We start from the raw sequence: 72089 nt of genomic DNA, 5'->3' as shown, positions 1-72089 counted from the left end.
AATAAGAAGCATTCTTACTTAATTCTAACGCCTGTTGGTTTTTTCTTGTTGTATTTTAAGATATCTTTGAATTGAGACTTTTTCCTAATACAGTATCAGCTTTGCTAAACAGTAGATTTGTTAAATTTTTGTCAAAAGACTTTGGTTTATAGCAACCAACTTCCTAGACATTATTTAGTAGAATTAGAGAGCCTCCAGTAACTCTCATGAGGATAAGCACATAATAGACAATACCCTAAATCAAATGTACAGTACATGCAAAGATGTATATTTCCTAGTCAGTTTCTCAATTCAAGTGTAGTTCGCAGTTCTTTGAAGACCATGCTCTCCCTGTCTACCATTGCACAGATTCTTCAGGGGCAACTGAGGACTTCTTCCCCAAACACCGAAACATCCTTATCAATGGGACGAAGATTCAAGCTGCCATGTTTACTCACGAGATTTCAGGCGTTACACAAAAAACTGTTTTGGTACTTCCCTCCACCCCCAACACACACCCCCCACTCTTAACTAAGTTTTGCAGTCATAGGGCTGGATTTACTGTATTTCTAGTCTGGCAGTGCAGTGAGATTACCAAGCTCTTTTCACAAATAGTACTTTGCTGATACCATTAGCTTAAGTCAAAATCATGAAGGAGGTATTAGAGGTGGATATCCTGTTATTTCTTTTTCATTTCTAGAGCGGAATTTGCAAGTAACATGAATATTTATCATTCTGCCCTTCTTATGACCACCATTCCTACTTGCTTAGTCATTACAGGACAGACAGCACTTTAAACACTACTTGCAAACAAACAAAAAGAAGAAATTACAGTAGTATATTTCCACTTCTCCAGCACAATATTCTCTCATTCATGCAGTTGCTGTTACATTAAAATATTGCCATTGGGCCTTAACAGAGTGTGAGGGCAAATCTACTTACAACATTATATTGCAGTAACTGTGGGAAGTAAATATAATGACTTAAAACATATAATAAACAATTTAAATTGTGTTTTGATACCTAGAGCTGGAGAAAAATTCCTAAGCTTAACATGAAATCTAGAACAATAAATCTTGTTTCAGAAAGCCAACCAAGAAAGAGTGCATACTTATCATAACATCTAGGATACAGAAAGGGCCAAATAGCTGAAAATTCCTGCTAAATAACAGAAGAAGAAAAGAGAGGTAACACAGCATAAAATTGATATAAATTCAGCTGGCAAGATCAGACTAGATATGGCCTTTTGTGATCAACTAGCAAGATCATCCAGGCACCAGGAGTTGGTGGTGACAGGCAATTTTGATGCTTAACAGGAAAACAGAGTAGGGTCTAGGCTAATTCTTCCTACACATGGCGACACGTTAAACACGTACAAAAAAGTAGCTCTGTTTGAAACTGATACAGGGGAAAAAGGTAGAAAGAAACTTAGGTGAGAAAGGCAATAAAAATATTTCTGATTCTTAGAAAGGGAAGCAGGTGAAAAGAAAACAAATACACTTCAGAAAAGCAGATTTCTATAACCTTACAGACTCGGTAGCTAAGGTCTCATGGGACAGATGTCTGAAGAGGAGAAGGAGATAATAAGACCTGGTAACCTTTAAAGGAAACAATAGTAAGGGCACAAGTGCAAGTTATCACAGTGCAATGAAAAGCCAAGGAAGGCTAGGAAGACACCAACCTGGCTGATTCGCTTCTTCAGTGATTTCAGAAAGAGCACAGAGTTAAAATTAGCTTAGATAATTCTTTAACAGGATTAGTAAACCAAACAAGAGAAGACAATCCAGCAAGGCCAAACCTCAAAGAGTTAAGGAGAAAATTTTAAGTAAATTAATGTGACAACCACAGAAAGAGCTGGAATGATAGAGGATTTTGCAGTTCTCAGATTGAGAATTTGCTCCATTCTTCACCAAAAAGGTTCAGGTATGATCAGATGGTTCCTGGCACTAGCCCCAGCAATAGACAGGTGAGAACTAAGGCTACCACAGGTTAGGGAGCACATCACACATTGCATGTTTTCAGTCTGGCAGAGCTGTTGAAATTCACCTTCAAATACACAAAGGCTGGAGTCTTCGTGAAGAATGGAGCCAGGCTAACGGCAGACTAGTGCTGAGAGGGGAGGAGACGAACCTGCCTCCGTGCTGGCAACACGCTGTTTATTGGCTCAAAAACCATTGCTCTCAAAAGGCCACAAGCAGCAGCTCCAGATCTGGAAGCAGTTATCTTTGAGAGTTCATAAGGATTTGGGAGACCTCAGAAACGCAGAGGGGACAAGAATGGCGCCTATCTTTGAAAATGGGAAGAAGAAAGGGGGAAAACAGGAATCAGAAGCCTGTCAGCTTACCTTCACTTCCTAGGAAATAGCTCACCAAGAAAGCTGGAGCACCACAAAGGTAAAAAGATATGAGACAGAGCCACATAGACTTGTGGCAAGTCAATCTAACCTTCTCCCTTCCTCTAACAAGGGCATGTGTCCTCCTGGACAGGTGAAAGTAATAAATGCTAAACCTTGACTTTAAGTCTGATTATAAAGCTGTTTCAGATTACAACCTCATGAGAAAAAAAAACACAGGAAAATAAATTAAAAGAAAGACATAAGTTAAATAGCAAGAGTATTATCAGCAAGAGACAAGTTAGAACAGCAGATGGAGTCAGGTTTTACAGAGGTCCGTCCCAAGTCCAGAACTATTCAGTAATTCCCTTACCAGTTAAAATGAAAAAAATTAACAGATATACTTAGCAAATTTACAGCTAATACTAATCTGAGAGGGACTGTAAACTCAAGGACTGGATGTGAATTCAAAATTCCAATTAACTGGATTCTGACTTGTTAAAGAGGAGGCTGGGCTCTGCAATAGGAGCAAGCATGACATACTGTGCTTGGGGATAACCAGCTGCACAGTTACAGGATAACAGATGACTGGGCACACAGCTGCACTGCACACAGGTCTAGGTCTACAGCTCACTAGAACAGTTCATAAGCCTAGGGTAAAAGTACCATGGAAGAGTTTTTGTCACCCATGAGAATTTCTACAGTGCAGAAGATGAATTAGTGCCCAAAACTGGGCATGCCCCTCCAGCTGAGGGCAATTTCACAAGAAGAGATATGAACCAGCTGGAAAAAGCAGTAAGAATAATCAGGGGTTTGGAAAACAGGAAAGGCTGAAAGAACAGGAGTTACTCCATCTAGAGAAGACAGAAGGGGGAATGTGGTGAAAGTCTTCCGTAAGAGAAGAGGTCACTGAAAAGACACATACAGTAGAACAAACTCTTAAGGGCCATTATCAAAGGACAATAACGATCTTGAAGCTTGAAAGCTCTAGGCCACATGCCAGGAAAGAAATCTTTACATTCAAGACTCTCAGAAATGAAAGACGTAGCCTACAGATGCTCTCTTTGAGATCGGTTTAGACCAATCTCTATGACAAATGCATTGATACCTCAGCATCTCAGGCAGTCCAATTTCCTCCGATTCCAACTCTGTCACTATGAACAATCTCCCACTTTGGAACAAAAAAGGCGTTATGCAGCAGGTATGGTCTGTCAAACAATACATTAGCAGATGCAGCACCACACTGATCCTTTAAAACTTCAAAATGAATTACAATAACCAAGTAAAAAAAGCTGGATTTAGGAAGAAGGTAAGCAATTGTCCTATATGCACACATCTGAATTACAAACAGGGATGTCACCTGCTTCAGACAGACATATTTTCTTTTTTTCCTGCCAATCCCCAATGATTTCTGGATCTAAAGTTTTTTTTAACCCGTATTGCCAATTTACGATACATTTTCTTCGCAACGTTAATATTGCCTCTGCCTTCAGCAATCCCTGAATCATAGCACTGGATCATTACTTGCTTCCTTGTTATTACCGTTAGTGAACTCGGCCCCTGCAAAGGCTGCCATGGAATTACAGAAACCGAACACAACCGACTGATACACAGCATCTCATTTAAAGATACACGCCACTTAAAGCGCTCAAGACTTTTCTCATGCTGAGACATTACCTTTGGAAAGAACCTCTCCCTATGTTGCCCACCCTGCTCTTTAAAGTATTCACTTGTACAAACAACTCAAACGCGATACCAGGAATACAACAGTAGATGGCATAACTACACTGTGATCTCAGGGAAACTTCAGCTCCACGTTTTTTCAAACATCACTTTTGCATAAATCATTCAGACCAAACAATTCTTAAAAGAGCTCTATAGTCAACAAATTCTCTTCGGGGGGGGGGGGGGGGGGGGGAGGGGGGAAGTGCTGTGAAAAAGAGCTGTGTTTTCCTGTCAGAGAAAATCCCACTGTAGACCAAAATTTTATAAACATAATCTTGGTAAGAGTCAAACCCTCAATCTAAATGAACACACTGATTTGGGTAAATTAAGTTTTGAATTGAACAAATTAAGTTTTGAATTGAATCAACATGTGGTTGCACCCCTCAGAGCTGCCCCGACCTGAAAATCCACCGTCTATGATTTAGTCCCAAGCTGGGGTTCAGTATTTAGATTCCTTTCTTGCAATTGCAAGCAGCAAATGTTTAAGACAACCATTATGTTCTTATGTAGATATACATACAGTGTGGTTAATACTACTAACCATTGCGGTAGGCTATTTCCTTCCATATGGATTTCATGGCAAGGTTGATTTACTTGAACATTATAAGGGTTTTGGTTTTTTAAAGAGATCCTGATTACATTTAGAACTATAGCATATCAGAGGTCTTCCCTTTACCTTCTCAACTCACTCGGGACTTGAGGAATTTTATCTGAAGTTAGTTTTAAGGTAAATGCCCTCAGTGCATTTCAGACAATGACCTCAAAGTGATAAGTACATATTAAAGCATGTTATTGTAAAGATGACACCATAAACAAAGTATAGACCAATAATATATCAACTTCAGAGACAGATAGCACTAAAATTAAGCTTCTATGCTAGCAAGTGTTAATAGCATCTTAAAGAAAACTGAACTGCATGGTGCTCATTTCCTTCCCATGAGAGGCTGTTCTAAGATGCATGCTGTCTTAATTTTTCTTTGATCTTTCTAGCGCGCAAAATGAACTCTCTCAGACATCAGCATTACCTTGCCATTATGATCCTCGTGCACTGAGCTGTACCACGAGCTCTCAGAAGGAACAGAAACAAATAACAGAAAACATCCCCAAAGTGCTGTGGCACCAGAGTAGCTGATAGACGGGATACAGCATCTAGATGCAGCAGCATCCCACAGGGGACACTGATCCCTCTTTAGGATCCCAGATCCTGTTTAATTCTCACTGCATCTCCATTTCTCTAGCCTTCTTTACTGCTGCATTTCCTCATTTGGAGGCAGGATGCAGAAAAAGATAACAGCTAGAAAAAGATAACAGCTAGAAACTTTTCTATAATTTAAGCTTAAGTTCTGAAGACTCCAGGCAAATAAGTCGCTCTTACGGCAAGCTCAAGCACAGAAGCGACATTACTCCGCTCCCCATTTTCATCACCTCTTCTTTCCTAGCACTTGCAGACACAGCACAATCCATGTCTAAGTTACACTTATAACCTACCATCTAACGGTAGGTTCTCCTGGTGATACACTGAGCACGCACACTTTTCCTATACCACAAAAAGCCCTCAATACATCCTGCATAGCCTAGGAGGAGATCCTTTTGCAGCACTCCAGGACAAAAGTACTCACAGAGGAGGAAAGAGCTAGGTCCCCTTATGGAAGCCTTTGTCAGCAAGGACTCATGACTTCGAAATAGAAATTACGTTCCACGTGCCTGTTCTATTGTTTCAATCAGTTGTTGACATGATACAAGCAGAGGGTTTGTGCAATCGCATTTTGTCCCCCCCCCCCCCCCAATGCATTGCAGTAGCCCTAATTACATGATCAAACTTATTTTTAAAAGAGAATCCAAGTCATTCAGCATCCAGGATGCTGGCGGTCAGTAAACAGAGGCTACTCAACATTTTATTTGTTCCCATCACTCAGTATGCGGCCCCACAAACACACACATTCTTCAGGCTCCACATCAAATACTAGATACTATTAATTTAATTAAGCAAAGTGAAGTGTTATTTGTTACCCATCATATTGGCATAGCCTTCTCTTCCAAACACTCCATAAAGTAAAAAGGCACGATTCCTTTAGTTTTCGCAAGTGATAAATTAAAGCAGGAGTGCTAAAGTTAACACAAGGATGACAATTCTTTTTCTTCAAATTCGCACTACGTGATTCTTCAAGTTTTCAGAACAAAGTTTCCACTCTGTAGCATTTAGCTGTGAAGTATAAGCTTGTCTGTCAATTAGCATACTCAGAGAAGAAGTAGCATGCAATTAGTGGGGGTTTTGGTTTTGTGAGTGAGTTTGTTCAGTTTTCAGGCATTCGATTTGAGCCACTAAGATTCCAGTAAGATTTTGTGCAAGAGGAAGACAGTTCTCAAGGAGAAGCTTCGACTGCCTTAGTTGTAAGGCCTCTCTGCCGTATGTCAGTCCTGAAATGTTCCTATCTACGTATCACTCAACCCCCACAAACCTCCACATTTTGGACCTTATACCTGAAACGTTTATCATTTTCTCACTAGTGTACGGACTATTCAAAACACAGGAAAAAAGCACTCAGAGACTGTGCTTGGGAACAGTCCAGCTACCCGCAAAGAGTACCTGGCCAAGACTCCGTGTTGTGCAATAGAAACTCTGAAAAGGAACAGTTCCCCTCGTTTCTTCGGCAGTCAAAAACAATTTCAAATACGTATAACCAAACCTATTAAATGCATCAATAATGCTCACACAGTTTGAGATGCCTTGCAACACGCCTTTGACTCAAGGGCATCCTTACAGAGAACAACATTACTGCTTCCAGAGAAAAATAATTTGACACGAGCTGACAGCCAAGGACTCCTCTGACCTTGACAATTCTATTCTCACACTCCAGCCAAGTCAAGTTACACCTTAAAGGGATTCAATTTAGTTTCTAACCCAAACAGGCAGTTTTTGGAGAAGTATTTTACAACAGAAGCAGGTCATGCAACTCCTCCCCCTGTTTGCCCAATACCTCCTGGAACTCCACCAAAACTTCCAGGGTAGAAAAACATTCAGGATTTGGCCCCAGGAAGGTGTGCTCAGACTTTATCTTACAATTACAATCTCTAAATGAAGTGAATGGCCTTTATATATTTATCCAACAACAGCATTCACTACCCCAGCATGACTTCACGTATCCTCTGTCCCAATTTCCTATTTGCCCATAACAGTCAAGTCATACCTGCCTTATAGGCGATAACATTGTTCCGCGAAACCAAATAAACTTTTCCTTTTGTGTCTGAGGCTTCCTTCAGTATTAAGGCTACTGCTTATATCAGGGCACTAGACAGTGCATCCATAGCCAATATAAAAAAACCTTATTGTTTACTCTAGGTAAACAGCTCACGTACAGTACTCCACGTTTTGCTGCAGTGTCATCTATTACACTTTTAAAAAGTTACAAAAACTGTATTGCAGGTGTGGATCTTTGTCCATGCTGGGCAAACTCTGCTGAGGCTTGCAAATGCAAACCCTGACGTAAGCTTTTTCCACCTTACAGGTAAAGGCGTCCCTCCTACTGCCTGTAAGAGCCCATACATTTTTGCTGGACACCAGCTTGACGCTTCATGTGCCCATATGCCGCTTTTTTTATTGCGGTATTCCAAATTCTGAAGTCATCTCTGTCGTGTCAGGCATTATCTGCCTTCTAAAATGGACCACATCCATCACTTGGCAAGTTCTAGCTACTCTATCAAGCATTCGTTCCTTTTTTCCCCCAGAGTTTTTATTCACATTCTGATCTTCTAGCAGACACTGACCTCCTGCCAAGTACTAAAAATCAGTTGCTCGACCACTTCGATCTCACTGCAGTTCTGTCGACTCCGATTTAACCGAATGTCGTTAAACATAGCGAGTCCTTCAAACACGAGGCATCAGAACTGAAACTCCTTCCTGAAGATACTCATCAGCTCTCATTATCTGCTTGTAGGGTCACTCGTCATTTCATGTTTCTCTGTTTACCTTTTGCTTTCAATTGCTCCATCCAGAAGTGTTAGCACACTACCAGATGCGATATACAGTAATTACACAGAAATAAGATGGCTTACGCAGAGTTAAAAGATGGCTTTGTACAGCACAGAGGGCAAGCTTTGGCAGTACGGCTCTTCGCTGGCACCGTGCGGTTTCTCAGGTGCCAGGGGTCTGCAGCTCTCCTGCAAGCAGCAGCCAATGCATTTCCTGCAACCACTTGAGAAACGGCCCCAACCGCTCCTGAAGAGGGCAGCACCGTCACAGGAAGGCAAGCCAGAGAAATGTCTCTCTGGCCTTTTAATTTCTTGGTAACCTACTAATACAGTCATGAGCCACCCAATAAAGAGAGTGCCAAGCATGCTGTGAAGACAATCTGACCCTTTTCTGGATAAGATTAAAGGCTGCCTCAGGTTTTCCTGCAACTTTGTGCTTTTAAAAGAGCTCGAATTTCACGCAAGGTTACCTGAACTGGTCCTTCACAAATCTAAGCACACAAGACTCCTGCATATATTTGTCTCAGGCTATAGTTTCCCCAATTTAGATTCCAATTTTTATTCTTCAGTTTCCTGGAATATTTTTGGACTCTTTCCACACACCAGGAAAAAATAACAATTTTATGGTCACTTTACTGACCCAAGAATATGTCTCTACAGTACTAATTTGGTAACAGTGTTTGAAAAGAACGCGTACCAAAACAGATACCTCACAGAAAATACTAAATTCAAATAACAGAGCTGCAAGTCATTCTCAGATCTATTGACAGTACTCAAGCAATAGCATGGGTATTACCATTGGCTTATGGTTATAAAGTCGTAAATTTAAGTATAGCATTAGAGCTTGCTCACAAAGTAGCAGGTACATTGTCAGTAAGCGCCCGCACAGGCACCGTCCTGTCATTGAGATAGTTAGCAGAAGTATCATACAGTAGTAGCAGTAGTTCTAGGGTTCTTTAGCCATGAGCAGGACAGCTCCAGAACCGATGAAAAAAGGTTTTTATCTCCCTTCGGGATATAATAATAATGACAATTCTGAGCTTTCAACGGCATTGACATCTTGCTGTCTAACAGATAGTCATGTAGACACACATCAGTTTACTACAAGAACAGCAAAGAAAAAGCCCCAAACAAAACCCCCACAGACTCTAAACTAAAATTCAGGCCCAGATTGTACACAGGTACACTTCTGTGCACAGGTTTCTGGGCCAAGACCAAGATCCCAGGCACGTTGTGACTCCTGCTTTAAATATTTGACTAAAACTATCCCATCAGTAGGTGACTCATTTTTCATAAATCTGCCTGGTTTGATTCAAATCAGCATCATAACTAGAAGCCAAATAATTAAGTATGCCAGACCGCAGTAACTAACGCTTTCAGTACAATTGGATCCTGATCCCGAAAAGAGCCACCACAAAAGAACAGAACAAAGAATTGTCACGGTTTCAGAAGAGGAGCCACACTGCCCTTACCAAAGGGCACTTCATGATCAAAAGGCATCAGATACAGGAGGCATGGGGCTAATTAAATAATCAATATTAGCTGCTATTACTAATGGCCAATGGCACAGCTGAAATCTTTTAACATCAGCATACCATATAACCAGCATGCAGAGCTAGATCCTAGCACTGCCACTGTTAACAATAAAGTCCCCAGCAGCACTCACTGCCTGCCATGGACTCCGAGTGCTGAGGCAGGATGCAACAAGGTTGGAGAGAAACACAAACCCCAGCTGAAAAACAACCCACTTCCTGCAGAGTAGCTTGCTCCATTTCTGTCTTTCACTATGGATCACACTTTGATTGTGACAAAAAAAATGCTCTTATGGCTTTCAGGCTATAAAAGTAAAAGCAGTCAACTAAGCCAGTTCTTGAGCAGAACCCAAAGTTTACTTTATACGGGCCATGACTGCTCTAGTTTTCATTTTAACAGACATTAGCTGCCCTCAGGTCCCAGCTATCCCAATCATCTGCTCAGTCTTGCTCTCTGCCCTCACCAGCTTAACAGCTGTGCACGCAGGGGTCTGCGCCACACTCACTCTATCACTTTAGGAGTTCCTAGGACTGCAGTCAGAGGTGCTGGCAGAAATCCACCATTACCCACAGAAAGCAGAGATAAACTAAGAGGTCCCGATACAATCGGCACCTACTCACATCTCTGCTCAAAATTTGAGCCACCCAGCAAGAGTTTTTGTCCTGTTTAACAGCTGCCAGTCTTGTCTCAAAGTGCTAAATCCCTCTCAACCCAGCTTTGCTTGCCTGCACCCTACATGCTTAGCATGGCATTCAAAGCTCCCCATGTGAAACTGCAAACATCTGGGCTGTTAAATAAAGCATACAGAGGCTGAAAGAGATGTTAGGAATAAGAGCTGAAGCCTCAAGGGGCAGGCACGCGTTCTGATCATGCCCCCTCCCAAAGGGAGAGGCGACACGGGACCCCATTCAGCCTTGGCCACGTTCCCCCAGCAAAGGCAACACAGTCCTGGCCGACTGCTCTGTTGACTGCACTCCTTGCCCACCTCGTCAGCGGCCTCTATAACCTGTTAGAGATTGGTTAGTCCGAACTCTGGGGTGAAAGCAAGGTGTCGTGAATTTAATAAGCCAGCCAAAGCCCCTCTGAGAAACACAAACACGTTCAGCTGGCAGCTAACCTCATAACAGGCCATGGAGACTACATATTGCCACCTGCACATTTCCTCCGATTTACTTTGCCCTGGATTGGGAGGAGATGAAAGGTCAGTTTTCCAATAGCACACAAGCACCCGCATTTTGATTGACAGCCAGCCGAGGAAAGATTTTTGTACGTCTCAAACGAAGGCCCTTCAGCAAGCACCATGGCAAGCCTTACCAAATCATTAGAGCCTTCTTGCAAACGGTGGTATCCGCCACGAGGAGAGGGCGGACGCCTTTTTTTCCTGCACACTGAACCTTCGTGGCATAAAACCAAGCACACAACGAAATCAAAACCTCGAGTATCTCCTAGTGCGCACCAGCACATCCAGTTGCTGCCATAACAACGATGAAAGAGGCAGCAGATGAGAGGTTATTTTCTGCACAGAAACATCTGAAGAACTCTTTTCCTCAGGAAAAGAAGAAAAGAACACTCCAAATTTTTTTTTTTCCTCCTTCAGTTGTGAAAGGATTTTGAACCCCCTGCAAGCAAAAAACCTGCTTTCAAAGTTCTCCCATGTAGTTTTGGCTAGCTCAGACAAACAGGAAAAAACAGTCCTAAAGAACTAAGTTAATTAGAACTGTACAAGTTTACTTGCTTTCGCAGCTGAACAGTTTCTTTCCTTCCCCCCCCCCCGGCACTTGCAACAAATAGCTGTGAAAGTGCTGTGCATACTTTCAGGAGGAAAAACTATTAAATAGACCCTTTTTCAGTGTAATCCAGCCAGAAAATTAATTTGCCAGTGTGCAAGCCAGGAATTTCAGATAGGCCTTTAAGCACATGACAAACAGAATACATTTATTTATATCCCTAATATAATGCTTAACAGCAAGTTAAATCACAAAATAAATCAGATGAGCATCATGCGTACACAATCTGTTCCATCAGTGAGACAGTTAAAAAAGTCCACAGAAGCATTTCAGATTAATTTGAGAGCTTTTTCTTCCTCCAAAAATACTATATACAGACAGGTTCAGGACTGAAAAACACTCCACTTCACTGTTCCAAATTGCTGTTATAATTCACTAACACACACGCACATTTTTCTTGACCTGTACAGTGCTTGCTTATGTCAACTTTTTTTTTTCCTAGATATTTCAAAACACTGTTTTGTCCCCACATTATTCTGGCCAACACAACCTGTGAACATCTGGATAGGGAAGGGAAACTACACAATTAAGCATTCAGTTTAACAGAAAGGGAAAAAAATACATTCAAGTCTAGATTATTAAAACACACAACAAAGTTTCTTGCCACCTCAAGTCCCTTGCTGGGGAGAAGGTGAAAGGAAGAAGGGCAAGACACATTTAATGCCCCTACAACGATGCTTGATCCCTGTTTAACTGAACCAGAAAGTCTAGTGCTTATGATGAAAGAGAGGTCCAGCACATTAAATCTTTACTATAGCCTATGTGGTATTGTTTCACAAGCCAAGAAGGCTTGCCCTTCTTAATATAAATACAATAAAAATACAGAGGTCAGTAATTCTAGCTAACTAGAGGTGGCAGACTATAGACTGTACGCCTATCTGCATGCAACAGGCAGAGTTACTCACTAGGTAAGAGGAAAAGTTGGGCAGAAGAATTCAGTCCCCCCAGATCAGTAAGAGTCAGACACTGCAGAAGTCTTCAGAAGCCAGATCTAACTATTCATGAATTCCTAACTGAACTAAAACGCTTTAACATATTTCACTGTATTGCTATTCCTGCTCCCTCCTCTCTCCCTCCCTTTTCAAAGAATATAATGTACAAAATGTGGTTCAGAGACTTTTGTTTCCAAAGAGGCTGAAAATAAGTTGGAGTGTTTTTTGTTTGTTTGGAGGCAGGGATGTCTTTTAAATACACAAAATCCAGAACAGCGGTTTATGCAAGCTATTCTCCCCCCCCATAAATAATTCCAGTTTAAGTTTCCCCTGAATTTTTAGGACTGAAGAACTCAGTTCCACAAGTAATTTCAAAGACTCTAGGACTAGCCCTCCTTGCTAATACCAACCACCATCACACACAATTCTGCATCAGCTTCAGGATCGTGCAGCCTCTCCTCCTTCTCCAGCTCCAACCGGAGCTGCGTTCAGTTGTGCAAGCTCAACTTTTCCAAGGGAACATCTTCATTCTTGCTCAGGTTTATGGCCAGACCTTCCGTCAGTAGATATACTCTACCACTATTAAACTCCTACCTCTTTTAACATTGAGGGGAAGTAGGAAGGGAGTGAGTGATATCCAGAATGGGAGTGTCCACGGATATGAACAAATAAGATTGATATTACCTAATAATTCTTGACCTGTTCAACATGTATCTCTCTACAGGAAAAAAAGAGACATAAGTCAGAAGATTACTAAACTATTCCCAGAGATCTCTCAGTTAAAGCAGGTTCTGCACCCTGTTCATATTTCTCTGCAATCATAGTAAAGCACTGCTATCAATGAGCCCCTCTCCAACCGCAGGCTTGGCAACAACTTTCACACCAAATTTGATCGCAGATTGCCACGTTAGTCTAGTCTGTGTCTGCAAGCTTACGTTGTACAACGGACAGTCTGAATTAGCGCTCATCATCATAACAAGTGTATTCCAGAGCGCAGACAGAGCTGCTAACTACACAGTTATCACTAAGGGTTTGTGATCAAGCATAAACCTCCTGGCACATGCAGAAACAACCCTGATTCCAGAGCTAAACCTCCTTTGATTATATTTCCCTCCCTACCCCCACATTTTCAGCACATAGTCAATTCTTGCATTTCACAGTTAGGCTCAGGTATTTGTCACTCTCCCCAATTCATTTCAGATGTGTGATTTAATACACCAAACACCTGCTATCTTGAAGCTCTCCAACATGAAGTCAAGGAATTGCATAGTGACAAATACCCTCCTCGAGGAGCCATAAAAAAAAACACCCACACAACTAATAAGCTGCAGCTCACAAAGCTAGTGCAGAGCACCAGCTGAGCAGTGCAACAGCTCACTAGTCTTCTCAGAATTATCCCCTAGCCCAAGTCTTTCTCCCCCCACCATTTTTTCCCCTCTTTTGAGGACTCAAGCTACTAATTCATAGAAGTTACTTATTATTCACCACAGTCTGCAACACACAATTCATTAACTTTTCTGACTTCCCTTATAATTAACAAGCCACATGCATCCACACTACACACAGAGCAGCAGCTGAGGCAGCAGGACCTCACTTAGCACTCATTCGAGCTGGACATACGTTCTACTCTGCAATTACTTAGTGATCCCAAACGTAGAAAACGCAGTATTGTCACACAGCACAGACAACACTGAAACGCAGCATAACAAACATACCTTTGCTAGAAAGGAAACAGATTTGCAACTTTTCTATTTGTGGACTTCTCTTCCCACCGTTTCACAAAGAAGCTGGCAAATAACTGAGGAGTAAGTTACTAAGCACCTGTTCCGACCATCAGGCTGCTTTCAGATCACAGCTTTCTCATTTCTTCCATCATTCTTGGCGCTCAAGCTCTTTGAGTAGTTTTAATTTCTCTTCTTAGAAAAATAACCAAAGTCTATGCCTCATTTATAAGAGTCAGAAGGACTGAGCGATAACAGTGGAAAACAGTTTCACTGGAAGAAAGACCACTGCAGACACACTAGATCACGTATATGTTCACTGCACAGGTAATCAGAAAGGTCCTAGAGCAGAGCATTTGCAAACAGGGAGTATTTTTAAAGGGTGCTCTCAAACTGAAGCATCACCAGACGAGTTTTTTGGGGATAAACAAACGAATGGAACATTAAACACGCTGAGCTATCTGCTACTCATCCGAAGGTGCAGAAACTCCACATGCAAGAGTTTTGCACTGCCATTCACAGCTGACCGCAGGATTTTATGACTTCTATTTATCACAGCTCAACACTATTGTTGGCCACCGTCACAGGGAGAGGGGCAGCGGGGGCTGCAGCAGCAGGGCTGGGTCCCCCCACAAGCCCAGTCCACCAGGGTGCCAAGACCCACTAGATGGTGCTCTTCTACCGTATATTTAGGATTTATTTAGCTTTACCACAGTAAGAAAAATACTCACTGGAGTGGGTGGGAAGACACTTTTGGAAGAAGGAAAGAGGATGAAGCTTTACACGAACTGTTTTATCAGCTTGCTCCTCATCACTCCTCTGTGAGCAGTACTGGCTCCATCACGTTCACCTGTCTCCTTTGAGACAACATTAGATCAGAAAACTGAGCTTCATCCTAGTATCAGAAACCTCAGGGCAGGGTGGGGAAGAGGGTCCTGTTTTTTAAACTGTTGTTCCCTTTGAAATAATTCAAGGCTCAGATTATTCTAGCAACAATCTCCACTAGTCAGGCAAATACCAAGTCATACCACAAGGCTCCTATGTCACTAATGCAGGGGTTTCAAGTAGTCTTTAACCATTATTGAAAGTAATTTTAACAAAAAATACAATTCGGGTTGGAGGCAACAGAACGTCATTTAGGTCATAGGCAGCGCAACCTGACCTTTAGTTTTCTGAACTTTTTCCAGTTTATACACTGATAAATGTCACAAGTTCACTGCACACAAAAAGAAAGACGATTTTTCCCAGATGGCCTATTTCGCCTTCATTTCAAAGTAACAGTCTAAGCTCTCACATACCCCCTCACACACACAATCACAGACTGAAAGATGCAGCTGACATCCTGAACAGATTAAAAAAAGAAATAAAAAAGCAAAGAAAAAGAAGCAGCAAACAAACTAGGTTGTTTTCAGAAAAATTTTGACGTAAAGGTGGTGGCTGAAACACAAAAGGCAATAACTTTGTCCAGGAAACAGCAGCTATGTACATGCAGGATCACAAGAGGAGGAATAGCGGGTAGAGATATAGGGAAACTTCACTGAAAGAGGAGGAGGAAGAAGAGTGTGGAAAGTACTAAGGTAACAAAACATAGAAGAGCACATCAGGAAGGATGATCATCATGACCAGATAACTGAGATTTAATCAAGAACCTACTTCCAGTGGAATTTAGGAGACAGGTGCCTGATTGCCAAATACCCAAACAAAAAATCAGAAGAGAAGAACTGAAGACACCAATTACCAGCGGGCAGTGAAGAACCACGTTACCATCTATGGACCCTACTTTCTAAGGGAAAGCTCAAAAACAAGGCTGAAACCAAGAGAAAAAGTTAGGTTTGACATGCATTAGGCACAGAACAAATCCAGTGCTTTTTTCCCCCCTGTTTGTAGTTAATCTGTAGATAAAACTGCTATTATATGTGCAGAGTACATAGAAAAAGAGTATTTTTGATTTTTTTTTCTTTCCTTCCTTAACACAAGTCATAGCATTTACTGCATGATTAGATCACTTGGAGACAGATTAATAGGCAATATTAATAACCATAAGATTAATAGGCAATATTAATTATTTTTAACTACTAGAGATCTTCTTATGATAACATTAGGAAGTTAAAAATAGACGTTAAGATGCCTGGCAGCATTGTTTCCAGTTTTACTGGAACACTGGATTATTCCTCCTGTTTTAGCACAAACAAACTTTGTTCCTGTAGAGTACTACTGTATTATAATTAACAAATTGATATCTTGGCATAATAAACTGACCTAAAAATCCACAGAGGTTCACACCTAAAAGATGGTTCTAGACATAACAACAACTTACTTACAGTTCTTACACTTTTAGTTCACTAGCTGGCTCCCTAAACCTTTTGTTCACAGCAAAATATGTTTTTCTTAGGGAGTAACACTCTATACTGAAATATCATCTAATTTCATAATATAATTTATGTAATCACTGGCAAGTACAAAACACTTGTAGTGTAGTAATATTTCAAACATACAGATTTGAAAAAAAAAAATATGTATGGTTAATATTTGAGATATTTCATTTAAAAATAAAACTTGCAAGTTACCAATGCTGCTGCATTAGATGCATTTTATATCCTAGTGCAATCTCATTGCAAGGGATTAGAGAAAGAATTGTCAGGGAGAGATTAAAATAGACTTATGTAAAGCAGGTCATTAAATATCTAATCCCAGTCGCCATCCCCTCAGGGATTTGTGCAGAAACGAACAGACCAAAATTACCGTGGTTCAGCTCCTCTTAGCAATGCCACCTACTGCAAACCAAGTCCAAAGGGAGCATATGCAACTCGTAAGAAGTAGCAGGGAGCCCCTCAGTTCAAGCCGAGGGGCAGAAGTTTTGAAAGCCACCCTCTCCCCCTCGCTTACTTGAGGGATGCGGGCAGCTTGAGCAGTGTTTTCAAACACTCAGCGTTAATTGGTAACAGAGACTAGATCAAAGTCAACCGAGTTCCTTTAACCTGCCCCACATGCTCTCAAGTCTTCAAGTTTCACTTAACCTAATTGTAAAAATGGCTAGTGTCGCTCTGCTCAGGGTGGCGTTAACTTCATTAGTTGCTCTTTGTACAACATTGAGGTTCCTTGTTAAAACACATACACACACAGAGGTATTTCAGGCTAATAAGGGTGTATTGTTATAATCTAGCATTACACGATTCTGACTGCTTTAAGTAGTTGAAATGGTGCAAACTCTCTTAAATGATAAATACTGGCACAATGCTCAGTTTTCATTGAAATGTATTTTATAAATCCTTCTCATTAGGCCAAAAAACATACGCCTACTAGCTCTAGACAAAGAGACTAAAAATAAATAAAAGCCACACACATCTGCTATTCCACCACATGAGATCCTTCCCCTATCTGATGGTGCATTTGTCTGCCGCATCTTGCCCAGAACACAGCTTCTGCTTCCCAAGAACTATTTTTTTTGTTTCTTTTGCAATCTAATGATTATATTAAACTTCAGCAGAACAAGACTCTGGCCTGGATTGACTACTGCAATACAAATAAACAAAAACTCACAAAGAGAAAGGACGAACAGAAAGAGAAAAAAAAGCAACTAAATACATGCTTCAGACTTCTTACTGTAAAGAAATGGCTCACCAGTACATTTGGTGCCAGTATAAAAATCTCAGCTTAGTAGTTTTGCACTGGAGGTTCTTTTCTCCCAGAAAAAGAAAAAAAAAAGTACAGTTGATTTTGAGGAACAGGTCTTATAACTCATCTTTCACTTGAGGCAGTCACAAAGCTTGGTATTTTAAGACACCTCTCTCATCATTACACTAGCAGTTCTTCACGAGATACCTAACTCTACTCAAGCTTAGCACAAGGGACCTATAGCTCTGCACTTAAGGTTTCTGATTCCACTCCAGCAGCCAGCCTGCTGAAAACCAGGTATCACCACATTTAACTTGCATCCATCAAGATTTGTTACCAACCTATAAATTAAACGCACAATTCTAGGCGAACACGTCCAACAAGGATAGCTGAACTCACCCAGCACTGAGGCAGCTCATAAGGGGTTTCCATTTTACACTCCTCTGGAGCTAGACCAGCATCTCACCCATTTGCTAACGAGCATTGCAGCCTCTTTCCTTCTCCATACGCAGGGCTCAGCCCCATCTGCTGAGCAGGTACAGACTCACCCAGCAGCAAACAGGCTCACTCACTGCAGCTGAGATTATAGAGGCCAGCTCACCCCACCTGTGTTTCTCAGCAGCCGCCAGGAACAGCCTCATCAGGTGCCTGCTCTCACCTGGGAGAGAAGCAACCCCAGAGGCGTGCATGTGCACGCTCCTTCTCACAAATGCCCAGGCACAAGAGCTAACCTTCGTTACTGGGACTGTACTTGAAAGCAAGAAGCGGTGAGAGGAGAGAGAGCTGCAGTCAACCCACTCAGCAGCTGCAGCAACTAATGTTGTAGGCAGGAACTGTATAGGCAGCTACTCATGCAGGACACCTGAGAGTGTTTTGGAAAGAAGGATGGTCACCAAATCAAGGGGAAAAACAAAAGCAAAACCAAACAAAAAGCGTCCTATTTGCAAACAAATGAGAAGTTTGCTACTGTAATAGTCCGTACCTCCAAATAATATGATTTCTATGTTCTTCTTTCGCCCTAACGAAGGAAGGACCCCAGGCTTATGTAATTTGAAGTTTATATATGGCTAAATATAATATAATCTTATAGGGAAGAGAGCCACACCAAAGACTTAGCTCCCTTTTTGCCCTGACGAGGCTCCTTCTAACTGTGATGCACTGGCAAAAAAGTTTTGCTTTTAACACAGTTGCATAGAGAAAGATAGCAGATTAAAATAGATCTTCATGTATGTAGGAACTGAAATTTATTGCTGAAAAGACATTCCAAAGGAAAACAAAATTAATCAAGTTTAAAAAAAAAAATTTGTGTTTCACTTCTCAGGAAGCGGCTCTACTGTGCAATCGTGTAAGATTAAATCTGTCTCCCAGATTCTTCCTTCTATTGTTTGTGTTAAACACAATAAAAATATATGGTAAGAGGTAGGAAGGGGACCTAATAATCAGGCCCGTATTCTTATCAGAGCGGTAAGTTGCTACATTTCTTATAAAGAACAGAAAAACATGTCTGAAGTGCTTTAAGTTCCTGGACCTATTTACTTTCCTCATGTGCTACTCCAACCACTTCCTGCGAGAGCCAAGGCGATCAAATCCATCATGTTTTCAGACTGTGTTTATTGATTAGGGCAGGCAAGGTAGCTTTTCTATTAATTGAGTTTTTTCCATGCTTCCTATCTACAAATTAAGTTCACTGTTGCAGCACATGGCTGTCTGACAGAGATCTCATTATGAGCCCGATACTGAAGCTCTTGTTCGCTTCACTGATTTTGTGCAGTGCCCCGAAACGCCCATCGCGTTCTAACAATTTGCTGTGTTACCGCATCACGGCTAGCCTTGTTGGAGCTTTATTCCTGTTATCACCTTGTTGCTGTTTTACCGACAGCTATATTACCAGTCATCATCCCGCTGCACATCCCACATGTTACTACGGCTCCTGCATCTCCCTGGTGCTGCTGCTCTGGGTAAGCATCCCTGGAATTTCACATCTCGGGCAGTAATGCCCACGGTCGTGCCTGTCCAGGCAGCCCTTGAGAGGGGGTGTCATTGCCCACAGTCGACGATGGTATTATACACTGTGCAAACCAGTACCTTACCTACCCACTAAAGCATTTGATGAAGCAGGGCGTCTAGATAAAAGACGGCTAGCGCGGAGTTCACCTCGGGGAAGATGACAGTACTATGGTTAAGCAGAAATTGAGACAGTGCTTATTGAACTTTTGCTGCCTTCCGCGTCAGCATCCACCAGGTTGGTAAAATACTACTGCTTCCCATTTCCAGCAAGAGTTTATTCCAGGCCCCAGCTACAATCTTCACAGTTACAGTAGAAAGTCTGAAAACACGACCTTGGCAAACTCATCACAGATCCTGACTATTTTTTTTCATCTTCTTACACTCCTCAGAGGAAAGAAAAAACAATTCACGTTTACTTAATGCTTGGACTGATAATAATGCAAGCCTCTAGATATCACTCCAAGAGTGAAACATGCAGCTATTTACAGAACTGAATTGCTTTATTTTTTTTTTTAAGTACATCCTTCACGCATCCATGAGGCAGACAATAAGCCATTCACCCACACGGACAGCACCCTGCAAAAAGTCAGGTGCTAGAAGCCTATTTGCTTCTCATGACAATATTCTCTTGTATACTACCACAAAAGCAGAATCTGTTGTCTCATTCCCACCCAAGCCGCTCATTTGAGGCATTTTCTCCTTCTGATTAGCAAGAACCCCTCAGTCAAACGGAAGGTGTATTTTTGGTTATTATTAACAAAGCCGAATCACTCACCCTCACGGGGCAACCAACTCCCATACTTTTTGTCTTGCATTTCTTTATCAGTCCCCAGCGCCACTAAAGCTGTACCTCAAATTTTCCACAGACTTCGGTAGCTCCTAACTTCACAAGAAAACTTTGCAAAACTTCCTCTTCCCTAGTACTATTAGTTCTTTCTTTCTCAAGTCAGTGTTACCGTGCATAACCCCATCTCATCAGACTGTCTTCTCTACTCCCACGGCTTTCTTCCAAGTTCATTGAGTGCTTTTTTTAAAAACAAACAAACAAACAAACAAACAAGGAACAAAACCCCACTCTTTCCTGCCTGGAAGTAGAGGCTCTGAAGCACAGCTCTGCCCGAGTACTCCAAGAGGGTACGTCAGCTCTATACAGCTGCAGAGGATGAGTGAGCCTAAGGAAGTTCACAGGCTGCAATGAGCACAACAACATCTACTGAGGCAGCCACCATACTAGAGAGCAGAAAGGATGTAGCGCACACTTCTGTAACAAGATGAATGAAGTGAAAAACAGTCGCAGGCTTCCACAAAAGTCAGGAAACCACAGTCATTCAGTCTCTTCCAATACGCCTCTAGGTATGCCACCTTCTTGTATGCCACCTTTTCACCTGCTTCTATCAGGGCATCTGGCTGGTACGTGGAGATTTCTGTCTCCTTGCTCAGTAAATGAGTTTCTCCCTTGCTTATGATTCTTCCAGTTTTGCTCTCCTCCGGTATTTACAGCAGCACAGAAAGAGCCACAGCAATCCCAGATATCTGCTTGTAGCTTCCTATATACTCACCAAAGTATTGGTGTAAGTTTATGCAGAAATAGGCACAACTCACTGTATGCAGATTCACTGCATGTCACTGTGGTGGGTTAAGCACAGAGCTGAAGAGATCAAACACTAGTTCCACAGTAAAAACAAGGCACATAAGATTAGAAACAGGAACTGAATAGATGTGAAATAGTTATCTAGGACTGTCTCAATCAATTTAACAATGAAGTAAATCTGATCCATATTTTGTTGCATTTTATCTGTGGAAACAAGAACGGTGCATTTTGGGAATGTGCAAACCAGAGAAGACTGACCAGTTCTTGCACAGGCTTGGTCCAGGCAGCAAAAAGAAAAAGAAGTGGAGGCGATCCTAACCAGGAAGGACAACATCAACTCTGAATCAGAGCAGCTGCTTTTTAATATACCACAGAAAACAAAAATGATGGGAGCCAAACCAACGAAGCAAAGCTTCAGTGCCTCAGGCTATTAGATAGATCTAGGCTTTTTCCCCTGCTATTCCAGGGATCATTACAGACTAATTATGCAGACTCTTACTCCATAATCTTGTAGCCCTGTAAATCCTGAGATGCAGTACGAACTGATGAAACACCCGCTTCTCCTGCTCTTTATTATAAAACCTATAAGGTTTTGTGGCTACACTTCAGCCAAGACGTAACTGTTACAAGACTGTACATAAAAACGTTCACTGCCATCCCAAATCACTGGTATGACATTCTGCCCCGAATACAACAGCTGGTTTACTGTTGATTTAATTTTGATTCATTCTTGGATGGTAATGAAACTGAATGTTTCGCTCAGAAAATACTCCCAGCCATCTCTGCACCTTATATATATATATTTATATATAAATAAAAATAAGGACTCCCTTTACCATCACTGTAACTTGTAGTCTTTATCCAGTTTCTTATCAGTTACCTGTCACAAGGCACAAAGGCTTCCTCAGCATAAGTGAAAGCCCTCATTCCGAGTACCTAGAATTGATCCCTTTTTCTTCCTATCTGGTGCATGAGATCATTTAATAAGACACAGGAACTTACAATAGGCACGACACAATTGCCATTGCTAACATACTTCCCTGTATCTCTTTCCCCAGAAGAAATACTTTGGGCATCGGAAAAGTAAAAATAAACCACCATTTCTTTTACTGGAATAACTCGCTTTGAAAAGATTCACTAGAGATAGGAGGACAAAAAAAGAAAAGAGAATTATAATTTGCTTAGCACAAAATTGTTACCTTTCAGTGGTGACTGTGCAGACTGAGAATAAAATTGTGTGAGGTTCAAGGACACTAACCGCTTTTTTTCCCCTGTCTGCCTATCAGAAACAATTGCAACAGTGCTAGACTCAACAAGATACAGCCTAGCAGGTAAGCGATAACTGAGTGTCAGTGACAAAGGTCAGAATTAAAAGGCATAGTTTGATAACTGAGAAAAACAAGGATACACATGGCCAAGTATGGGTGCAGAGTTGAAGAAAAGTGAACAGAGGAAGAGAAACAAAAAGTAAAGGGGAAAAGGCTGGTTTTCATGACACCGGGCAGCAAGAGATAAGAGTCAGAGAGCATACTCAAGCCCACAGGGCACAGGGCTGAGCCCGTGATGTCACGTTACCAATTTCTTCAGCGCATGATGAACAACTCTCCGGGGAGCAGTCAGTGTACAGCAGATAACTACACCGTCAGGAGTATCAACTTCTCCCCACACCTGATCCACCGCATCAGACCGAAAAGATACACTGACAAAATTGGTGTCCATTAACTAATGCTAAGAGGTCTGAAACAAGTGACTAAGAAAAAAGAAGTACTGTCTCTGCCATAAGTCTGCAGATGTCATATTTCTATAGAGATCTAAACCTCCACTGGAAAATTGTATGGATACCCAGAATCAAAAAGACAAAGAGTGCCTGCCACAAGAATTTGCACAGTGCTTATAAACTACAAGATTTGCAAATACTTGCACCAAATAAGGGCAATCTCTGGTTCCATCAAACAGCAGAGATCCCCTTCCAATAAAAATGACACGAGTTCAAGTCATATCCCTTGTACAGGCATCATCAGATGAGCCCATGAGGGCTAACTGTGAACTGTCGTCTCCTTCTCCAGCTCCTGAACAGTCTCCAAAACATCTGACCACAGTTGTGCGGAGCCACTAGAAACCAGGATTAAACTCAGTTTGTCTGAGTCTGATAAGGAGAGCAAAGCTCCATTTCTTGGACCTATAACAGCATCTCTATCACCATTTCAGCTCCCATGAGAGCTGCATTTTGTAGGCCTCTTTCCTTCCTTCCACCAGTCCAACCAGCCGCCACTGCGACACTCAGCGAACGTGAGCCCTCTTAGTAAGCAGGGGCAGGAAGACTCTCAAGCCACCATTGCACAAGACTATTTTGCTTGCCCACATAACTCCAGGGACCCTGCCACAAAGTTAATGTAGCCGTGCCCGAGCTAGTTCTAACCTAGCTTACTCACTAATACTCACTGTGTGTCCACAACAGCGTTTGGCTCATCAGCTAAGTACCTGATGTGGTTAGCACAGCCCTAGCTCGGGTGAGTCGAGAGGCCCTTCAGCACAGGCATACTCAGTGTGGTCATTTTTTTACAGGCTAGAAAGCATACACTCACCCTGTGTTAGTATATGATGGAAAGCAGCAGTTTTAAGAGGGCCGTGGTGCTCGGCAAGAGAAACTAATTCTTTTGTGGACAACAGGAAGAATGTATAAACTTGAAGGAAGGAAATCATGTCATGGTTGCTACTCAGTGAAAATGTTCCCGCAATTACCCTTTCAGGGAAAAAAGTCAATTGCCCTCTCTCTGTACTTGTTCTTTAATGCTCAGGTGAAACACAGTTGCCATTCGGACTTTTTATAAAAGGTTGTCGTTACATTTTACTATATAAATAGATTGTTTTCAAAGATAAAGGTTAATATTAATGGCTTATGAGTTCACAACGTCACTGAGGCTTTCCAATTGGTTTTAAGGGTATTTGTTTCTTTAAAAAGAATAAAGACTTCTCTATCAGAAGTGGGTAGAATGTGAACAAAGCAACAGAGCCAAGGCCAATTCTCCTTGTGACCACAGGAGGAGAATAGCTTTACTCTGCTGTATTTGTTGAAGGTTATATTTCTGTTTGTTTGCTTTCTAAGAGGAGGACTAAAGTACAGAGATACTGCATAGCCAGACAGCCTTGCGTTTTATTCTACAATCAAGCAGAATCTCAGTAACTAAAAGGCCTAGATGGCTGCAAATTAAAGTTGTACATAGTTCTGGAAAGAGACGTTAAATGAGAAAATGCGGGTCAGGGAAACCAAGAAGTCCAACACAATTTTCGATCTGGTTAAACAATGCCACTAAATACAGTTGGTTCAACGTGTTCCGTTTCATAGAGGGTATCTAAGAGGATCAAGAGTGTGTATTTCATTCCTTTTTTGCCTTCCTTCTTTCAAGACTCCTCATATTTATTTGGAATTTCCACTTCCAAGGAAATGTGCTGGCTGCCTGGACCTTTGCTTCTTGCCATTGATGCTAATCCTGTATTTTCATAGTTACTATATTTTCCCTCTGTTATTTCTGTCACAGATTTCATCACAGTTTGCTTAACACTGATCACAAAATAAAATCTCTATTTAAAAAAGGAAAGACCAGTTTTTGAGTCATGCAAAGAAACCAGAGAACAAATTGTGCCGAAAGACTAGATTTCTGTGAGCTAACCAGTAAAACATGAGAACAGTCCAATGCATTTGTGTTGCTTCATAACCTATTTATAGATGCTGCAGATCAGAAGAGAGAGTTACATTCCACATGTTTGTTCAGTCTCATAGACAAACCCTTACTACCATGTAGATCCTAACTAACGTTTAAGGGAATTTCTGGAGGACTTGGGCTGTTAATTCAGCATTACGGAAGGTCTTAAAATTTAGAGAGACATGGCATTTGCGTTTTCTGGACTAACCTAATCTTTATAGTCATCTTCAACAAACAGAAAACTGTACAAGTTTGCAGTTAATGTCTGGCATTTTCTGTGAGAAAAATAATGACTAGACAAACCGGTTTTGTTCAGATGTTTTGTGATAATTTGAGAATTAAATTATTATCAGTATTTAAGCTGAACTGCAATGACTTTATTTTATAGCAGCTATGTGCATGCATGAGCACGAATTTGGTGCTGTGGAAGTGCAATGAAATAATGTTGACATTTCAAAAGGGTTGGATATAGTCACTTTTAAAAGATATGCAATTATATTGTTCAAACCTGGATAATTAGAGACACGTAGGTAATTTTTAAAGTAGAATTTGTGACAGGGAACATTATGACAGGGACGCGCTAACCTGGCAATGAAACATTAGTTGAATTAGTGTTCTTGTTTTACACCCCTTCTTCTTCTTTATTCATCAAAACAATTTGCTGTTATTAATAATTATATTCCAAAGACATACTGTACCTAGAATTGGAGAGATTTGTTTCAAAATAAGCCTATGAGGCACTGTGGATAAAAGGAAAACCACTTTATGATGTCATGTCAATGTTACTTATTAACTGATTTAAATAACCAGCCTGAGCTTGAGTCACACCAAGAATGCACTTCCTATCGCAGCGAAACGCTGTGCTTTTGAAATATCACTCTAGAGCGGAACTTATTTAACTCTGCAGTTAACTCCATTGAAACGATGAGAAAAAGGAATTCCTTGGAGGACTCCGTTTTTCGTTTTGAAAGTCAGAACAGCTCCCGAAAGTCAAGTAATGACCCTTCAGTCAGCCCTACAGAGAGTTTTGGATCAGTATTTTTAAGGTAAATTCAGATCTGTGTCTGAGTGTTCTGTATGTGCTTCGTGCCTGGACGGTGAGGGCAGCGACACAGGAGGGCACTGGGACACACGCAGTAATGAAAATACCCTAACGAGGAAGCTTAATTTGGGAAGGCAACGCATGCAGAGATGGTAATTTCACCTGTGCTACCGCTTGTGCTGGGAATGGGAGAGCTAGTGTAAAGCAGAAATGTGTGAGGATGGACAGGAGGTGGTTGTTCTCTGCGTCTGCATATCCACTTCAGTAAAGTAGCACTTGGAATACGTATAGCACGGTCCACTAATAAACTAAAGTCTTAAAACATCCCTGCCAGGTTATCAAGGACTATCTGTGACTCGAGTGGATCTGTGTACAAAACAAAGGTAAACTATGTTACAACAGAGAATTTGACAAAATATTTTCATGTGTATTTTGGCCTATAGGAAACTTTACAATGCTTACTCAATTGTCTTTCAAGGGAAACGCTGCTATAAGAACAAAACGTATTCATGTCAGTCGAGGTTTCTAAAGGGTTTTCTAACAGAATGATCTACTGCAAAGATTTTTTAAGGGCAGAGCTATCTTCTTACTTTGGAAGCGTGGATTCATTGTCGAACTGTGGACTCGCACCAAGGTTGATTCATCGCCAGGAAGGCTTCTGGACAGAGGGTGCACATTTTAGGCGCCATAGATAAACGAGGAAAGGCAGTGTCAGAGAGTTACTGGCACTTAGCACTTATACATCCACTGCAGGTCAAAGACAGGTAAATTTCAGTAGTATCTATTTCAGCCCTTTACAAATAAAATAAATTTAAAATATTTGTAAAATAATAAATATTAGTAATAAAATATTATTATATATTATGTTTTGATAATAATAATAAAATATTTACTGTTTCTTAACCAGCCTGAGAATTCTCCCCCAAGCCCTGTCCTCGATATCCGCCCATTGCCCAGCCCGCCCTGAGGAGTGGCTTGCAGGGAGCACCTCTACATATTCTCTGTGGGACTGAATTATTTTTCTTTGTAGAACTGTACAAATTCTTTATACGGGGTGACAGCTAACATCACTAATTAGGTCACAGGTATAAATAAGTTTGCTGGCCTCGTTTTCTCCTCTGGTGAAATATAATTAGGGTTTTTTATTATTATATCTGCATAAAGTCTTTTCTAACAACTCGAATGTCAGAGCATCCACCAGTCTGAACCCAGAATGAGGAAAGAGAAATTACAAGTTTTAATTAGAGCTCTCAGAGGCACTTACCTAGAATGAATCAGTTAGAGCCTGCTTTTTAAAACAACATCCGCATGTGTATTTGTATGCCCCTTTTGATCTCAGTGTTCAGTTAGGCATGGGAGATGAGTATGTACAGTGAAGCAGGGAGGGTTCAACACAAGTAGCTGATGTTTAACTGCTGCTAATTCGGGCAGCATAAAGTTTACCCTCTTTTCGCTGCCCTGCTTGGAAAACGAAGCAGACAGATTTACCCGCTTCCTTATTTACTAATAGATAACTGGTATACAAACCATACGTGCTCTGAAAGCAATGTGATCAGCCCTTATGAAGAAGAGAGTCCTTTGCCTCATATTTCTCAATAATCAACTGGCCTGCCTTATAGCAAGTGGCAGGGGCAGGCCCTTTGGAAATTCGGTTTACTCAGCTGCTATTTCAGGAAGAAGGATAATGTGATCATAAAGCCCTGTAGTGAAACTATACCTCTGTCAACGGCAAACAGTGGAATAACAGGCTGCAAGAACGAGACAACCTAATAACAAGAGTGCACGTTTGCACACTATGGCCGGACTGAGCTCTCTCACAGAACTTGCTTTTCATGTGTTTGTCACAGTTATGATATGCTTATCCGAAATGAGGCACATGGAAAATCAGGGAAGTCACTTCTGGGAAACGGAAATGCAGGCTTTGCATTTTTAGGTACTATTTTCAGGACAATCCTATTCACTTAGGGAATATTTCCTGTATATGAAGACGCATATACAGAGACAATTTACTATATTAATGATTGCAATTATTCATGCCTGAGGTCAAAGACTGACTATATACCTAAGCTGTTATATACCTCTGTCTTTACCTCACTGTAATTGGCACTCTGCAGATGAGCATGACTTCGCCAGAAACCAGGGGGTGATTAACATTTCACGTAGGGGAGCTCACAGTTTATCACCATGGCAGCATGTTGCTCCTGACACAGAACTGATTTCAGAAGCAGATTAAGGCTCTGGAGCTATAGCTGAAGCGTCAGCCACGTACACAGATCAGAGACTGATATTGATAAGAGCATTGGCCACATGTGCATGCAGCATTTCATCAGTATGAATTTATAGAACTGTCCTGACATCAGGACAAAACATTTTCCGGTAGTCCTCACCAAAATATTGGCAAAAGCCAAGGGGATCTCAACCTCCCCGTTCGAACCTATCCCTATAACGGACGTGAGCTAAAACCCAGCATCCAGATTTCCTACAACTTAGAAAAATCTCAAGATTTGTGGGTTTGACCAGTCTTCAAAATTATCCTGAAAAAAATATGTTGGACATGGGGATGTGATTTTTAAGTAATTTGGGTCAGGACTACTGACTGCGAGTTCTGTGAGCATCGTACTGCTAAAGGATGTTAACATCAACCTTAGCAGTAATCAAATAGCAGAGGTATAAAAGATCTAAGTATATCAAATGCTTGTAAACTAAAATAAAGATTCAGCATTGGCCAGCAACATTAAAATTAGCTGACATAAAACAATCAGAAAGGATTTCCAGTACGGAAAGTAATGTTTTCTAAAGGCATAGTCATGGAAACGGGAGTCAAAAGGGTTCTTGACTCCAGTCCTGGTTTGGCAGCTCATGTGGTGTGTGGTCGTGTATAAATCAATGCAATACTATACATACGTTTTCCATCTATGATTTGGCACTAATATGAAGCTATGTTTTGCATACTGAGGTTTGGAAAACATTACTTAGGAAAAACTGTGTAACTACTTGAAACTGTAACATAAAGGGTAAAGACAACGTTATGTTGCAGTTGGGTTTTTGTTTGGACAGAATTTTGGACAGAAAAAAAAAAGGACCCATACATTCAGTTTTTCTCTCTGAAGATTTTATTTTAGATGGAAATTGAAGTTCTTTTAAGCAAATGGACTTTGGTGTTAGAATCATATCTCTCAGAAATATCTCCAATGCACTGCTGTAACGCTGAGGCTTAGTTCAGACAAATTCAAACAGCAGTGTTAAAGAGAGAAGCAAATATCCACCACCTTCTAAAAGATGTATTATCTTTACAGCTCACTTATGAGCACCTGAAACACTGCCAACCACTTTACTCCTCAATGAGTACTCCTCAATGAGTCTGGGATTTGGCATTTACCCTGTGCGGCCCTTATGACCAAGACATTTCTGGATAGAATTTTCTCTGAGAATAATACAGCTGCTAGTTCTGCCTGAGACAAAACAGTAAGTCCATACAGCTCAGTAGGACAGCTTATTATTCATAATCCCTCTGATGTAAAGACTATAAGAGAACTGATAGCATCATTCATTCTTTTACGTCATTTTGGTTTCTTGCGTCCCTCCCTCTAGTTTTGCTCTCCTCAGGGCAGAAGCCATCAAGTCCTAAGTTCTTTGAAAAGTCTACGTACTATTTTTCTACTGGAAGATTCAATCTATTGCTTACAGAAGCTATATTTTCATTTCTTTACCTAGTTGCACATTATACTGCTGCTCGTTAGAGACTGCCAGACGATCAAGGTTTCTCTTGACTAAATGATCACCAGTTTTACATATACCATGAATATATGTGTGCATGCATATTTGATTCAAGAAGGTATCCATACATATTCCTTTACTATATGCAGTTTCAGCAATTACATACACACCTGATTCATTAGACACACAGCTGTTTGATGTCTTAAACATACTGGTGCCCCTGGCTTGAAAATGTTTTCCCTTTCCCATCCCATACACAGAGATGCTACATTTGCATGTGACCCAGAATTTCCTTTGGGCATATATAAATGGAAGATGACGGATTAAGCTAAGCTGACTCACAAGGGCAGAACAAGCAATATTTGTGTTTAGCTCTTCCTGCCTAGTTGGCCCATGTATTAAATGGTGGTTATAACTGCACAAATTGGGTTTTACTGCCAAGGGATTTGGTACTTTTGTTTTATCAATGACAAGGTCTAGGCATTGTAACATTCCAATAATGCCAACCGTGAAGCATCCGGGACAATGTATGGCTTAGGAAATACGCCCTGACTGCTCTTTTCTCATAAAGTAAGAGGAGACCGTGACCTGCATTTTTCTGGTAAATGGTAATTGCCTGAGTGCCAATTCATAGGCAGCAGAACTGAGTTATTACATGCACATGTTTCCATGAGCATTTTGGAGAGAGATGAATGTTCCTTTACTTCACCAATTCCATTGCGTTTTGCTGAGGTTGCATACTGCTGTTAACCCTCCTTTCCACGTTGTTGTTTTGCTCATGAGCACACAGTGTCTTCTTTGACTCCACGCAGAAAACTGTGTGTAGGTCACTAGTATCAAAATGGCAGTACACGTGCTGATAAAGTATATGTACAACATGTTACACACTCACTGGGAGAGGAGCTGACACCATGTTACTAATACCCCAGAAGTTGGGTGTGTTTTATGTTTTATTCCTAGAAAGTTCAGCTGACTTACATGATGATTTCTCTGCTTTTTCCTGCTAGGTGCCACAGTACATAATTGTATATTGCATCCAATTGCTTCAGTGCTGAGCCATAACGAACAGCCTCAGCACGCCCCATCGTTTGTGTGCTCTAACTAGCATCCAGTCTAGCTTACCTCACATGCTCTAGGCACTTTCCTGCCCAAAGTGGAGTTCAACCAAAGCAGTAGTCTAGACTCCTTTAAATACAAAACTGGAAAGAATAAGTAGATAATACTTCTGGCATATTGCTCATAAGAAACCTATCACTCGATACAGGTGATATAAAGCAATCTCACATTTTTAAAAACAAACACATGACTAAAATCTTAATCCGGGCAGGGGATGGGATTCAACTGGTCAGAATTGCTTGATATGCACCACTCACTGTTCTGGCCCCTAGTTATCTTCCAGGATCTATTTAGGACCTTGGTTTATTCCATTTCTTTTGAGCATATTTCAAATATGCTGAGTGATTTGCAGATGTTTCTCAACACTCCTCCTTGAGGCAGGACTTTCAGCAAGACTAGATCAGGTCAGCTGTTGCTTTGTCCAGCTGAGTCTTGAAAATCTCCAAAGATGGAGAGCCTACAACCTCTCTGGGCAATCTCCTCCAATGCTGCAGCACCCTCCAAGTGAGGAAGGTTTTTCTCGTTCTAAGTAAGGATATTGCACCTCCCAAGCTGCAACCCATTTCCCTCTGTCTTGCCACTTGTGGCTGACTTGTATATATTCCAGAAATGAAAATCTTTTACTGATTCAACATCTTTCCAAACGCATCTAGCATGTGTCTCGTGCTACCACAAATTCTCTATCTATGGTATCTAACATAAATCTGCTTCCCTGTTGTATTTGTACTGAATAATGGAAGGAGTTATTTAATGGGTCTTTCATCCCTTAAAGGCTTCCGAGGCATTTGAATATCTTTCACAGCATTTTACCAGATGCACAACACAGTATGGAAAACTGAAGACAAGATGTAACCAGGGATATGGCCTGTAACCCAAAAGAGCCTGCATTTAGGTCCTGCTAATGCTCTATCTCTTTGCACATCTTAACATCCGATTTTGGGAGTTTTGAACAATTTTTCCCATTAATGGTTTTGACAAAAATCACCTAATTCATGGAAAGCATTTAGACTGTTACACCTACAATTTGGAAATTCGTTGTACTGAAACTAATTGCCAGCTTTACCTACAAGTTCTCTATAGCTACACTTTGTATTCATGACTGTAACAGACAAAGGATATTAGAGAAAGATACATCCTGTGAGATAATATTCACCAGCTTGCTTTTAATCATAGGTTACTGCAGCAAGCATTTCTCTTTTAGATCAGATTTGTTTTCAGCTTAAAAAGGAAAAGGTCTTTCTCCGCAGCTGGTTTTGTGGGTGAAAAATTAAAATACAATCTTTCATACACCAAGCCTACTTCATTAAACATGCAGAAAAAAACATGGACACATTTTGGGTACCTGAATTTGTGTTTAATATAGTAGCATCCATCTCCAAGGGAGCTGTCTGATGCAGTTTTAAACTCAGAATTTTGTTAAAATGGAAATTAACTGTAACATTGGAAGGAGCAGATAGAAGGGTACTTTTGACTTTCACCCTTCAGGGTAGGGGCACTTCCTGGATATAGGAGGAGGAGCAGGGCAAAGGTGTATGAGAGGTCCCTACTGAGGAGAGACGTGTTTAAAGTAGACAGAGTGCCAGAAGTCACTGTAGTGATTTCTGCTCTGTTCCTGCACAAGGATGTTCCCTCCTATTTACACGTGCTGATACCTACCACACAAACTGACAAATACTTAATGAACAGTCTTGATGACTGCACTGAAAGAAAAACATCATACTGTTGATTAATACTGTTGATTGATGCATCGATATTGTTGATTAAGACAATTTCTGACCCCATTTATTTCTGATTAGATTGTCTTTTTTTTTTTTTTAATCATTCACTGACAATATCCTATCCAAAAATCCCTAGGTATGGGACTGCTGTTTTATACTGACCTTGCCAGTGTGTCTCATTGGACCCCTTTACTCTTCCTTTCCTCATATCATTCAAGACACGATTCAAAGTTATTTTGATCAATTGAAGAAATGATCAAAAAAAAAAAAAAAAAGGAGAGTGAAATTCAACAAGGACAAGTAGAAGGCCATATATTTAGTCACATCTAACAATCAGATAGTCAGGAACTGGAAGAGAACAGCCTCTGAGTTGTCCCTTTATAAAGGTTCACCTGGTCGCAGTGGTTGAACAACTAAACACGAGCCAACGTCATGCTGCTGTGAAACATGTTGACACCACACTAGGATATATAAACAAAGGTAGCGTACGTAAGACAGATAAAGTGATCTTTTAATCTTGCCTCTGGGGCAACTGCGTTTGAAGAGAGATCTGGACCCCTAGAGAGAACTCACAGTGGAGGAAAAAGGAAGATGTAATTTCTACCTTTTTTCTTAAGCTAAGGAGAAGAAGACAATGGGGGCAGTGGAGGAGACAGTTTTTCTTTTTCTTCATGATGAATAAAATAAGACCTAATGGGTTTCAATTTCAGCAAGAAGGATTCAGGATCAAGTCAGAAATTAAGGAAGACTTCCTCTGGATGATGATAGCAAACACTGGAACTGGTTGTCTGGCTACATTGCTGACTTTTAAGAACAGATTAGACAGGCATCTTGTCAGGAATGACATACAAATAGCAGGCATTGCTTTGGGATAAGGAACAGGATCATGTTGATTTTTGCCTATATGACATCACCAGAACGGCAGGTATTAAACAATAATTAGTAAACAGTAATTTCATAATACACTAATTTCTATTTCCTTCCCCAATCTGGATTTCACCCATTACAAAGAGATAAACTACAGTGTAGATTTTCACACAATAGGTCTCTGTTGTTGACAGCTTGGTCTTCACATACTTGCTTTACTGTATTTATTATACATGAGCAATTCTAACTGTATAGTAAAAGCTCCTTTGTGCTTTTCTGCTTACGTAAGACTCGCCACAGCATATCACAATAAAAGCATAAGGTCTTAAAATATATTCCACCCACATCAGCAGCTGCACATTTAACAGTTTAATATAAGGCACCCTCCCCTACATGTTACTGACAGTCCTGGCATCCAGAATTTTTTCTCACTGTGGAGCATCTCGCCTTGCTCTGGAGTTGCTGCACCAAACGCAGTTTGACAAAGCTCGGTCACAGAACATCTTTTTTACATCCTCAGAAAAAACACAAGCTAGAGGCATTCCTTATTACTGCCACTATCATTAAAAGAGCATAACAAAATACAGAAGAGCCACTAAAGAGGCATGTGTTGAAAATCTACCAGAAACAACTCTCTAACAAGGGTTAAGATAGCATGATATGGAACAAAGTATCTCAGCAAGGATTCATTTTTAGCATCTAGGCTGCAGGCATGAATTTCTTTGAACTTAAGTTTCTTCCATAGCGAATACCTTGACAACTTAGCACAGAGCGCTTTGCATACCTTGAGAAACAATGGCTTAATATGACGGCATCATTAAACAGCGGAGCCAGCTGACACTAGAACGACAGCCAGTGAAACCCAGGAGTCAGGGAGCTGCATTCTCAGTTCTTGCACCACTGACAGAGGCAGGAACTGCCAGCAGAGGGGTGAGGAAAACAAGCAGCAGTAGCATTTATCACCTGTAGCTAGATCTGCCAGAGGTTGCAAAGCAAAGGCAGCTCATTTTATTTGGTCAAACATCTGGAAGTCAGATGTCCACCTAGCATAAATCAACATTATTCTACTGAAGTGGACAGGGCCACCCAAGACTAGATGAACCAGCAGTCTGCCTTCAGCCTCTAAAATTAAGGAGTGAAATACCAGCTGAATCCTCTGACATATTTCTAGTGCATCCCAAAAGCCTCAAAAATGAGATGAATGCTTCTCTCCTGGCAGGCAGTCACTCTCCCTACTGATTCTAGGTGCACCAGCGCATGCCTTGGCAGCACATGCAGATCATAAGAAAAGCTCCCAGGGGACCTGCAACTGCACCCCAGAAGAGGGCTCCTAACCAACACAAGGAGACAACCCTGCCTCCCCGACCCTTTCAGCTCCAGCTGTGCAGCTAGCCCACACAGCTGAAATGGGGTCCACTTCATTACCCCTTGGATAAATGGGATGCAGCCAAGTAACAGCAGGTTGTGTCTGGTGTAAGAGGGTTGAGGAACTCAACCAAAAGTTTGGGCATTGTATGGGGAGCATAAGGCAACAAAGTTTCACATGTAAGTGTGCAAGACTTGCCAGCTCTGAACAATTTTTCTTATAAACTAAATTTCATTTATTTGCCATGTGTGCTTTGGTTTTGATATTAAATTATATGTAAGTTTTAGTTAATGTTTTCTCCTAAAGTACAGTTATTTTATATTCCTTTTTTTTCTATTCAGATTGGCATATAGTTCTTAAATTTTCCTGGACTGGAACTAATAAAATCCACCTGGTCTCGCTAAGAGCAGAAAGCAGCTTGTACTTCCTGCAGGGTCTGTGTTCCCAGTCAGTCACAGCAGTCCTCAGCCTCTTAACTAATAACTCTTTTTTCTTTTTGCTGACTTTCTGAATATTGCTGCTGTAATACCCAGTACTCAGTTCTTTCACTCTTTCCAAGTATTGTGTAAGCCTCAAGCAGTTGGTGAATGGCCACGGGACTCCCAGAGGGCTGACGGATCTGTTTTAGGCATCTTCTCCTCTGCGGCATATGCTAGTATTTATACCCTACCTTGAACCTCCCTGAGGAGGACTGCTCCGCTGTATGTACTCTCCTTTCAACTCCAGTGAAGGCAGCCTGCTGGTTAGAAAGAAAGACTTACTACGGCCTGCAACAAATCAAATTATGGAAATGGGCTTCCTTCTGGGGATGTCTTTCTCCAGGTGGGCCTCTCTTTTTTTTTTGGCTTCCTGCTGTGCTGCCCTAGAGTCCATCTTTCAGTGGTGCTTTTGGGGGGGGGGGGGGGGGACTGTCCCCCAAGTGAAACTATTTCTCAGGTATTTATCAAGCAATGATTTTTTCCTGTGTTGGTTCACGCTGACTTGTGCTGAGTGCTGTCACTTCCCTTTCCCACCTGCGTGCAGGTGCCCCCACAAGCCCAGCAGTGTGCGGGGGGGGGGGGCTGACATTTGTTCTAGTTTTCACGGGTTTTTTTCCTTTTTTTGAAAAAAACATGAGGTGACATGAGGTGACTTCCTGGGGCTGCTCAGCTGCCCTGGGGGTGTCGCAGGTGACCGCCTCGGCGGCCGCCCTGAGGCACCTGGCGGCGAGGGCTCGGCGGGGCCGCAGAGCGCCGCCTTCCCGGGGGGGGGGGGAGCCCAAACCCCTCATTTCCCCCGGCGGAGGACGGGGCCTGCCCCTCCGCCGCCGGCAGCGGGGCCGCCGCGCCGTCACTTCTCCCCCCCCCCCCCCCAATAAAACATTCAGGAGCCCTTTTGTGGCGGGCGGCCTCGCGCCTGAATAATTCACGCCGTGTAACGGATCGGCCCCCCCGCTGCTCGCCGAGCGGCGCTGCCGCGGCTCGCTCGGCCCCGCCCGGCTGGCGGGACGGGTTTCCGCGCCCTTCCCCGCCGGGCCGGGGCGGCGCCGCCTCGGGGCGGGGGCGGCGGCGGCAGAGGGCCGGGCCGGGCCAGCGGGGCCGATGGTGCTGATGAGCGAGGCGCGGTGCGAGGCGGAGGAGGCGAAGGCGGCGCGGGCCGCCGGGCGGCGGGAGCCCAGGGGCGCCGCGCTGCTGTGAGTGCCGCGGGGACGGGGCGGCGCGGGGGTTGCGCGGGAGGAAGGGCAGCGGCGGCGGGAAGTTACTGGGGGGGGGGGGCGAGAGCCTGGAAACGCTTCTGCGCTGCTGCAGCCAGGGCCGGCGAGCTGGCTGTGCGCGGCGCTGGGCGTAAATCAGCGCGCGCCCTTCGGGGCGGGCAGCGCCGGTGCGGTCGGCTGCGCGCAGGCCGAGCCGCAGGCGCTGGGGAAAGCTGAGGAAACTTTCCGCCCAGCGTTTGAGGCGGGCGAGGCCGAGTGAAAGGGGGCGCCGAGCGTCACCGCTGCGCCCGCGAGAGGCGAGCGGCGACGCCTTGGCACCCCTCGCCCCTCCAGCTGGCGGGCGCTGCGCAGACCGAGGCACCGAAACTCCCCCCGCCGCGCGCGCCCTCCCGGAGGAAGGCGAGAGGGCTTGAGGGCCGGCTGCGAGCGCAGGGGCGTCGAGGGCTTCTCTTGGTGCTAGGCCACGAGGCGCTCGGCGTGGCGGCACCCGTCCCCCGGCTGGGGCGGCCGAGGAGACCCACGCCCCTCCACCTCTCCGGTCGTGGGCTCTCGGTGGCTGCCGGAGGCGAAGATCATCTGTTGCTCGCGTGCTCGTACGCAGGGGTAATGAGCATCGCATAAAAGTCCTGCCGGGTCTCAAGAGCCGACTGGTTTCCTTGCGGGCTGCCCATTCACCAGGGAGCTGACAGTCCTGAGGAGGCTGCGTGAGATGTTGGACATCTGGGTAGCAGAAACTGGAAAATCTGGGGCTTGCAACTCTCTGCTCAAAAGAGAACAAGTTGTGACTTTCTCCTGATTTGGAATGATTCCCCTTCCCAAAGAGTTTTTTCCCCGCAAAGGTAACTGATCTGAAGAAGTAACCTCCAGGAGAAAGGAAAGCAAGTTGCCAGCAACCAGCTGGAAAGAAAGTCTGAGTTGCTCTGTGTTTTTTTTCTGACTGTTGTATCCCTGGTCTCCAGGCAGGTGTAGTTCCAAAGTATGTATGGCAGTGAAATCTGTTGCCAGAAATAACTTGCTTGTTGGACAGCACTAGGACTCAGAGTTTCTTCTAAGTGTCTTAGCCTGGGTGGCGTGAGCACTGGTGGCCAGCCATCAGTGACTTCGGATGACAAATGAGGCGATAATTCTCCCCCCTTCCCTAGAGCCTTCTGACTTCAAGCCTTGGGTCCTGATCCCCTACGCAATTATGCTGATGAATCTAATGAAGTTCTTAAGGTATGCGAGATCTATGTCTGATCCTGCTCTTGAGAACGGGGCCAGCCAAGAGTAACAAAGAGTGCAGGGCAGTGTATCACAAGCCTAATGTCTGAGATAATGTACTTCCCCAAACAAACTGAACCTCTGTTTTATCCTCAAGCGTCACAGTCTTTCAGTGTTGAATTTCGTGCAGCTGCGAAAATCAGGTCGTTCCTACCATCATGATAAATGGAGGAAGTCTCATCACTGTGACTCTCCTCTTCAGCTGTTAATTTTTCCCTTTCCAGCAGAACATAGGTAGCATGCCAGGGGAGCTAGGCAAGCTTTTATGCTGCAGGCTGCAAAGTGTGCAGCAAAACCAGCCTGTGCGGCAAAGGAATAGAGATACTGGGCTAGAGGGAAATGTTGAAATGCTTTGTCTTAAATTAGAAAATTGTTTTAAGTGTTTACTGGATGGAGGGGGAAAAAGTTGGAATTTGCTTGTCAAATTCCATTTTAAGTGACAAGTGGATCCTTCTGAAAAAGCGTTGTGCTCATTTGACTGTGAGTTAACCTCAGAAGTTGAGTAACTTTGGTTTGATAAAATTGGAAATATGGGGAGATTCTTCAGCTGAGGAAGAAGGACACAATTTGGGTTTTGCTTCAGAGTTAGAACTGAGTTAGCGGGTTAAGACAGTAGGACCTCCAAAGGCTGGGTTTGGGGTTTGGTTTGGGTTTTTTTGACTTGTTTTTTTTAGTTCATAAGTAAGTGGGGTTTTGTGGGTTTGTTTTTTCTTCCCCATTGTGTATTGTCAAGAAACAATGTGCAACCAGAATAGCTCATGCTGACCTCTGCTTGAAAGAAGTGCAGGCAGAGTTGTACCTTAAAGCCCTTTCCAGTGCCCAGGGGAGATACATTTCTGTGTGTACAGTTATCTGTACTTCTTGGAATTCAGGCATGCTTAAATGTATGTTCACTTTAGAGATGGACTTTATAGCTCTGTATGCACCTACTGCCACAAAGGTGCCCATGGAGGGTAAGCACTTCTGAAGGATTTAAGTGTTAGAAAGTTTTTCCATGTTGGGGTTAGATTAGAGGAGTTTACATTTATAAAAGAAGAAGATTTTTGTGTCAGGGATCCTGGCAACTTATACATAAACAGTTAAATATGTTCACACTGATTAAAGAATGAGCTTCTCTGGTATGCTTAATAACAGCCATACTTTCTTTGCAAAGCTTGCAGTACAGCTTTGCGGGTTGTACAACCTTAGAGATAACATCGCCTGTAAGATGCGCACAGTTACAATGCACACCCAAAATAGTGAAGCACTGAAAATTTGTCATTAAATTGAGTGTTTCTCCCAAGAGAATCGAAAAAAGTCCCCAGAATGCTGTCCAAGTAGAGTTCCCTGGCCACTGTGTCCTGATGTGGCCTAGAACCGAAAAGGGGTCAATTGTTGCATTTTACTTGAAAGATGTGTATTCTTCTGACTCAAAAGGGGGAGTGCTTTGATGGTCCTGAACCTATCTCAGAAACTGTCTGTCCCACTGGAAGGACTGCTAGATAATTTTGAATAGATGTTGAATTACTGAAAATACAGTGCAGCATGTTAAGCAGAAATAGCAGAAATCTAATAACAAGCAGTTCTTAGTCAGTGTCTGACTCCTCTTGCGCGTGCTTCGTTCTGCTGAATTCAATAGGGCGTTTCCTGGTTTCCACAGATAGTATTGGGCCTAAAACTGTTAAATCTGTGTTTAGGCAAGGTACTCGGTTACAGTATGTGACTTATTAAGAAGCTCACTGGTAAGATGTTGCTAACATTAAGGAGCGCTTTGTTGTCTTACAGCGTAAGGTACTATCCAGTAACTGAGTATAACTTGGAAGTCGGGAGGCTGGGATTTAAAACTATTAAATTATTTTTTAAAATTTATTTTTTGAGCAAAACTTTGTACCTGTTGAAAAAAAATGTGCTTCTGAAAGCACTAGAAAATACTTACATGCAAGTTACACTCTCCTGGGAATAGAGAGAATGCAATTTTTATGGGTTATGTTTATCTGATATGTGTGATGCTGCAATAGCTGGTGTTAACTTATCCATTGATAAACAGTTAGAGGGTTAAAGATGACTGGTTCACCTTTTGTGTGATTGCAGCTCAGTAGCTTTTGTTCTAAACTATGTTACTTGAGACAAATGCAAAATGCAGAAAGGTAAGTGGAAGCTACTTTAACTGATTCAGAGTTGCTGTACAACTGACAATACAGGCAGCTGCCTGTAATTCTGCGCTGATCCAGATTAACTCCTTTCCAATAGCCAAAATTCTGCCGCTTTTCTTTGCAGAGAGGGGGAAGAAGGTGTAGGTGTATGCCGATGTTATACATGTTTTGTACTTCTACTAGATGAGGGTTTGTACACAGTTGGAGTGTCATGTTTTTTAATTTTCCCTTTAGTTTTCCTTGATTTTCTTTTTATGGTTATAAAATAGTTGTAGTACATGATAGTTGTAATACATGACCTGAATAGAAGGTCAGGATTGCAAAGTGGAACACTTAAACTTGAGATGTGACAGAAGAGAGGTTTCTAACCTGGATGACCTCCATTTGTTCATGATGATGGTCTTTAATTGTGCCTGTCTTTTTTCTTTTTGCTGTTACTCTTTCTTCGCTCTACTGCATATACACACTGAAGTTACAAAAGCAAGCTTTTTAATATAGTTGTACATGTGCTGTAACGTAGTGTTTGAACATAGTTTTAATATAGCTGTGCTTTAATACAGTGTTTTAATACATAAATGCATTTCTCATGAGTCTGAACAGGCCTTTTCTTAGTACCGCAGTGCCTCTGTGCTGAGGTACAGAGGCTAACCTGAACCTGGCTAACCACTGGCTATCCTGGAATACTCCCCATGTGCTGCCTTTGGTACTTAGTTGCAGAGATAGTCCATGAAGAATACTTGTTGGCAACATAATATCTAGATGTAAGCTTTGGGCAGTGGGATTTGTTGATGGTATTTGACAGGTGATGCGCAAACATAGTATATTAGCTTCTTACTGCTATCTCCATAAACGCTGAAATTAGGTTAGAGTTGTGTGCTTATCTAGTGATACCATGGCTGGGACTTGTGATCTTAATGCTCTGCAAGCAGCTGCTACAAAGGCCATAAATGTTGCTCTGATTAATTGGAAAGGATATACCCGTTTGACCTCAGCCAGACTAGGAAAAAAGAAGTAAACTTCCCAAGTGGTTAAACTAGTGGTAGTATCTCATCCACTGTGTCCCCCATGGAGTCCTTTCTAGCCTGTATTTCCTTTGTGACCACAGGAGATGTCAGGCCCTTTCAGCTAGAACACACAGAGCTGGTGAACCCATTTAGACTGTTGTTAGGCCAGAGAGATCTTTAAAGATGGCTTGTGTGGGTGGGGTTTTTTTTTGTTTGTTTGTTTTTTTGGTACTTACTTAAATGGGAATCTCTGGGTAGCAGTCTGGATCCAGTTGTTTACCAAATGTCTTCTCAAATGTTGTCATTCCACAGCAAATTCTTTCTCTGAAGATAACAGATAGATGGCAAGACAAGCTGTCTGTGGTTCTCTTCTCTTCCTTGGAAGTAAACTTCTTCATCTAGAAACTCCAAAATGCTCTCCAAAATGGCAGAGGAATTTTTAGTGTTTTCTTGCGGAGAGACTTAAGAACAGACACTTTAAATTCTTGTTTTATTTTAGAAAGTGGAAAGGTCAAGGGAAATCCCAGGAGGACAGAGGCGACTGTTCCCAGCCAGCCCCCTGTCTGGAGCTTGTAAAATGGCTTAGTGTGCTGTTCCACGTTGGGATTATTGTTACAGTGATGGAGTTAAGTATTGAGAGACGAGACATCTAAGTAAAAGGGAGAGCTGGGGCTGTAGTGTATGTACCAGGAGAAAGCAGTTGCCTCTTCTGATCCTCGGGTAACTGAGCTTCTGTGCTTTATTTAAAGTATTCGCTTCCTCTTACAAAATCTTTTACCTGGCACTGCCTGGCTTCCACCTCCATCCTTTAAAAATATGACACTAAAGGGAGGAAAGGTAATATGCTTCCAGAAAAAGTAGTAGAAAATAATGTGGAAGCATGTTACAGGTAGTGAGGCAGCAGAGAACCTCAGCAGGATAAAGGATATAGAGGCAGACTGAAGCCTTCATCCTCAGTGGATAGGAGGGGGAAGCCTCCTAGTTACTTTACTATGAGGCTGTAGCTCCCGAGATCCTCAAGAAAATCTCCCATACCAAAACATGCCTTTTGCAAAGATCCATTCTGGTAGGCACTTCAGCAGTGGTTTAGCCTTCTGCGAATGTTGCAGTAGAAGAAACGAAGTTTGGAAATGATGTGCAAATAGTAGCCGACAAAGTACTGCAGTTAGGTATCTTGGTAAAACGATGTGATCTGTTTCCCTTTTCTGAGAAACTGAGCTGTGTTGAGACTGGCATCCTTTCTCATCCTCAAAGTACAGTTTCAGCTGCCTTTGGACGGTGGCTTTGGAAACTTTTAATGGTATATGCCCCATTAGTCCATCTGTTGGCTGCCTTTTGCTTCCCTCCCTCTTGCTAGCTTTCCTGATACAGCCTTTTCTTCTTACTGTTGTTGAGGTTTTGTTTTGTTTTTTTCTTCCCTTCTAGTTTAGGCTATTTATGAAAGACAGACCAACTAAGCTAAGGCACCTTGATGGTAATTTTCTAGTTAGCACCTGTTCTAGAAGAGCCATTTAGGTTTGTCTGGCCTTGTCCTGGGACAGAAGGAACGTTATGGTATCAAAGCCCATTGTGTAGCAAAATGGCATATATGCCTATTTTTGCCCATTTATAACACATGCAAACTTGTTATTGCCAGCATAGAAGAGAGTGGGTGTTGCTGTGGAGGATAGCATGTGGGCAGCGGAAGCGATTGTACTGAAGAAAGAAGCTTGCAGGGCATTCGGACACATGCTCTGTAACACAGAAAATAGAAACGCAAACTGGCACTGGTAGGGATTTGACCGCCACGTGTCCAATCTGATTTTAGTAAGAATGTCCATTTTCAGGACTGTAAAGCATAAAAATGCTTCTTTACAGGCAATGTCCCAGTCAAAGGAGCTGTTATGGCTAACACTGCTTAGAACCATTGTTGGAGGCTAGGATTTCCTACTATGAAATAATATATTTGTATTAGATTACTTAGGTTGCCCTGATCACTTCCATGAAAGCATAGACATGGCTGTTGGGGAAAAAGGGTAGGTTGCAAAGATACCTGTAGGAAATTCAGGGTTGCCAGACCCTTAGTGAGCGGGGAGCGTTCAGTAGTTACTTCACGTTGATCATTTTCCATCCTGGATGGAAGGTGGGGTGAAACTGCGTAGATGGACACAGCTAATCTGTTTGTTTTCATCTCCATCTGTGTTGTGTGTTAGGCCTTGTTGTGCACTATTCTAGCTGGGGACCCTACAAATAAAAGTTGTAGTCAGGTATCTCTTGAAACATCTACTTGAAATTTGCTTTGCCCAAATAGCACTGGGGCTTGAGGGGGGAGGGGGCAAGGGGAGTTGCCTTTTTAAGCACAGAAATCTGGTCGATGACTGAGTGATCTACTGTTGATGCCAGTTGTCAAAGAAACCACTATGTGATCAAACCACAATCTTTTCTTCTCTTTGTGGATATCCTGACTGAAGAACCAGAAAGATTTTCTTCTGTTTTGCATCGACTTAAAATACTTTGTATGCAGCATGTTGAGTCATTATTTCTAAAAGTGCCTCGAAAGGAGAAGCTTCTGATCGAGTAATCCCTAGCAGCCTCAGTTTCTAAACTTATTTTTCTTAAACAGTGGAGGAAGCAGTAAATGTGTTGGTAGGATTGCTCCCAATCTCTTAATCTCTTCTATGATCTCTAACCGTTCTTCAGCCTTATAGCAATAGTTAATGTAGCTGTTGGTGTCTGCATTTCTCTCTCTTGGCAGCTAAGACATGTTGCTGTGGAGCTGTTCCTCCAAAGAACAGAGATGCAGCTTCAGATTGTGAGGCCGAACCTATCTACTGACGCTGTGGTGTTGATCCTCTTGTAAAGAGGCTTGTGTTGTTCCTCGGAGAGATTTGTGGTGTTTCTGACTGAGTTACGTAGCTGCCATAAATTTCGAAATGGGTTAGAATCCCTGAGAAGTCATACGGAGCACGTGAGTTGTATGTAGCTGCAGTATCTTTTTTCTTTGATTTGGTATGAACAGTTGGTAGCCCAAAGATTTAAGTGCTTTTACCCTCTCTTCTGCACCCTGAATAAACTGTAGATCATGAATTCTTCCCCTTTTCTTGTTATCTCTGGAAGCCGAAGCTAAAATGTGGCCCAATGTAAGATTGCCATTTTCTTTTCAGTAGGCACTGTGATCCTGTCTTTTGTCTTTCTGGTTTAGAAATCAAGGCAGCCTAGAACCAGTGAATAGAGAATTCTTCCCACCTGAGGGCCTCCAGTCAGCTGGAGAATGAAAAGTGCAGGGCATCACAGTCCAAAGCAAATGTGAAGGAGTATCTTCCCCTAAGATCTTTTGCTTCAAATGCTTCCAGTAGTGTGTCTGTCAAGTAGGTCTGTGTAGTGTACTGTGCTGGCTATGGCCGTGCCTTTTGTTTAGATAAACAACTGTTGAAGATCCTGCTGAGAGTCCCATGGAAACTGCATCATGAGAATCTTGTGGGGCCGGGTGAAAAGATATGTATGAGAGGGCTTCAGCTCTTTGGAGTGGATATCCGGAATGGAAACTCTTGAAAAGACAAGAGAGCTAAATGACTGACGTTCCTGGTCTAGTGTTAATAAAATATCTTGTTATAGAGTCTCGTATTTCAGAGCACAGGGAATTCTTCTGGTTTTTTTTTTTTTTCTATGGAACTTGATAGCAGTCTGGTTTTGATTAGACAGGGAATACAGCCAGTTAATAATAGATGGTATTTAGAACAGAGAATTTACATACTTGCTAATGACATCTGCAGTGTCACAGTGATCTTGCTGATGTCGAAGTGGTAAGGTAGTGTGAAACTTGACCTAGTTATTATGTGAAATGTCTTTTGAACATTAAAAAAAAATGCTATTTTTGTCTTTAACAAGGTTGGAGGGTTTGCTGTTCAATATTAATTCAAAAATTGCATTCATCTTTTTAATAAGGATATAGAAGCACAGACATCTGAAACTACTCACATGTGAGTAATTGTTTCCTAGAGGTAGCTGTGAAATAGAACATGCTAAATAGTTCTGAAATTAATTGCTGTCTCTGATCTGTAAAGTAAGATCCACCGTAAGCAAAGCACTTTATAGCAGTTAGGCTGGCTTTCCTTCCAATGCCAGCTGCTATCTTAATTCCACCTGTGTCCACAGCCCTGTTTCATCATAGAAATGCATAGAGTAACATGCAGCGTATACGCATGCACACCCATCCACATGCATAGGATATTCAATTAACATGCCGCTGTACAGCTTTACCTCTATTATGCCATGTTTGACTGCTTTCTCATGAGAAGAGTTAGCCTGTTCCAAGAACAACTTGGGTTATCTAGGCTGCCTTCTGACATGTAGTAGTTAAGTCTCAGTCTGGTTCCTACCTGTTCATCCTAATGAACTGACCCTTTCCCTCATGCAGAGCTGTACACCTCTGCTCCCGCAGTAATGTTTTGCTGCTCCCCTTCATCTTGGGAACAAGCACATCTGCAGGCTCTATGTCTGTAGTACAAAGTACTTCAAAATGAAATGCCATACTTCCAGAGACAGCTGTTTTACTTAGCCTATACTTAAGGCTGAAAAGTGAACAGCATACTGAGCATATTACATTATAGAAATACCAAATGTATACTGTGGGGGTAGATTATGGCTATTGGCCTATTATAGCAGCTGTTACGCAGTTCTTTGTGATAAGCGTACCTTGTAGTTTATTTTCTGCCTGTTTTGATAGTATTGGAGTCTCAGTGACTATTTGTGTTTAGCCTTCCAATTGCACAATAAAAATGACAGTCTTAGGTAAAACATAAAGAAACATGCCTCAGAAACATGATAGGACACGTTTTCTCACAAGAACAGTGCCTTGCACCACAATGCTGGAGTATGGCTAGTCTGGGCATCTTGCCCTCTGAGGGACAAGACTTTGTAGGAGCATCTTGGACATATAAACACTTCAGCGCTGTTGTTAGCAGATTAGAACAGTCTCTGTACTGGATAAACTATGAAGAGGACAGCAGAAGTGATCTGCATGGAGTGGGAAAGGTTTATTTCAAGTACAGAGTGAAATAATGCAATTGGATTAGGTAACGTATACAAGTTTGTCAGAAAAAAGCACGATTCTGATTATGTGTGTCCAAGAAAGGTCCATTTAAACTGGAGTGGGGTAGAAAAGAGAGTTAGTGGAGTGAGGGCGCATATCTTCTGAAAGAGGCCTAGAAGGCTGCGGTATGTGTTTAACCTAACAAAATGAAGGCTGAGATGGCTGTTTCAGACTGCTCCTTTAGGGAAAGATAAGTCAAGGTGAGCCTATGCTGAGGAATGGCTCTCTAGCCTGCCGCAGGCTTAGCAGGCTGTTATCTTTTCAAGCATATCTCCTTTTATCCACCTACAGCCATTTCGGCTTGAAGCATGCTGCTGGTATGTCTCCTGGATGCTGCCTGGATAGCCCTCTTCATCTCGCTCCCCCTCCACGGCTGTCTCTAACTGCTGTTGCAAAACAAATCCTTTCTGTATAAAAGACATTAAACTGGGTAACAGAGCTTCTAAGGTAACGTGACTGTCCCATCCTCAGAGCAAACGTTGCAGCAATACTGACGCCTGTTAAGCCCTAGGGAAATATTGGGGTGCTTGTGGTTTTGGAAACAACTGAAGTCAGTACTAACATATCTGGTTAGTCAAGGTGCCTGTTCCTCATACGTAGCTGATGTGCAATCTGTGGGGTGGGGGACTGGCTTGATGCAGCTTTTTGTGGCTTTTGAGTTTTTTAGACCTGTTGCCCAAGCTACCTGGTGGTCTTGATGCTCCTTGTGACAGATCTGGGGAGGCTTTGTAAAAAGATGTGTGGTGGTGGGAGCGGGGATTAGACAATAACCATCCTACAGTTTTTGAGGTCTTTATCTCTTATATGTGCCTGAAAAGTGTTCGTGCTGGTAAGACTTGGTATTGGGGTTTTAAAATAAAAACGTTACTTCATTAAGGCTCATTTTTCCAAACTGTGGTCCATTAGCATATCTCTTCTACATTATCTTTGCTCAATGCTTCTCATTCAAACAAGTTTTGGAGGGGAGAAGAAAACTATATTCTAGACTTCTGTTGGCTTTTAATTTTTTTCTTAGTGAAAAATCCACGGTGAATTAATGTGACACTTCAAGCATAGCTTCCACAGGAAGTCTGAATTTTCCAAGTTCTAAAGAAGATTAGCTCCAAACAAGAAAGTCATCTGAAGTTCAGAAAACTTTCTGCAGTGCAAGGAACTTGACTTACGTGTCTGTCACAAAGCTTTTGTGTTTTATAGAAACCATGCAAGTTGGAAGAGTTCAAGTCCCTCTGACTTTTAAAATGCATTTTCTAATAATGCATCTCTGAACGCTTCATTAAAAGGAAACTTAGTCCACTGCCTAGTTTAATGTATTTCTTTGCACTTTCCCTTTGCTGTGACTTAATCTTAAATTACTCAGGTCCGTTATTGGTATATATTTGAAAAATATATACGTTTTGCCTGCAATGCTTATAAATAATTTTTTAAATCTCTGCTTAGTTTACAAGGATATGATCCCATAGTAAGTATGAGCCTTGGGTTTGAAAATAATTCTTTATAACAACCTTCAACCTTTTTTTTTTTTTGGAACAATAGAAACAGCTCTTTTATTTTAGCGTCTATTTGAAATAGGCTTGGTAGCAGTACATGTTAAATTTGAAAAATGTGTATTTTCATATGAACAAAAAGCCCTGATGTTTCGAGGTTTGGAGCTTTGCTCTCTGGTTTTTGCAAATATGGTTCACTTGTGTGGAAATATTAGCAGCTATGGTAACCATCACTGTAAGTGTCCTTTGATCTTAATTTCCCCACTCCACCCCCTTTTTTGGCATGAATTGCTGACTTTTGTGCTGCTTTTACAAAGCATTTATGAGGCCTGACTTGTACACAAAATGTAAGAAGGCTTTAATTTGCTAGAGACTTGATGAAAGATAATTGTTTTTAGGTCGTACCTGTGATCAGTGCTGCTCCAGAAGGTCAGCTAAAATAAGATTTTTCTGCTAGTTTAAAGATAGCTGCTAGGGACTTAGCTGCTATATGAAGCTATAACTATCAGAAGCATAAGGACAAATCCTCACATGGTTTTTCATTATATGAGGTGGGGCGAAAGATAAACATCACAAGCCCATATTGACTGATAGGAATGTACCTAGTTGGCAGTGTCAGTAGCATGTATTTGCAAGGGGGAGTCTCCTCGCCCTTAAGATGTCCTCAGCTGCCAGAGAGGATCCTGGGGAGGTGACCGTGGTGCCTTGGGATGGCTCTGCTCTTCACCCACCACCGGCAGCGGGATTAACGTGCTGAGGGCCTTGCTTCAGTCCCACGGTGCTCTGGCATCTGCAAGCAGCTAGAGGGAATGAGTTAAGACAGTAGAGAGTTGGGCATAGTAGTGGCTGATAGAGAAAGTGAGGTGTTCACCAGCAGAGAGTAGAACAGTCTTATGAGTTTAACTGCAAAATAAGGGAATAATTTGAGGGGCAAGGGAAGGAAGTATGAGTGGTAAGTAAGAAAGCATTTGAGAGCAGCAAAACAGCTAACTGGCAGTACTAAGTGAACAGACTGCAGCCTACACAGACTTTTATAGCTGTTCTAAAATCACTGGGTCCCAGCGAAGCTACGTGTGGTTCTGAAAGCTCCTCTTTCTCATACCTCTGGGTCCCTGGGTCCCTGCAAGTGTATTTGCCTCTGGAGTCGCGTGAACTTACAAAACAGAAGTCACCTTTCTGCTCTTTCTGTAGAGCCACTTGTGCTGTTGGTGGCTGGTGAGCCTGATCCTGAGTCAGGTTCAGAATGCTAGGCAAAGCAGTAGGAAACATGATTTCCAGTTGTTGAACCTGTGGAGGTTTATTGCGTTGAAGGCCTACCAAAAACTCCTGAAGTGCGTCTAACCGGGTGAGTGCAGGAACCTCGTGCAAACTCAGAAACCAAAGCTGTAGTGCAGAGATGTGGGTTTGACACGAGCTGCTGCAGTCTGGCAGCGGCATCGCGGTGTCCAGAGAGCCCAAGGCAGTGAGGAAGGGCGCCAGCCAGGCTCAAGGCCCCGGTAGCTACAGCTGCAAGGTAGCGCTGCATCGCATGGCCTCATTCACCTGGGAGTCCCCGTGCTGTGCTGCTCTTCTGAAACACAGACGTGCAGGAACCTGACAAAATGTGCCTCGCCCTGTTCCTCATCCCACTCGCGCCTGGTATCCCCGGCCTCCCTGGAAGCCTGAGCATCTTGGAATGGGAAACAAACAGACAGCGAGGCTGTGTGTGGCTTAAGAGCTTTGCAGCTCTTGCCCTATGCTTGTGAGAAGCCCCTTGGCTGGGCAGTTCTTTCCGCTTGACATTTCAAGCCAGGTGAAATTGTTTGGGTTCATTTGGATTTTCCAGGTGGAAGCCTGTGTTCCACTTGAATCTCTTGAATTGCTCACTTATTTTTAGCTGACATAAACTAGAATTAAAAGCTGTTGCCTTGTGGTCAGGCAGGACTGATCCAAGAGTGAAGCAAGGGGGGAAACAATTGGTTTTTTTCCACGTTGCCTTTATGAGTGCTGTAACCCTTTCATGTATGCACAAAGTATGATTTAGCGCCTGTCAATTCAGTGCCTCTGCGGTGGGAGTGTTAAGGGGATGAGAAAGCATTAGATAGGGGAATGGCTGCTGTGGATAAACATACGGCCTTTGGAGAAAGCATCCGAGCATCAGTAAGGCGAAATGCCGTGGCTTGTGTTCTGTGACATAAACTGTGGTTTAGCTGCCAGGTAGGAGACCACAGCTCTCATTAGGTCTCAACAAACGTGTTCTGGGGCCTATCTTCTGATCCGAGTTGCCAGTTGCTTTGGTTATGCTTTGATCTTTTTATGCCCTTCCTAAAAGAAAATGGAAATTAAATCAGTCTGGGAACCTCTGTCAACAAAACTTTTGTCCTAGTATGAAAATAAGCTTTTTACTGTCATGACACTTTCACATGATGGCAGTGGCTGTGTTGCTATAAAACTGCAATATATATATTGTGTATATATAATGCAAAACGTTATAATGAAAGCTTCTGTAAACAGAGTTATTCGGGCCAGACATTAAGTTACCTGACAACATAGTTTGGCTTTCTTCCTGCCAGCTTTGAAGTATCCTATAATCTTTCTAAGGCCATAGTCTCCCAAAGGAAGGGGTGTGTGTCGGTATCATATTTAAAGCACTGCTATTCTTGAAACCCTGTTATTAATGACAGTGTTTTTTTCCCCCCCTTAAATCTTCTGAGATAATATTGCATTAGGAACTGAAAAGGGAAGTCAAGAAAAGATTCCGATGGCACATCTCTTAGCCCTTAGACTCGAGCCCGTTAACATATATTTCTAAGACAGAGGCACATGCTGCGAAGGGGCAATTCACTGTGGTGGCCAAAGCTGTTTTTGTAAACTAAACCCAGTACTTTGTTACTTTGAGAGGACCCTTTGTTGTGGAATATTCTGCAGGTGGGCTCTCATGGAAGATGCAACCAAGGGGCAAAATAGGACCCACTCTTTCAGATTAAGAAGATTCTGCTTGGGGAACTTTTCCCCGGATTCCTCTTATAACACAGAGCCACAAATATTTAGTTAAGTGCTAGGTACTGTATTGCAGGATGTTTTTCTTCTCCCAGCTCGCCAAACTAATTAATTTCTCTTAGTCATCAAGTTGAGTACTGAACACAGTCTCACTTAGGAAAACTCTGTTCCTTTTGGAATGGAAGTTAGAGCTACAAATGTTAAGAGTGTTGGAGTACTCGTGGCAGGATTTCAGCTTTTTACCTCCGTTACTAGAATTTCAGTACAGGAGCTTATCTGAGTGGTTGCTCAGATGCATAATGCTGTCAAGTCAGTGGATGCAAACTTTCCAGGGCTTTGGTGTTAACAAGACGTGGTAATTTTGTTCATTAACATGTGCTGTTGTCAACGCATTGCGGTAGCTTTTGACATTGGTATAAATCCTGCAAAACACATTGCTATCTGTTTTATTTTTCCTTCTGCAGTTCAGATGGAGAAAATGGATCAGAGGAAAAAAGAAAGACAGGAAAATCACCTACTATATTGCTGCAGACCCCTACCGCTGAAGTGGAGTGTTTTGATGACCGAAAAAAAGTTGGCGTTGCTAGGTAACGTCAATTTTCTGGTAGCCAGATAATCAGAATGGTTACAGCCCACTGGAGAAGCTGAGAGGCAAGATTTGTCAGACGTCATTAATCATCCCAGTTGTGTTAGTAGCTGTGTGTAGCTAGCCCAGTTGGGCTAGCTTTAAGTGTGCGAACAACAGGGATCAAAGCCCCTTTCCAGGGGCTGTTATATCGTCCACCACTAGCAGTGAGAAGAGGGGGAATCTGGACTCGTGGGTGGACTTTGCTCCCCTGTACTAGAGAAACATATGTTGCACTGGTCGGTGTCATTGTTGGTTACTTTTCACAGCACTTGAAGCCTGAGAGTTAGTCACGTTGAGCTGCAGTTTAACTCCTGGGCTGTTTTTGAACAAGCATTATATCCCTGGATTAGTGATTGTGCCTGGTAAAGCCATGAATCTTAATTTTGGATTCTTTAACTCGAGCAGTGATGCTTCTTTGCACTGTATTTTGCATCAGATGATTGTAATCTCTCTGCAAAAACACTCATTCTTCCCCTGTTGGAGAATTGGAGTGCACTTGAAACTTTCCTAAAACAAACTGGAACAGTGTTAAAATTCTACTTCAAGAACTTGGATGCAAAACTTGAATACCTTTCACTTTGTCAACTGAGCGGCCAATGCAAAAGTCAGTAGTCAATCTGATATTTTGGTTTCAGTCACAAGGCAGAGACTTGGGAAACATCACTTAGCTTTCTGAAATACCCTTTGAGGAAGCATGCAGCTATGTTTTAGTAAACCCTCCTTTCAGTCTCCTCTCTGTCATACAATTCACCCTGCTGGAGAGGGGTTGACAGTTGTTTTTTTTTTTTTTTGGTAAGGCTGTCTATAATTTTTTTGACCTAAGCTTTACATAGTTACACACATACGCATCTTCTATGAGGGACCACCAGAAGCCAGTTTCCCTGCCATCTAAATCAGTCCTGGTGTGCAGTCTCTTTCCTAAATTTAGCTCACCTCTACAACACTTGAGAGTTCTCTCCCTCTCCCTTCTTACAGTTGTTATTGGAAACCCTGATCCTCTCAAGTTTAGAAAACTAAGGCAGAGTTACTGTGGGGGATGAAGTGCAGTGATGGAAACTAAGGTTTTTGTAGCACCTTTCTCTCCCCATCCTACCTTTAGCACTTTGCAGCACATGTTCTTCAGGTCATTCAGCAGGTGAAGCCTGTGTTGTGTTGTTCCTTCTGTTCTTCCCCAGTCTGTATCTGAAAGCCTCTGAAAAAAGAGCTAACTTTTTTTGTAGCCTGTTGATGTCCTTTTGTCTGTGCTATAAATGTAAGCTCTCAAGGATAATGTTCTTTTCCACCTGATTTCTGAGGCAGTGTTATCCCACCTCTAATTTTGTTACGCTAAACAGGCCATGCTGTGAATTTCTGCTATATTTAAAAAAAAAAAAAAAAAAAAGACTTTTTCCCAGCCATTCTTGGACGCTTTCTCTGTACTTATTTTATTTCAGAGTTCCTGGGTTTTTGTTTGTTTCCTCTCCCCTCCCTCTGCCCAGTACAAATGGCCGAAGCTCTACGGATACAACTTCTTATACAGCTGGCACGCGTATAATCCCTTTTTGTGTATTGGAAACTTTGTCCCCAGAATTGCTGGCTACCTTAATGATTTCATTCCGTCAGCACTTCATAGCTGTCATCTGACTTGTGCACCTGTATTTCTTCTCCGTTGCACTTTGCAAATGAGTTCCCACTTTGTAGTAGAAGTTCATAGCTTTGAGTGCATTACCTTGCACTCCTTACTACTTTTATCTTACTTTCATTACTGTGCTATTAAAGAAACAATATTTCATGTGTCCTAAAAAAAAAAAAAAAGGAACTCTGAGCTAAGATCTGTGATAATTCATCAGGTTGCAGAAATGTATTGAACTTGATTCCTCCTCTGTTCCAACTAGTAATTTGGAATATTCCTTTTAAAATACAAAAAGACCTTCTGTGAGGGCTGATGTGGTTTAACACTGAGGTAGATTCCTCTTGAGTGCTTGTGTAATCCTTGATGAGTCAGATAAGAGTTACGGAAGAATTCATATGCTTCATGGAGATGCCTATCTTGTTGATAACTACCAGGACTGATGAAATGAGGCCGAGCGTATTACATGAAATGCCTTTTTTTTTTTTTTTTTTTAGGATGAAGAACAGTGCTGATAGTCCACCCATGACAATGGACATCAAGAGTGACTCCAAGATTGAGAGGAAAAAACGTGTCTCAAATCAGGTAGTGCAGAGGATATACTTATTTATATTTACTTAGAAAGAGTAAGTCGATAACTAGGGTGAGAGTCTGAGAGCATCCCCATTTAGCAATATTATAGTTCAATGTAGCATAAGGACATGTGTTCCTTTCTTCATCTGTGTGCTCTACATCTCTGTAGAGTAGTGTAAGGACTCGATAGCCATATGGCAAAAATTGAGATTGATGGTAAGTTGGGCAAAATGAGAAGGTACGGGGAGGAGAGGAAATGAAATGGGTCACTTGATTATAAAAATATCTAATAAGATATCTGTCTTTGGGCATGGGACTTCTTGTTTTTTTAGCTGAAGGCAAATGCACACTTTCATAAGCTGTTTATGGAGGTTCCCATTGATGAGCCACTGAAACAAAGTAAGTATTAATCCCTTTGTCCTTGCTGACTCTGGAAGATAGATGCTGGTGACATTCAAGAGGCACTATCTGAATTTTAAAAACCTTAAACTCCACTTGCCTGCAGCTGCAAGGCTTTCATCTGTATGCCCTAGGTGTTCTGTTATCATTTTGCAGAATTTTGATGTCTTAAATCATCAGGTACTGGGCACCTTTGGGAATTGTTGCCTGCTTTGCACTTCTAAACAGAGTAGTAATCTGGTGCAACCTTTTGCTGGTACCCAAGTTTGTTACTTAATTAGAACTGGTCAAGTGACTAGGTGTTTTTTGTTGTTGTTTATGCTTTAAATTTTAAAAGCCTTAGTTAGGAGAAGGATTCACAATGTCTAAAGATTCATTTGTTCTCTGTGACAGCTGTAACAAATGAAGGCTACATAGATATGTGTTACAAATGTTTTCTGCAAGAAGGAATATAAGGCAAACAGTTTATGAATGAGATAAATGGTGTGCTCTGTGGCTACAAAGTAAAGGCAGTATTATTTTACAAGTGCTTCTACCTCTATTGGTCCAGACGAATGCTATAGTCCTAGAGCCAAAAGTTTTGAGCCAAGCCTTCTATTTCATGAAGCTCTTTACATTTACATAATACAGTTACCTGACACCTAGTCTGAAGGTTATAGGAAGCTAGTTGGTACTCTCAGAAAAGATTCTTGGCTTCTTGGAGCTGGTTGTATGTTATGTGTTTCAGTCTTTAGTCTTCAGATGTTTTGAATTTAAACTTAGACTTGTGAAACTTTCTAAGCTCTTTGAAACAGTAAGTTTTACTAGTACTCAAGTGTGACAATGTTTATCAGAAGATATAAACCTACATAGGTTATGGCTTTAAAATTTAAAAAAAAAAAAAAAAAAAAAAAAAAGCTTGTGGTGACCTGAAAGATTATAGACTGTCTGTGTGTTCTAGGTTTTACCTGTGCTCTGCAGAAAGAAATCCTGTACCAAGGAAAGTTATTCCTTTCTGAAAACTGGATTTGCTTCCATTCCAAGGTTTTTGGTAAAGACACTAAGGTTAGTAAAAAATCTTTTTATGTACAGAACAGTAATGCTATTTCCCAGGACTCTGGTCATCGCCAGAAGTTCATGTTATTGCGGAAGGCTAGACTACTGCTAATACTTCTGGCTGACTGTTACTGGATACAGTGACTGTCATGCAGCAATACCAAAAAGTTACTTTAGAGCTGGAGCGCTATTATTACTAAAGATCCATTCCCTCTCCTAAGGGACTCCCTGTCTGGAAAAAAAGAGATGAAAGGAAAGGATCTGACATGGAGCAGTGAGGGCGTTGCCAAGCCCACATAGCAAAAACTGTACAAAAAACACTCTTGGGAAAAGTATGAAAAAGAAGGTGAAGACGAGGCTGAAGAACAAGGTCAAGATGACTGTTGTTGGGCAGCTGGAGGGAAGGGAAGAATCAAGCATGTTAAACATGAGAACAATTACAGATGGAAAAACTGAATCTGGTCTCAGAGATGAGTGGCTAAGGGATACGAAGGATTCCTCTGGCTGCTCCTTCTGTTCCGCATGAACAGAGAGCGGAAAGAAAAACCAATGTGCTAGGCATTTACTTCTGAGCCTAATGTGAAGAGCAGACTACTTTCTGAGTAGTCAGGAAGATGGTAACTTGTTAAATCATTGTATACTCTTTCTCAGTGCAGCTACTGAGACTTTCAAGAAGCATTTTTTACTATAAATGACCTGCTTAAGGCTTAGCCCCTCTCAGGTGAATGCTATGCATACAGATAAAAAGAAATCCTGTCCAACAGTTAGTGTTCTGTTCTTGTTGTTTTGGAGGTTTGGGGCGTTTTTCTTTGTTTACATAAACTCTGCTCTATCTTTGAGCTTTCATTAGGAAATAGAACTTGATTTACTGCAAGGATTTCTTTCTTTTCTTTCTCAAGTACTTCCTTGAACAAAGTTCCTTTTTAGGTCTGGACTCCTGCTCAGTGAATAGGGTGCTGAACTGCACTGTACTTTAATTAAGGAAACAAGTTGAGGAGCTGACAGTATCTCTTTACTCTGCTGTGAACAATTTTGATGGTACACCACCTATTTTCGAAAGGACCTTTAAGAAGGTGAAATAGGTTTGAAGAATGACTAATGACGTTGTTGTTCATAGTGATCTTATGGCTTATTGTGTATTACTGCCCGGCTCAAGAAACTGTAGTTATTGCTGGTTGTCAGTTAATGGATGCTGTTAGTCATCGATAGTGCGTTGATGCAGACGGCATGTATGTCAGTGAAAGCCATGTGGCACAAATAAGGAAACCAAAACTAACAAAGGGTCAGATACTGATACTTGTAACTTCTAGCAGCTATCTTGGCAAGTAGTTTCATTAAAATTGATGAAGTTATTGTCTAAGTAATCTCCTGTTCAGCCCAACTAAATGTAGATGGGTATACTCCAAGCTGAGGTGCAATTTTCTAAAATTCTAATTAAGCTACATAAATACAAAGGAAGTCTAACAAAGCTCTATCAAGTAGAATAGAAAGAACTAGAAAAAGATGTAGAAATATACTCATACAGTACTAGAAAGTGTTATTTATGGAATATCAAAAGAGTTCCAGATGTGGGGATATATGCATATTTATGTATATGATGCACAAGAGTAAAGGTATAGCAGGGCTGAGCAGGGTAGACTATTTCTAAATATGGTCGCAGTGTTATTCCATCGGTGTTCAACTCTGGGTCCCTGTTTAAAAAAAATACTTGGTGGGGGGAAAGTAAGGAAGGTCACTTAAGGAGTAAACTTGGTCATTCACTCCCTCTCTGTCCCCCATCACGCTCTAGAGCTTTGTTCAGCCACACAGAGCAGGCAAAAATATTTTTAGAAATGTTAGCCACAAAACAGTAAGAGAATCGGAGATATAATGAAAAATAATATAATGGGGGAAGAGGAAATCAAGTTTGACAGGAGGAAGAACTTTCTTAGTAGTAAGGCATGTTGACAGTTGCCATGACACAAAAGCTGTATGGCTTGGAACCTGTAAAACCATCTGAACTTAGCCATAAAACTGTTCTGTTGTGAGAAGTAGCAGGATTACCTGTTCTAATAAATCCTGCACCATGAATTCTTCTACCTACAGAATTTTTGTTATTAAAAGCTTGGGGAGGTGAGGGGGTTTAGGGGGAAACAGCCAGGCAAGTCAGTAGCTCCGAGTCTGCAGTGAAAAAAACCCTGCTCTTTTAAAAATAAACTGTTTCTGCTGTAGGACTGAATAAGCTTTGAAAGACTGCACTGTCTCTCCAGGTAGTTCTGTATTGGCCTGGAATCTTTTTCATGGAGCTAAATATCATCTTACATGTTATCGTTTCCCTCCACGTTGCTTACAGGTAAACCGTATTTCCCAAAAGAATTTCTGCTGCAGAGAAATAAAATACTTTGCCGTGACTTCCTCATTTTAATCTAGTGCTGGGGTAAGAATGCAGTAAGCAAATACTTAATCCCACTTAAGCACTCCTTTGTCTTGATTACAGTAATGTTATCCATCAAAATAGCATGCAGCAGAATGCCATTAACATCTCTGATTTAAAGTTCTTTGAGGTGAACTGAACCAGTTATACAACTTCTAAGTTGCATTTTTATTATAATAATCATTCGTGGGGTTTTTTTGCTGAAAAAATCTCTCCAAAAGTAGTAAAGCCAGTTCAATTGGCTCGTGATGGTTCTGTGTTATTACTGTCAAAAACACTTCATAGCTGTCCCCTTCACCCTCACCTTCAGAAAAAGGTTTTATAAAAAAGTGTTGCAGAACTTTGTGAAACGAGACAATAGGCAGTGCAAGAAGTGTAGCGGAGTACCTGTTTAATGACCCCTTTTCAGAAGACTTGGCCTCTCAAGCGGAACAAATAAGAGTTCACATATTTTTAAAAAGTCAGGAAAGAACAAGTAGTAGTCAGACTTACAAATCCTTAGACCTAGGCCTTCAAAATTATAAGCACTGGGTTTTAGGTTGGGTAGTTTTGTTTTTGTTTTTTTTTCCTATGCTAGCATACTTTCTTAACAAAACTAAATACCAAGTTTCTAGCCTGTAGGTGACGAGCGGAGATTTGGCCAGCCGTTCTTAAAGAGCGGCTGACAATCTTGGCAGACTAAGGCACAGAAATGCTTTTTTGTTACCTGAAACAACATGAGGTAGTTCCATGATTTGACGTTATCTTGTCCTTATTCTTCTGAGCAAAAGTTAACAAAGTTTTACAAAACTGCTGCTCAAAGACTATTTTAACTGACCTGCGTTTTTTTCATTGAGTGCTATGATCACTTACTGATCAATCTGCAGGCACTTCTGTCTCACTTCCAGATTTCTCAGGTCACTGTGACGGTGTACGCTTACGGAATGGTACCAGGAGCTATAGCCCATCCATAAGTGTCCTGGATTGCTGTGTTTGCCTAACTTGCTATCAGTAAGTTCTGGACTTCTTAATTGAAAGTCAAAGCAGCAATTCAGTCATGAATTGTAATGTGGGGTTTACAAGAACCACCTGTACAGAATATCTGCATTGAAATACTCTGAAATGCAGCAGGTAATTTCCCCTGCTAATAGGGTTGAATGTAAACAAGAAGCAGGAAGGAAAATTAAGTACTCTTTCACTGTAAGTGTAGAAAGGCTCGATGACACACAGGGATCATTTTAAATAAGTCAGTGGGTGTGTGGCTCTTTTGAAATACTGAAGGACAAGCTGTTTACTCAGCTGCTTGTTGCAAACTAAGGGCTCTGAAAGTGGGGAGGAAGAACAAGAGTTGTATGGTCATTGCTCAACAAGCATCTCCTGCCTGAGATGTTCTGCAATGTTCTGCTTCTAAACAAAGAAACCTAGCTTTAAGCCTGGTTTGTTGTGCAGGTACATAATGAACTGAATCTGTAGTCTTGTAAGAGCAAAGGGATCAAAAAGAGGAAGCACAAAAAAAAGCTTGAATTGGTATCTGATAAAAATAGAAGTAAAAACAGTTAAGAAGTAGTATTAGTCTAAAACCATACCTGCTCCATATGGAACTTTAAGAACAGGGACATAGGAGAGAAGTCTTTCAATGAAGAGCGTTGAGAGTCTGACTTGCCACAGTTGGTAGGTCGGGCTCCTTCTGAAAGAGCATTCAGACTAGTATGCTTGTGTTGTGCTGAGACTCTAACAGTATGATGGTCTTGTTTCAGATTAGTATACCTGTGCTCTCAGTGACACTATTAAAGAAAACCAAAACTGCCCTTCTTGTGCCAAATGCTCTGATCATAGCAACGGTCACAGATAAAGTAAGTACTGGAAGGGGGTAAAGCTGTCTTACCCTGTCTGCTTTCTTTTTCTTTTTTGTTCTCTTTCCTCTACTTATTTGCAGTTGTCATGAGGGATTCTTGAAGGTGCCAGGTGCCATTTTATCCAAGCAGAGGACTGGCCATATGTGGCTGTTTAGACTGAGACCCCTGGAGGATTTTTAGGATGTAATTTGGGCTTATTCTGCCCTGTTCTCTCGTGACAGGCAATGGCTTTTTTTTTTTTCCTCCCTTCCCCTAACTCCCTGTCTCTTTACTGTAGGTCCAAAGAAAACAGAGCTATGTAGAACTTTCTGAGAAAATAGGAAAGGAGATCTCTGGACACCACCTGTTCTCTAAAATTCATCCTTCCCTGTTCTCCAAGACTGCTGATTGGTGGCAGTGAGGGAACTGAAGCAGCTGGTCCAGAAAGCAAGTGCAGAGAGAGTTACCTGCCCAACTGACAGCTCGGACAATATGCTTGATTTTAGTTGGGTCTCTCATCTGATCAGTGATGCCATAGATGCAACACTGTAGTGGCTCACAGTGATAGTCAGGAGTAGTAATTGCATCAGTCAGGAGAAAACCTGATCACCCTAAGAGCAACTTTAGAACCAGTGGTTTGTGAACAAGGAGAGGATGTACAGTGACTTGTGTTTTGAAAGGGACAGGGAAGACATAGTGCATAAAGTCTTAAAATAAACAGAGCACTAGGCTATGCTCTAGGTATTACAGCAGGGCATGGGAAGTTCTAATGTGCTTTTTTTTCTTTTTTGCTCCTTGTGATTAACCTCTGTTTATAGGCTTAGTGGCAATGACTGTTTTCTCTGCTGTATGATAGTCCTTGAAAATAGTTACCTGATCAGCAAAGCCACATATCACTTTTACTTAGATAAAAGGAAGTTTTTTACTGTGTGCCTTTTCTCAAAGTTTTGCAACTTTTGTTTTTTCAGTACATGTTTGTCTCCTTGCTCTCCAGAGATACCACCTACAAGCTATTAAAATCCATCTGTAGACATCTTGAGGTAAGTACTAATGAAAGTGAAGATGATATATAGATTTATGTTCGTACCACAGCTCTTCTGCTCCTAAAAGTTAGGCAGTTGCTAACTGTGTTCATTGTTAAAACTATTTTTTCAGGATACGAGTGTCGGCAACAGCCCCAATCCCTCTTCTGCTGAAAATAGTTTCAGGGCTGATCGTCCAACTATTCTGCCTCTGGTAAATGACTTGAGTGTTTGTTCTCTTGTTGCATGGCAGCGTTCATTTTAAGTCCTGTTTATAATATTCTAAACTGAAGCAAATCATGCCCTTCTTCTAAAACTTCCATGAGCTTTTCAGCCTTGGGAAGCAGTGGAAGTGATTAGCATAGATGTACTTTGATCTGATTAGATGCAGTATATGTGCACACATATGCTGTTTCTAGCAGTCAAGTTTCAGTGCTCCGTACCAACTTTTGGTTGCTGCTTCCCCTGCCATGGATGACAATTCGTCATGGCTTTTGAAGTGTTTCTAGCAGCAGTCCTTTTTTTACAATCCAGTTCAAACAACTGAAAGAGCTGTGTAGCCATGTGATGACCAGAGTGTAACTTAACAGTCTTTCTCTTGCTGACGTACCTAAGCTTTTCACCTAATCTAAGGTAGGGGATGAGACTTGAGCTCGAATTCTGGTGGTCATAAAGCACTCGTTGTGCTAACTTGATCTCAGCATCTTGATATCAGAGCTTATTGCTGGCCAGCCATTTTTAACTCTCTAATCATTGCTTCAGTTTCTCAAGTGAGGTCAAAGGAAATCAGGCTGTTTAGATTTAGATCAGGGCTGATCTTTCTTGTGACTTATTTCCTATCAGGATTTCAATGAAGACTATTCTGATCTGGACGGTATAGTGCAGCAGCGGAGGCAAGAGATGGAGGAGTCCAGCAGTACAGGCTCCCAGACTCCAGAGCTGGAACACTTCCAAGGTGAGAGGGGTTGTGAGGCCTGAGAAAAGAGGAATAGCCTAGCTCTCAGTTTTGCTTCTGTAATCCCCTTCTGAGGTGAAGGAGCATCTGAGTTCACAACAGTCCTGGAGAACTAGTTGTATTTTAAGGTCTTCCTTGGAGCCGCAATAGCTGTGTTTCCATCACTGTACACCTGCCTTATTAATCCAGAATTAAGTAACGATCCTGTCAGCAGCAGATCTGGTTCATGTCACTGCTGCTCCCAGTTGCTTATGCATGCTCTGTCTGCTCCCTACCATCCCAGGGGTTTTACCCTATCACTAATGCCAGCAGAGATGTAATGTGAGAGATGTTCATCCTTTAAAGATGAAATAAACTATTAAAGAGTAATTCAAGTCACAGTGTAACTTCTAATCCATTTAAACAACTTTACGTAGAGGTGGGTTTTGATCATCAGGAAAAGTTATCTTTTATCTGTTTGGGGGTTTTTTGTTTTGGTCTTTGCAGTCCTTAAGACGCTTGAAGATCTTGTCCAAACTGACATTTTTAACGTGACTGTAGTTTTAAATAGCTCAAATTCTTCATCTGCTCTGCCATCATGCTACGCAGAAAGACATGGCATATGAGTCCAGAAATATGGCAGAACTTGTTTTGTGGCACATACTGAATGTCATTAGCAGCAAGATCCTAGGGTATTATTCCATTTAATATGTTAATACACACTAACATGTTGGTATTTCATTACTTCAGGTTCTATCTTGACTATAAAAAAACTTCTATATTAGAAGCTTGTCCAAACATTATCAATCCTCTCTTTCTTAAATAGCAGTTTTTAGTTGGGTTCGTTCTTTCTTAATCTTTTTTCCCATGTCTTTTGTTCAGCTCTATGATTTGGGGTTATTTGCTTTCATTTGTCCTTGGTATATACTGGGTCTATATAATAATTTGTTGGTGTTTGCAGAGCAATAACTAAATTATGCTGACATTACTTGCTAAATTAACACTTCTGAATAATTATCTAACTTGCTGTCTTGCTTCCTTAAGGCTAATAACTACTTCAAGCCTTTCTATCTTCTTTTCCCTCCAAAAAATACTCAGCTAAAAATATCTCCCTAAGAAAAGAAATGAGCTGGGGGAAACCCGTCAGTTGTAATTCTGGTTTTTTTTCATCACGGCGACGGTCCTAGATATGCAAGGCAAAACAACAAAACAAGTAAATAAAACGGAATGTGACTGGATTTTTCTGTCCTATCTCACCTGGATGTCTTTTGCATAAAATGACAGGAACTGGAACTACAATTTTCTTTTTAAAGTAACAATTTGGTATCTCCATGTGAAGTCATTGAAGTTGCTTGGCATCATCACTGCAGCACGTTCAGTCCTTTTGAGATGACTTTTGTGTCTGTTTACAGACTTACTTTTAGCTTCCTTTGATTTCCTATTTCAGCTTTATTAAAACTGTTGCTTTTGACAGATTTTCATGTTGTTGAGACACAGACCCACTTGAAAGTTTCCAAGACTGAGGCAAAGTCCGTCCGTTCAGATGTACACAGTAAGCGTGTACCTGAAGGAAAAGCCAGGAACACTCCTCGAAATGGTAAGGAATCAAGGGAAGATCTTCAGCTGGTTAGTTAAGTCCACATAGATGTGTTAGTTCACATTAGCTATGGGCAATCTTTCCTTCTGTTCATGTAATTTGTTGCATGCTTCCTAACACCATTTGTCTGCTTTGGTCTGCTTTGATTAAAATGACGCTTTGTTCTTTTTCTAGCAGGTCATTCTGAAGCCTTCAGGTTCTTCCACAAAGTGAAGTCTCAGAACCTTTTATCTCTGAACCAAATACTTATATTCTATGCAGTTCTGTAAGTGAACAATTAATACCAAGACTGTCAAAATATTAGGATTTTCTTATATTTACATAGATTAATACTATCTAAGTCTCACTTGAAAAAGAGGAGACTGAGGGGGATTGTGGCCTTCATACTTTCCAGAAGTAGAAATGCCAGGGCAGGCTTAACGAACCTTTAACTTGCAGAAGCAAAGGGTATTTTGGGGGAATGTTAAAGAGTTTAACTACTTGCAAGTTCATTCTAAGTGGCATTAAACAAAGCAGTACTACACAGCTGAGACTTTCAGAGCTGCCTGAGTGCCACTGAACTGTATTCCTGAGGTGTTTTTAAGAATGACATCTTTGCAATACAGGTACCAATATTATTTAAGTGGCCTTTACGGTTGAGCTTGTCAGGTACGTCTCAAGCTTCCGTGTCCTTACGAACTCAGCTGACATACCTTATTTTTCTTCTCTTACAGTGTCTGTGTATTAATATTTTCTACCTTCTACATGAGATACAAAATCAATGTCCTAGAGGAACGTCTTATTTCCATGACATCCTTTGACTCGCATGTTAAGGAGTAAGAATACCCTCTGTAAAATTATTTTTAAAGAACTTTTTTTTTCCCATTATCTGTCACGCTCATCTAACGTTCTTCAGAAACCCTCGTGATGCTTGATATCTGTACTAGCCACATCTAATAGCTTTCTGTTTGAGACTTAGACCACAACACATCACGCTTGTACTAAATGACTGTCATCAGCATGTTTCAGATAGCTGTAACTTCATGAAGTTAACTACTGAAATGAGCTCCTTTTCAGAAAAATGATTTGGGGCGGGGGATATAACTTCTGTCTTTAATGTCACTTGATTAGCTTCAGATGATAGCAACCACTTCATAATCTTCAGGCTAGTTAATCTACCTTGCTTGTATAATGTTTTCTAAAACTTTGGGCTACCTATGTTCTCTCTAGAAATTGATGTCCTGTCTCACTAAAATTGAAAAAAAAGTTCTCATGTTGACTCACAGCACATAAGAAATACTCGAGTTGCTTGTGAAAAGTCAAGATCCTCTTAGTGCCCAGGAAGACTGAGGAGGGAGCAACGTAGGACTGCTGATGTTTTCTTAGATGTCTCCCAGTGCTTATTTGATAGTTCCATTCTGTAGCTGTGGGCAGAGCCCAAGTCACAGGTGTGAATCTGCGCATCCCCCCTCCCCCCCCCCCTTTTTTCTTTTTCTCCATGTTGTACGGACAGGAAATCCACAAACAGGTAGCGCAGAGGCATACAGAAATATGCCACTGTAAGTTGTACCAGCTTCTTACTCTTTTCCTAGGACGGAATATAGTTCAGCTGGACGCTTGCTGAGAAAACTAACCAGTTGCTTTAGCATTGAATTTTGAGTTGGGACGCTTGCTGAGAAAACTAACCAGTTGCTTTAGCGTTAAATTTTGAGTTGACTCTTCTGCTTCTTGTAACTGATATTTTCTGAGCTGCTCTGAAAAACATAGCTTAAAGCTTTTTGTGCAAGTTTCATTACAAGACCTGCAGCCACACATAGTGGGAATGTTGACACAGCCAGCCAGCTGGAAAAGCACCACTTTGAAAACCAAGGAGAAAAATAAAATTCAAGCTAGAGCTGTACCCAGGCTAGGTGCAGTTGCCCACTAAGTGTTTCAAACTTGCTGCAAGTTCTTCAGTAAGGTCAACAATCCATCTGTGTGACAGATAGGCCACTCTGATGACATGCTCTCAGTCATGTTAAGCTACCACTGTGCTGCTTAGGATCCAGTTGCTCTCGGCTATATTGTGTGGACAGCGCTTGCGCGTATATGCCAGAGGGCAGAGCTAGGCTCTTGATATCCAATTTAAAGAAACAGGAGGGAAGTGGTTCTTTATCTGAAACGGGCTTGCATGTATATTTTATTACAGTGCAGGGAGAAGGGTAAACCTGTCTAATAGGAGGCAATGTTAAAATCTATTTTCTCACTTCTGTCCTATTTTGATTAACAGGATACTGTGGCCCTCTTCTGAAGCACTGTTTTACTAACAGGAATCTCCTGTTTTTTATCATTCTGATCCCAAACAGTACGAGACAGAGGATGATCTCATGTGCCCTTTTACAGTGTCAAGGGGTTGGGCTTTTTCGTTTCCTCTAAGTCACAAGACATGGGGAACTTACGTAACTTTTCAACTTACTACTAGTAGGAATAGCTGTAAAGTTTTCCATCCAAACTTCTGGAGAATGAGACCTCCCAAAGAATGTAGTCAAGAGTGACTTAGGCGTGTGTTTCTGTAAACAAGTAGAGTTCACAATGTTACCATTTAAAGTATTTCTACATGCATCTCTGCTGTGTTTTTCCTCTTTTCATTTTCCTCACACTTGCTTCCTTTTGTTTGACAGACGACCAGCGCGCCAAGGTTTGGGATCTCATCTGCAAATTAATGCTGATGCCCTCTGTGATGAGTTAACTGCTAATCTTATAAAACTGGAAAAGGTAACTTTATGATATGAGTCAAATGCTGAAACACTAATCAGGTTCTTGCAAAATTTCTACAATTCCTCACACTGAAAAGTGCTGAATGACTTCTAGATCTGATACCAGGAGCAGCATGTTTTCCTACCAGAAATGCTGTTATTGGACTGTAAGTTAGCCCACATTACAGGCATTGATACATGTGAAAGTTTTTCCTCTTATGACAGGCTGAGGCTTAAGACCAGGAGTGCTAGTAAACTGGACACTTAAGGGGTGATGACTGCATTTAATCATCTTGATTGTGGTCCACCAAGGCTAAGGATTTGAACTTAGCTTTTTTTATTATTATTTGATGACATTTCCTGTGTGTGGCGTTGGTTTATTTGTGGGTGTGGGGTTTTTCTGCTTTTAAAGGATGGGGTTTTCATATGTAGTCAGCCTCTCCATACAGAGTGGCTGGCATCTGCCTGTTTCTCTTCAGTAACACAAACGCTGCTGTGCCAGCTGTGTGATTCCCTGTAACTGGCCTTTATTTTTTGTCATTCTCTAATCACAAAACTAAATGCACTTGAGCTGGATACCTACTCAAAACAAGAGTGGGTGGGAAGCCTTATTTCTACTTTAGGTGTCAAACATACCCAGAAGTTTTGGGGAGGAGAGGGTGCCACTGGCCAAGCATGAAAAAAGGATCAGTGGATTAAAAATAGTTATTTGAATTGCTATGCACTTAAATCATGTGGGATATTTTTGCCTCCGTTTCTAAAACTGAGTGCTTGCCAAGGTCTTTCAATACCTGTTTCTCCCAAAGCAAATTTCTCAAATTGCATGAGGCTAAGATTATATAATATCACTGTTTACTGTGCTGCAGAGATTTCATGGCTCTGCCAAAAATCAAATGGGAATCCTTCCCTTCACCACCAACCCATTGTCTATGGAAACGTGGAGTAACACTGACATAACAGCTCTCTATGCTCTGGATAATAACAATATGAATGTGAGGAAAAAATGCTTACCACGTGATTGCCAGATACTATCTTTAGCCAAATTACGCCATTTAAGGGATTACTGCCTTCCGGCTGCCTAGGTCAAGCCCTCAGCTGGCAGGATGGTTCATGGGAGATGTTCATTTCAGTGGGAAGCTAGCCAGCCTTTTGCAGCAGGGCTAAGCCCGGTCACAGTCCCTTATATAGTCTCTGCTGGGAGATGCAACGAAAGGCAGCTGGATGGTAGTAACTTTCAGCTGTTCCCAGAGAAGTGGCCTTCTGTCCTGAATTACAGGGACTTAAGCCATGCGCTTTGCTCGGTTAGTGTCCAAAGAATTGAACCCTTAAATAAGTCTTAGTTTGTCTTTGCGAGATATTCTAGGCACTATCAACTGCTGGTGATCTAAGTTAAATGGATATTGCCTATAGCTGCTTATTACCACATCCTGGTCCTGTCTAATCTGGATCAGTGGTGGTTAAACAGTATGCCTGCCCCTACCCTTGTACTGCAAAACTGGTAGAAATCTAAGAATCTAACAGCCTTATGTTCTCTGAGCAAAGCTACTGCAATCACTGTACCTGTGTCTAATGTCTTAGTGAAAAGTGTTAGTGACTGGCTTCAGCAGTAAAGCTAACATGAGAGTTTGTTTAGCATAACTTGCCTTCTCTCTCCCTCCCCTCCTGCACCACTGCAGCATTGAAAACTAGAGCACTATAATGATCTGGGTTAAAAACTACCTATTACTCTCCAATTAACAAATGTTCAGTACAAAATTACGTTGCAATGACTCTTTCAGTGTGACCTTGTGATTTTTACCAGCTGTACTCCATACTTGGAACCAAGGCACTTCCATGGCTTAGTAGAACATTGCTTTGGCATTTGAGTGGGTTTTTGTTTGGGGTTTGCTTTTTTGACAGGCATCATCATTTTACGTTGTTAAAATGAACTGGGTGAAGGGTTAAACTGGAGAAGACGGAATGTGGCCTTAATGTGACTTCTTCCCTTATCCTAATGTATTTAATGAGAAATGTATGTGTAAGAGTTGATTGAGGCTTATAAAATTAGCTGCTTCTTACTGTTCTCATTTCTCCCAAATGTCTGTCTTGGAAAGGTGTGCATCTGGCTAGAAGTCATGACACAGAATTAAGAAATGGCATCCTTGAACACAAAGTACAATAGCTCCTCAAGTAACTTGAAAGTCTGAAAGTAGCTGCAACTAAACCTTCTGTAGACAGTGATGGCTAGTTACTGAGACACAGAACACATGTGCTATGGGATGTGGCCTGCTGTATCCCTTTCCCCCTGCTTTTAGGGACAGGGGGGATGGAGGGGGAGAAATGGGCTGTGTAAAACAGATCTGTGCAAATTATCCTGAGGATGTGACTGCCTGGCTGGCATTGCCTTCAGCTGAATTGAGAGAAAGTGAGTAACTGACAGTCAGTGCACTAAATCTGGCACATGCAATATGCTTGCTCATGAGAAGAGCCTATGTTGCTGCACACAGGTCGTAGCCTGTGTAGTTGAAGCTGTTGTAAAACTACTTGAATTACCCATTTAAACCTAAAAGTTGTGATTTTTGAAGTTTGAGTCTTTTATCGAGGTTCCATCAGGTCTAAAATACTAGGGGGTTTTATCTGTCTCTTTATAACTCTAGGGTGTATGGCTTCTGGTGTTTTGGGGTGCTGTGTGTGGGTTGTTTTTTTTTTTGTCTCTCTACCACTCTCTCATGCCTAAGGAAGAGAAGGATCTACAAGGGGAGATTGCAGGAGATAATCATAAGCTACATCACCTTGATTTCAGTTGCTCAGCTAGGCAGGCTGCGGGCTGATTGCATCTAGATGTTTTCTTTGACCCTAGCACAGGAAGCATTTAACACGCATACCGTGGGCATAAATAGCTGTGACAGAATGCCTACAGAGAGAGTACTGAAAAGAGTGCATCTTGGTGCGTGTTTGGTTTTTTTTAATGCAGTATGACACTTCCTGCCTCCCAATTGTTTTTTGTCTCTTTTCCTAAGATACAGAACAACTTACAAAGACTGCTTGAAGATGGTGAATGAAATGTTGATGTTCTTGGACTGCTTCAGACCTCTGTCTTCTGCTCCTGACAAACAGTTCCAAAAGAGCTCTGCTGGCCAGAGCTCAAGCTTCTTATTTTTGATCCAAGCCAAGTTAACTACTGTATATCACATTTCATAATGTAGAAAGACAGTCTATTCTTGAGGAATTACATATATTTTGAAAATAAGTTTTCTTCTCTATTGATGTACAAAATAATGGGTTTTATAGCTTGTTTGATTCTAGACTTGCTTTACACCACTGTAAACCTGGTGTAACTGCATTTACCTCAGCATCTCTTTTTCTGTCCTTTGTCATACAAGCATAAATGGGAAGAATTTCAGTCGTGACCCATCATGTGCAAAAGTATGTTGTGTGAATGAGCTAGGTATCTGTCTCACAACTGTGGCTCTAAATCAATGCTGTGCTCTTGGTTTTCATGCCTTTCAGACCTAGCATCCCAAAGATTGGGGAACAGACGTCTCTGGATTTAATTCTACAGGGTGCTGAGTGTTCAATATGTGCTTAGTTCTCAGGTGCTGTAAATAGGCTCAATTCTACTGTCTGTGGCACTGCATCACTGCTGAAGGTGAGGTCTGTTGCTACTGAGTATTCAATTTCCATTGAAGTCAAGCTTGAGATAAGTACAGACGCACCAACTTAACAATCAAACTACTTGTAGTTAGCAGTCTGGCTGTGACGTATCTGCACAGCTTAGAAAAGCTGCTACATTTTCTGTCCACTCATACAGTCTCTCCATTAAGTTACTCTGTGCTAAGAGCTGCAGTCAGCGTTTCCCAGAGTTACGTGAAGTCTTGGTTGGCTGAGCGAGTGCAATTCACGTTCCAGTTAAGGGACATCTAGTCCTTGTCTGTGACTCCAGAGACTGGATGTTTCCACATAATAGGAACTGGTGAATTAGTGATGTAGCATTAGAAAGAGTTTCAGTAGAGTGAATGAAAGAATGTGGATGCCTGCTTTATTGTTTTCACAGTGCCTGAGATGGGATAACTGCTGATTTTTAGCTTTCTGAATCACCAAGCAGGCTAGTTAGTTTTAAAAAGCAATATTTAGGATTATTATCAATTAGTATCTGTAAAATAACAGCATTGTTTTTATATGCTATGCATTCTACAACCATTTCTGTGAAATGTATCTTTTGTTTAAATAAACCGTTTTTTGTAAAACAAATGACTCGGGAATTACTTTGATTTGGGTCAACCCAATTCCATCTATTTTAGTGAAATGTGATACTTGGGATCCGAGCAGGCTTATACCTCACAGTACAAAGCTTGGCTGTTCCAGCAGGCAGGAACAGCTTTCTGCTAATGCTTGCTTTTACCCAGCTATACTCTATACCTTCCCAGACTGCGGAGACGGACCAGTAGGAGCAAGCTTGCCTCCTGGAGTTACTCACATTCCCTATGAACTCAAGCAGACTTGACTGTTCTTCCTCTTACAGTCTCTCTCCTTCCTTTCTCAGCCAGCTTGGGATTACTGGAGTATTCATGTTTTTCCAAGAAAACAGTTGAAAAAGCTGTCTTTTCTTTTCCATACTTTGCCCTCATTGTCTTCTGTTAGTTCCATAGCTTGTACAACTTTCTGGACTCTTACCTCGTCCTCCTTCTCTACTTCCTTCCTTTTAATATTTCTTTTAATAACAAATATGTAGGCTTTTTTTATGGCACTTTAAAAAGTGAGGCCACGTATCCTCTCTGTCAAGGGAACCTGTCAGGGAATCTTGACTGTCCACCAGCTGAACCAATCGGCCTGTTACTCTGCTACATCAGTGAGGATGGTGCTTTACTCTAACAAAACAGATGGAGGGAGAATATTTGGCAGGTACTTTAGGAAGTAAAGGCTGAACCCCTATCATTAGCCATCAGTAAACAGAGTAATAGCAACAGTGAGTGAGCAAGTAATCCAAGGTAGATGAGTGCCCTTTAGCCTGCATGGCAGTGTGCCAGGCGCCCTGACTCTGGACAAAGGTGAAAGTCTTTTCAAGGGAGGAGAAGCAAGTTGCCCACAACTGGGGATCATTGCTATGTGGCTGTTGGAGCCTGTGGCTCTGTGTTCACCTCAGAGCTCGTTTCATGTGGCTGCATTTTCTCAGCCTTGGTTCGTACCCTCCTCATTTTCCTAGAAGTAGGATGAGGATGGCCTCAAGGATTTAGCACTGTTCAGAATGGCTGGCAATATATGATACCTCTCCCAAACTGGGAGACAGAGACCGCACAACACCTTGTGGGAGTAAAGTTTAAAAGTGTGGTTTGAGCCCAGCAGTCTTTTGCCTTAGTCCTGCTTGGAGGGAAGGATGTGCCAACAGCAGTGACAAGCAAGGAAAAGCTGCTCCAACTGTGGGAGGAAAGCAAGGAGTTGGGGGCTTCTTCCCTCCCTGCCTCTGAGCTGGTACAAAGAAAGGCCACAGGAGCAGTCTTGCTGGCCTTTGAGGATTAAGTGCTAGTTGGGGAAAGATGTGCAACTTTGGGGAAGTCAACCTACACCAAATGTTTAACACATACAATGTTTCTAACTACTAATTTGCTGTACCAACTGGAGAGCTGACTAAAAAGTCTTTTTAATTGTATCTGCCTGTTGTCCCTAGCAGCTTACAGGCTGGAAAAGATGAGGACTGAGCTTCAGCAGCTGCGAAGCATCCAGTACTGCTAAGTTCTGGCAAAGCACTTTGAAGCTGCAGGTTTAGGGAAGGCAACAGGAGCATATCACTAATGCTTTTTTTTCCCCCCTCAGTGCAGTTGCTGACCTCATTTTTTCTTCTCAACAGGCTTAGTCCAAGTGTCTTCAGTTAACGTGAGTTCTTGTTCTAAGAAAACAAAACAGCTGCTTGATATTCTCCATCTCATAAGAAAATGATTTTGGAAGTAACTGCCAAGACTCTCTGGTTCTGTGAGTGGGCGTTGTAGGTGAGACCTAACTTTTCCACAGCACATGCTGAGAATATCCAACAACTTGAGTGGCCAGGTATTTGCGTGGTGAGAATATTTAGAAGTGCTTTTTCTCCACCTCACTAGTATGAACTAGACCAAATGTTAGGTCCCTGGGAGAAGGGCGGAGGAGGGAACACTGGAGTATGTTAAGGTTTTCTGATTATATAGGAATTCTTCTACCTTCAGGCTCCTGCTAGGGTAGGAAGGGTCCTTCTACCTCTCTTTCCTCTTCTGCCTTCCCACCTATTTTCTTGTGCATCTGCACAAATAGGAGAAAGGAGGGAGGAAAACAAGTATCATGGATTCTGTTGGGGGGAGTGAGCAGGAGAGCTGCTGGGTTAGTTTTCTGCTAAATTAGCCCGCTGAACTGGTGGGGGAGTGGAGAGGAGGGATTCAGTTTTCTGCTACTGCTGGTAAGAAGGAAGCAGCAGCAGCAGCAAATACTCCAAGGAAGGGGTGGGAGGATGAGAAGTCCCCTTTCAGCAGAGTGTGAACTGCAATAACTTCCTGTTAGCATTTGCAGAAAAGTCAAAGGGTGTGTGTGTATTTGTCTGATTTTTTTGATACCATCACTGCTTTCACCTGAATCCTTATGCAGTTGTGTAGTAATGCTCTTCACTTCCTGCTATGCCTATGATTTCCCTTGTGCTCTCATTTCTAAGCTTCCAGCTCACAGTCAGCTGATGAACACTAAATGAAGCTCCAAGTTGGTGCTAGCCTGGCCTTTGATGGCTATCGCTGGGATAGTTCAACTGCAGCTGCTAGTGAGGTGTCACTCCTGAGAACACAGGAGGTTTCACATTTACCGAGCAGGTGTGACATGCAATAAAGATGATGAAAAAGCTGGCTATTTATATAGAGAACTAAGCAAACAGTTTCTTTTGTGCTCAGTGCCTGAGCGTATGCTTTTATAAACAGTAGAGGGATAACTTCAATAACCTCGTTTGAAAGGATTTTTTGCCAGCACCTGCTTTCAGTTTGCTTGGTGAAAATAGCCGAGTCTTTGACATGCCAATTTGC

The 72089-nt window shown here is 41.8% G+C and overlaps 1 protein-coding gene across 6 annotated transcripts; it reads left to right on the top strand.

Moving 5' to 3' along the window:
- The first annotated feature begins 25747 nt into the window (after positions 1 to 25747).
- On the top strand, positions 25748 to 69291 carry GRAMD2B (GRAM domain containing 2B). Of its 6 annotated transcripts, none has more exons than XM_009684402.2 (14): positions 25748 to 25941; positions 50809 to 50931; positions 53079 to 53166; positions 53487 to 53553; positions 54494 to 54597; positions 58738 to 58833; positions 59784 to 59855; positions 59971 to 60051; positions 60681 to 60792; positions 62246 to 62368; positions 62546 to 62633; positions 63082 to 63183; positions 65008 to 65101; positions 68082 to 69291. In XM_009684402.2, exons 1-14 carry the CDS (start codon positions 25820 to 25822, stop codon positions 68121 to 68123), a joined length of 1314 nt encoding a protein of 437 aa, XP_009682697.1. In that variant the 5' UTR covers positions 25748 to 25819; the 3' UTR covers positions 68124 to 69291. The 6 variants fall into 6 exon arrangements, with proteins under 6 accessions (XP_009682697.1, XP_009682696.1, XP_009682698.1 ...); XM_009684401.2 differs by having other exon boundaries at positions 62543 to 62633; XM_068925780.1 differs by lacking the exon at positions 25748 to 25941 and adding an exon at positions 36281 to 36393 and having other exon boundaries at positions 62543 to 62633.
- Positions 69292 to 72089: the final 2798 nt, after the last annotated feature.

Source organism: Struthio camelus, chromosome W (genome assembly GCF_040807025.1).
Source record: "Struthio camelus isolate bStrCam1 chromosome W, bStrCam1.hap1, whole genome shotgun sequence".
NCBI lineage: Eukaryota > Metazoa > Chordata > Aves > Struthioniformes > Struthionidae > Struthio > Struthio camelus.
The sequence above is the reverse complement of the archived record's forward strand: the minus strand, read 5'-3'. Positions and strand labels throughout refer to the sequence as shown.

What these genes read in the sequence shown, in the direction of transcription:
- GRAMD2B (XM_009684401.2), top strand. Translation starts at nt 25,820, where the DNA reads ATGAGAAAAAGGAATTCCTTGGAGGACTCCGTTTTTCGTTTTGAAAGT. An exon ending in TTTTTGGTAAAGACACTAAG is followed by an intron (nt 54,598 to 58,737) that starts GTTAGTAAAAAA and finishes GTCTTGTTTCAG; the next exon opens with ATTAGTATACCTGTGCTCTC. An exon ending in ATCTTATAAAACTGGAAAAG is followed by an intron (nt 65,102 to 68,081) that starts GTAACTTTATGA and finishes TCTTTTCCTAAG; the next exon opens with ATACAGAACAACTTACAAAG.